General features: G+C 47.7%; 3 protein-coding genes across 7 annotated transcripts; 1 reads left to right on the top strand and 2 right to left on the bottom strand.

The window, feature by feature from the left end:
* Positions 1-14,095: 14,095 nt before the first annotated feature.
* klhl32 (kelch-like family member 32) lies at positions 14,096-46,324 on the top strand. 4 transcript variants are annotated; one of them, XM_023813035.2, is made up of 11 exons: positions 14,182-14,240; positions 38,358-38,425; positions 41,087-41,267; positions 41,359-41,466; positions 41,701-41,799; positions 42,411-42,626; positions 42,725-43,451; positions 44,464-44,522; positions 44,853-45,045; positions 45,122-45,216; positions 45,308-46,324. In XM_023813035.2, the coding sequence occupies exons 2-11, from the start codon at positions 38,379-38,381 to the stop codon at positions 45,467-45,469; spliced, it is 1,887 nt and encodes a 628-aa protein (XP_023668803.2). In that variant the 5' UTR covers positions 14,182-14,240; positions 38,358-38,378; the 3' UTR covers positions 45,470-46,324. The 4 variants fall into 4 exon arrangements, with proteins under 4 accessions (XP_023668801.2, XP_023668803.2, XP_023668802.2 ...); XM_023813034.2 differs by lacking the exon at positions 14,182-14,240 and adding an exon at positions 37,124-37,324; XM_023813033.2 differs by lacking the exon at positions 38,358-38,425 and having other exon boundaries at positions 14,096-14,240.
* On the bottom strand, positions 19,146-28,971 carry LOC111844521 (calcium homeostasis modulator protein 5-like). The gene is made up of 2 exons (XM_023813063.2): positions 28,441-28,971; positions 19,146-20,468 (listed from the first exon to the last, which is right to left on the bottom strand). The coding sequence occupies exons 1-2, from the start codon at positions 28,966-28,968 to the stop codon at positions 20,049-20,051; spliced, it is 948 nt and encodes a 315-aa protein (XP_023668831.1). The 5' UTR covers positions 28,969-28,971; the 3' UTR covers positions 19,146-20,048.
* Positions 46,325-46,475: 151 nt separating the features above from the next.
* mms22l (MMS22-like, DNA repair protein) lies at positions 46,476-57,179 on the bottom strand. 2 transcript variants are annotated; one of them, XM_023813022.2, is made up of 24 exons: positions 57,135-57,179; positions 56,683-56,918; positions 56,482-56,607; positions 55,387-55,439; positions 55,154-55,241; positions 53,907-54,178; positions 53,693-53,823; positions 53,505-53,618; positions 52,987-53,160; positions 52,849-52,908; positions 52,581-52,697; positions 51,907-52,157; positions 51,168-51,677; positions 49,843-50,000; positions 49,498-49,648; positions 49,292-49,416; positions 49,049-49,191; positions 48,809-48,968; positions 48,552-48,721; positions 48,254-48,465; positions 48,000-48,166; positions 47,606-47,702; positions 47,355-47,522; positions 46,476-46,654 (listed from the first exon to the last, which is right to left on the bottom strand). In XM_023813022.2, the coding sequence occupies exons 2-24, from the start codon at positions 56,856-56,858 to the stop codon at positions 46,579-46,581; spliced, it is 3,699 nt and encodes a 1,232-aa protein (XP_023668790.2). In that variant the 5' UTR covers positions 56,859-56,918; positions 57,135-57,179; the 3' UTR covers positions 46,476-46,578. The 2 variants fall into 2 exon arrangements, with proteins under 2 accessions (XP_023668790.2, XP_072572342.1); XM_072716241.1 differs by lacking the exons at positions 46,476-46,654; positions 47,355-47,522; positions 47,606-47,702 and adding an exon at positions 47,808-47,864 and having other exon boundaries at positions 56,683-57,173.
* Between the last annotated feature and the right edge of the window lie 13,738 nt (positions 57,180-70,917).

The following is a 70,917-nucleotide window of genomic DNA, read 5'->3' as shown; positions in this document are numbered from 1 at the left end:
AAGGTAACTGCAAATATCTGGATCGCCACATGGGTCTCCTGTCTGATGACCTTCTCGAAAACATGATGCTTCCGGCACTGCAAAGCCACAGTTTCGTGATCCAAACCTATCAAAAGAAAGTCAGTATTGTAGCATTGTAACTCTGAAAATACTTAAGGATAAAAAATAAAAGGTCAATATATCATTTATGTCCCATAAATGAACTACACAAAAAGAGATGAGGACATGAAAACTTAAACTATGGAAATTACACAAAGTAATATGTTTATTTTATAATTTTTTAATATAATGTTTGTATTAGCTAAAAAATGCAAACAAAATACCTCTCAGGTAGTGAATACAGCTCATTGGGAATTCCACCAGGACAAGAGGCAAGTCTGGAAGGACGGATTCTGTGACTGTTCCAAATGTGAATGCATTCATCCAAGTCTGCCTGAAGGACCCTCATGAAACAGAATCGTAGAAGGCACTGGTGCTCGTGGGTGCCATTGAAGTATCCCTGGTCTCTTAGATCAGCAAACAGATCCATCCAGAACTGGGGGGTATTCCAGAAAGCAGGTTATGTGACATACCCGGGTAAGTTTAAGGGTAAGTTAGTGGATAACCTCAACTTTCGGTTCCAAAAACGGAGGTTAACTTTCTGGGTATGTACGTAACCATAGCAGCTTACTCTCTGAAGATAACCTGCTACTGAGCAGGTTATGTTCCAGGGTAAGTTTGTTGCAGAAGGTTACTGAGCATGGCGTGCCCTTTTGATGACGATCCTGTGAACGTGGAGGCATAAATTATACAAGGTTTTTTTCGCCGGGAGAGAGTTATAAGACCGCGTATTGATGTCTTGTCATTTCCTAATGATTATTTGAAAAAGCGTTATCAGTTTTCAAAAGAATCGTTCATTTACTTAACATCTCTTGAAACCGCATATTGCAAATGTCACAAACCCAAACCGCGGGTCTGCGCTTAGCACAGAAAACATTCTGTGCATAGCACTTCGGTTTTTTGCGTCAGGGCATTTTTTGTACAATATGGGCGACGCAGAGCATATAGGAAAGGCAACTGTGTGTAGAGCCGTTCGCACAGTATGTCTGGTACTTAACGCTTCTTACACACGTTTATACAGTTCCCTGTCCATAAAGCTCTGCGTGTTATTAAAGAGGAATTCCACAGAGTGGTAGGTTTGTCCTTTGTAGTAAAATCTATGATGCATATTTAATATATAGTCATACTATTTATATCTATAGCCTACATGTATTCATCCTGCACACACACACACTTGATACTTCCCTATATGACTTTCTATTTCAGGGTTTCCAAATGTAATTTGGAATACATGTAATACATGTAAAGTGACAATAAAAGGCATTCATTCATTCATTCATAATTGGGTGCATTGATGGCACCTACATTCCTATTAAAGCTCCTTCAATAAATGAGGGAGACTATGTTAATAGGAAATCTATTCATAGTATCAATGTGCAGGTAACTTGATTTTGTATCCTTAATTTTTTGCCTTGTTAAAATCATCAAACTCATTACTTTTTTCCACTAACTATAGGTAATCATTACAGGACAGTACAATGCTGGTTACCACTGGTTGCCCTCAGATGGGGTAAGGGGAGGTGGTGGTGGGCCCCCGCCAGTTAGACGGGCTTCAGCCTTTTTTCTATTAGCTACATGACAGAAAGAATATACTACATCGTGTTTAATAAATAGTTCAGTGATCGTGTAATCAAATATTACCTTTTGTGTTTCATTTTGACTTGGCTCAAAGTTCTTCTGGCTCCAGAAGGATTACACCTTATTAAATAAGAAACCATATATTCCTAGTCGATACACATTGTTATTTTAACCTAAAGAAATGAATGGCAGGAAAAGTAAATGCTTTCATAGTGATTTAACAGTCAAAAGGATGCGGAAGGGTTACGTGTTTAATCATTTTGCATTATAATAAAAGGGGAGGCGATGTCAAATTTGCAATTTAATACACACGCATTTACTCTGTCCGTTATTTTTTGCCAAGCCAACTCTCTTTCTTTAGCCGATGCAGCCGTATTGCTTTTTTCATTATTATTGGCTTGAATTCCTCATATGCGTGCATTGAAACTTCCAACTCCGCCTATGTGAAGTATGCCGCTCTCTTTTTTTCACTTTGATTTTCCATTCTGACTCGTGAAATCGGCGATCAATTGAAAACGTCTTTATGTATGCACGGTGCACGCGCATTAACTCTGGGTAACCAATAGGAGGTTGATTGAACTTACTCTTCTCAGGTGTTTTGGAACCGACATACTCATGGTATGCGGGTTTGGGGTATATCAACCCAGAGGTTAAGATTTACCAAATGGTAAGTTAACCAAGCTTTCTGGAATACCCCCCAGGATTCTATGCGCTGGTTACTCACAGAAGATCCAAACATATGGCTTCGGGCACCAGCATAGTAGTCCCTGTGATGATGACGAAGAGTGCACTGGACTGCAGCTATTGACCCATTCTCTGTTCCGCAGTCTGTTCGCAGTCTCATGGGAATGAATGGCAGGAAAAGTAAATGCTTTCATAGTGATTTAACAGTCAAAAGGATGCGGATAAAGTTGTCTTTTATTACTTCTGGGTTGTTGTTCGTTGGCCCACATTTTAGCCACATGATTCTGCGGGAGAACCCATCTATACACCCAGATATAGCAAAACCAAACGGTTTCAATTTATCATAACCGTCTACGTGCCATAAGTAATTTGGGCCCATAGAATGGTACGTGCGCCTAATAAATCTACGACGTTTCCGTGCAAAAGTTCCACGTGGGTTCAGTTCACGAAGCATCTGCATTACAGTCTCCCTCTTAACACAGAGACCATGTTTCATCTTTAAAGTCATCCACATAGTTCTATATCCAAACATCTGTCCAGGTCCACGCAGCTCCGATAGAATAGCCCTTCTAATATCAGTTTCTGAGGAGTACCCGCTCCGTCTTTTCAGTCCGAATTGTCTAAGACGTGTTTTCAAGGTTCTTAAGGAAATGTAAACATTATGATAAGCAAATCGATAATGACCCTGTATGAATGCCCTCGATCAAAATATTCTCGTATTGTGTCTCGTATTGTGTCTTCATCCATCGATTCAAATATTTTGCACAATAACAATAGGAGAAACAGAAACGGGAAATGAACAGTCGTGAGTGACATGGGTAGGGTCCAATCGCAATCAGGAAAAGGGTAGGACCACACTTCGTGTTCGTGATTGGACAGTACCCATGTCACTCCAAGGATACAGTCCAATCACGAACAAGAAGTTTGGTCCTACCCTTTCCGTTTTCTGAAATGTCGTTGTGTTTTCTGTAATGTCGTTGTGTTTTGTGTTTTTGGAAATGTCGTTGTGTTTTTGGAAATGTCGTTGTGTTTTCTGTAATGTCGTTGTGTTTTGTGTTTTTTGAAATGTCGTTGTGTTTTCTGTAATGTCGTTGTGTTTTCTGTAATGTCATTGTGTTTTTGGAAATGTCGTTGTGTTTTTTGAAATGTCGTTGTGTTTTCTGTAATGTCGTTGTGTTTTCTGTAATGTCGTTGTGTTTTTGGAAATGTCGTTGTGTTTTGCCCTTCAGGGCCACCGTACTACCCGGTTTGGCCCCACAATAACTTATCGGCCATCACTCTACACCGTGTAGCCTATTCTTAGATCCCCCGATCATGCAGTTGCGCTTAACCCATGGGCATAAATTACGGGGGGGATGGGTTGTAGTCCCCCCAATAAATCAAAACCAGCTAATACAACCCCCAAATAACCATGTTTCCCTCGTAATGGGTGGAGACCTCAACCCCCCCCCCCCCCCCCAAATGTTCCACCCAAAGTTACGCCCTTGTCTTATCCATTCCCCAGACCCATTTAAAATGTAAGGGCAATCGGGGTTTTTCAGCAGCCGCTCCCAAGCTTTGGAATGGTTGCACTTCCGTTTGACATTAGCTCATCCTTCGATAACTCTACTCTGAAACCCTTTCTAAAGACTCATGTTTCTAAGCTCTTTTCCCGCCATGACGTTTATTTGCTTTGCACATCACTTTCGTGCAACAATCAAGTATTGTTTTAATCGTGCTCTATAAATGCAGCTCTGGAAAAAATGCAGAGACCTCACTAAAATTTTAGTTTTACTCATTTCTCAATTTATGGGCGTGCATCTGTGACTAATATATGTATTTTTTTTTGCAAACTGAAGCCTGGCTCTGATATGCTTCTCATAAACTAAGGACTATTTTTTCCAAAGCTGTAAATTTGAGTTGGCTTGAAAATCTAATTAAGTCGTCACCGACATCTCACACATAAGAGCAGATATACAATCCCGTCGCGTACCCACTTGTCCCGGACAAGGGGGGTCTTTCAGCTTGCCTTAAAATACAGGTCTAGTGATAATCTTCTACTTTTTATTTTATAGTACACTCTTTATATGGAATATTATTAAGCATTAGAATATAATCATTATAATATTATTTAAAAAGCATGCCAAATACCCATGATGTAATCATTACAATGTAATCATTATAATGTAATCAACACAATGTAATCAACTGAGTATTATTTGCACCTCGTGTCAGCCTAAGAGTTTCTGTTAGCTAATTTATGTTAGTCCTGAATCTATGAATATCCACTTTTATTAGTGTTATACTTTATCACTATTGTCAGGGCTCGGCAAGGAAGCAGCAGAGCAAGCCGTGCTTACGGGTAATCAGGGGTTTATTTGAGAAAGCGACAGACAAGCAGGGACATCCAACGTGACAATACATCAATGACAGATCTGGGGAAGACTGACTCAGACACGGACTAAATACTAAAGACAAGCCGAGACAACAAGGAACAGCTGGGCACGATCGGGAAAGCACACGTGGATAATGAGGGGCGTGGCACACATCGGGATCGAACGGAGCGGATCGTGACAGAACCCCCCCCCAAAGGCGCGCACACCGGGCGCGCCTGGGAGGAGGCGACGGACGAGACCGGGGAACAGGACCTGGAAGACAAAAGCAGAACGTCAACGAGACACCGGAAACAGGACAGAGACACAGAACAGGAACAAGGACCAGAAAAACGACAAAACCTGACAGAGGACAGGGAACGCGGACAGGCAGACAAAGAAAGGAGACAAAGAGGGGACAGAAAATGGAGGAACAAAAGGGCCGGGAGTGAACACGGGAGGCACAGAGGGACGAGCAGCAAAAACCGGAGTGACAAAGGGACCAGAAGGGAACGGAGGAGACACAGAGGGACGAGGAGCAAAAACAGACGGGACGGAGGGAAAGGGAGGAGGAGCCAGGGGAGCCCGAAGGAACCCAGGCGGGCGACGGGCAGCGGCCGGAGGGGCCACAGGCGAGAGGGAGAAGGGAACCGAAGGGGACCACCCAGGGGCCAAGGGAACGGGACGAGGGAGTGACGGAGGGGACACGGAGGGAGCAGGAGGGAACACCGGTGCAGGCAGGCAGGAGGGGGAAGCCGCGGCAGGCGGAGGCGCAGCCGGAGCCGGCGAAGGCGCCGTCCGACGCCCAGCCGGAGCAGGGGGGCCCGGAGGCGACTGACAAGGAGCCGGAGGCGGGACCGAGAACCGGCACCGAGGACCCAGGGGGGGACCCGGCGGCGACCGCCGACCCCGAGCCGGAGGACCCGTAGGCAGCCACCGCGCCACCGCCAGGGGCCGAACGGGCGAGCCAGGGGGCAGGGCGGGCGGGACCCGGGCCCGACGCCTGTGTCCCCGTCCCTTGCGGGACACCGAAAGGCGGGGTCCAGGGGGCTGTTGACCTCGCCGGGGCAAGGGCGAGGGAGTCATGAGGGAGGTCAGTCCTGGGCGGACAAGAGTCAAGGCCTCCACAGGCGGGGCAGCCAGAGCCGCGGGCGAGGCCGCCCGAGCCGCGGCCGCAGGCGGGGCAGCCGGCCGAGCGGCGGCCTCAGGCGGGGCCGCGGGCCGAGCGGCGGCCTCAGGCGGGGCCGCGGGCCGAGCGGCGGCCTCAGGCGGGGCCGCGGGCCGAGCGGCGGCCTCAGGCGGGGCCGCGGGCGTGGCCGGCTGGACAGGCGAGCAGGGCTGGGCCGGCTGGACAGGCGAGCAGGGCTGGGCCGGCTGGACAGGCGAGCAGGGCTGGGCCGGCTGGACAGGCGAGCAGGGCTGGGCCGGCTGGACAGGCGAGCAGGGCTGGCCGGACAGGACAGGCGAGACGGGCAGAACCGGCGAGCAGGGCTGGCCGGACAGGACAGGCGAGACGGGCAGGACCGGCGAGCAGGGCTGGCCGGACAGGACAGGCGAGACGGGCAGGACCGGCGAGCAGGGCTGGCCGGACAGGACAGGCGAGACGGGCCGAACCGGCGAGCAGGGCTGGCCGGACAGGACAGGCGAGACGGGCAGGACCGGCGAGCAGGGCTGGCCGGACAGGACAGGCGAGACGGGCAGGACCGGCGAGCAGGGCTGGCCGGACAGGACAGGCGAGACGGGCAGAACCGGCGAGCAGGGCTGGCCGGACAGGACAGGCGAGACGGGCAGGACCGGCGAGCAGGGCTGGCCGGACAGGACAGGCGAGACGGGCAGAACCGGCGAGCAGGGCTGGCCGGACAGGACAGGCGAGACGGGCAGGACCGGCGAGCAGGGCTGGCCGGACAGGACAGGCGAGACGGGCAGGACAGGCGAGACGGGCAGGACAGGAGCCGGCCGGACAGGCGAGACGGGCAGGTCAGGAGCCGGCCGGACAGGCGAGACGGGCAGGTCAGGAGCCGGCCGGACAGGCGAGACGGGCAGGTCAGGAGCCGGCCGGACAGGCGAGACGGGCAGGTCAGGAGCCGGCAGGACAGGCGAGACGGGCAGGTCAGGAGCCGGCAGGACAGGCGAGACGGGCAGGTCAGGAGCCGGCAGGACAGGCGCCGCCATCACGTGGCCAGCAGGGGGCGCCGTCGCGGGCACCTCCATCGTGCGGCCAGCAGGGGGCGCCGTCCTCACGCGGCCAGCAGGGGGCGCCGCCATCACGCGGCCAGCAGGGGGCGCCGCAGCGGCCGCCTCGGGCATTGCCCTAGGCAGAGCAGGCAGGACCGGCGGGTCAGGCAGGACAGGCAGGACAGGCGGGTCAGGCCGTGCTGCTGGCTTCGCAGCGGCGGCATCAGCAGCAGGCGGTGCCGGGAGCAGACCGGCGGCGGCAGCAGGCAGCGCAGCCGTGGGCAGATCGGCGGCGGCAGCAGGCAGCGCAGCCGCGGGCGGATCGGCGGCAGCTGCAGCAGGCAGCGCAGCCGCGGGCGGATCGGCGGCAGCAGCAGGCGGTGCCGCGGGCAGAACGGCGGCAGCAGCAGCAGGCGGTGCCGCGGGCAGAGCGGCGACGGCAGCAGCAGCTACAGCAGGCGCGGGCAGGTGCGGAGCAGGCAGGTCCGGAATAGGCGCCAGGATTGGCGCTGGGCGTGCAGGCGCTGCCCCTTTAAGGGCCTTGGGGATCCGGGGAATAGAGTCCCTGACGGCCCTGGCCCCTTTAAGGGCTAGCCGTGTGCCCTGGAAGGGGAAAGTCGCCTGCGATGGCCGGATAGCAGCAGCGAGACAGGCATCAAGCTGCTGCGGTGCCGCGGGCAGAGAGGCGGCAGCTGCAGCAGGCAGCGCAGCCGCGGGCAGTGTGGCGTCAGCAGCCGTTGTTGCTGCAGGCGGTGCAGCGGCGATGTCATCCCCGGCAGGGAGTAAGGAGCAGGCCCCCAAGAACAGCGTCGGGGCGGCTGCTTCCCCTTTCCCCTTCCGCTTCTTCTTCTTCTTGCGGCTGGGGCATGACGATTGCGGCGGGGTTGCCTCGGAGAGGGCGAGCGGCTGAAGCCGCTTCTCCGTAACCCTGTCAAAGAGCTGTCGGAGGTTCTCGCGAACCTCCGCCATGACAGGCGCTGCCGTGAGCGGGGTTACCTCCTGGAGGAGGGTCCCGCTTTTACTGGCCAAGTCCAACAATCCGGTGTCCTCCCGGACCTCCGGTTGGTGAAGCCAGTACAACACCTCGCGAAGCAGATCGATGCGCTGGTCATCGACCTGCGGAGGTGCGTTGGGGAGATCTGTCATTCTGTCAGGGCTCGGCAAGGAAGCAGCAGAGCAAGCCGTGCTTACGGGTAATCAGGGGTTTATTTGAGAAAGCGACAGACAAGCAGGGACATCCAACGTGACAATACATCAATGACAGATCTGGGGAAGACTGACTCAGACACGGACTAAATACTAAAGACAAGCCGAGACAACAAGGAACAGCTGGGCACGATCGGGAAAGCACACGTGGATAATGAGGGGCGTGGCACACATCGGGATCGAACGGAGCGGATCGTGACAACTATGCTGAAGGACAAATATATTATCAACCCTCTAGTTAGACAATGTGCAACAGGCTGAAGTTGCCAAGGTTTGCTACTGAAGGAAGGGATTCGCCTTAGTTCACCAGAAGTTCACGGCTGAGCATTTTTTAAAAACCAGGTGGAGATGGTCGCGCCACCATTATGTTCGGCCGAGGGACCAAACGGTAAAAGAAATGACTGACAAACTTATCAACTAGGGGTGTGGATTAAGGGAAAAAACAATGATTGTGAACGGTTGAAGGAACGATGCTCAAGTGACGAGATATTGTTAAATGATAAGAACTTGTATAAAAATTGGTGTAAAACAGTACTGGACACATTGTTGCAATAAAGACTGAATTCGGATCTACACCAGCGGCTTCTGACTTCTGATTCGGCAGGGAAGGAAAAGCCACAATAGTTACAGTTTCGAGCATGTGTGTGCGTGCAGGCGCGCGCTTGCTGAGGGGTTTCATTTCGTGACACTCGACCTACAGTAATAGAGAGGCAGCAGCTTTGATTTTGCTAGGCTGATATGAAAGCATATGACAGGAAGTCACACAACTGAAGTTCGTGAAAGGATCGTGAATTTACGTATACCAGCAGAGAAACATTGAACACATACTATACGGACAAAATTATTGTAACACATCTCTTGAATGCAGGTGTTTCATTCAGACCCATTGCAACTGGTATATAAAATCAAGCACTTAGCCATGCAGTCAGGTTTACAGGTCGCTCTGGAGATTCAGTGAATTCAAGCATGATACTGTCAGATGCCACCTTTGCAATAAGTCAGTTTGTGAAATTTCTTCCTTGCTAAATATTTCATGGTCAACTGTACATGGTATTGTTGCAAAGCGGAATCGTTTAGGAACAACAGAAACTCAGCAATGAAGTCATAGACCTCGTAACAGAGCGGGGTCACAAAGTGCCGAGGCGCACAGTGCAGAAAAGTCGCTGATGTTCTGTTGATTCAGTAACTTCCGGCATTAACACTGGAACAGAAACTGTGTACTGGGACCTTAATCTATTGAGATTCCATAGCCGAGCAGCTGCATGCAAGCCTCACATCACCAAACACAATGCAAAATGTAGAATGGAGTGGTGTAAAGCACGCCACCACTGCATTCTGGGACAGTGGAAACAAGTGACAAATTACACTTCTCTGTCTGGCAGTCTAGGTTCGGTGGATGCCAGGAGAATGCTATACCTGCCTGACTGCATTGTGCCAATTGTAAAGTTTGGTGGAGGAGGGATAATGGTATGAGATTGTTCTTCAAAGGTTGGGCTTGACCCCTTATTTCCAATTAATAGAACTCTTTTGGACAATTCTATGCTTCCAACTTTCTGGGAATAGTTTGGGGAAGGCCCTTCTCTGTTCCAGCATGCCTGTGGCCCAGTGCACAAAGCAAGGTGCATAAAGACATGGTTGGGTGAGTTTGGGATAGGAGAACTTCACTGGCCCACACAGACCAATGACCCCAACCTCATCAAACACCTTTGGGATGAACTAGAAAGGAGATTGTGAGCCAGGCCTTCATGTCCAACATCAGTGCCTGACCTCACACATGCTCTTCTGAATGAATGGGCAAAAATACCCACAGACACACTCCAAAATCTTATGGAAAGCCTCCCCAGAAGAGTGGCAGCTGTTATAGCTGCAAAGGGGTGACCAGCTCCATATTGATGCCTATGGATGTAGGATGAGATGCCATTAAAGTTCCTGTAGGTGTAACGGCCAGGTGTCCCAATACTTTTGTCCAAATAGTGTATCAGAGATATCCACAATTGATGGTGTTGATTCAACACAGAGAGCTTAAATTCAGCAGTATATCACTGATACCCATCTAACCTTCAACTCTTCTACCATCTAGTAGTACCCTCTGTCCATCTTCCAACCATGTATACACAACCAGTTATGTGCTGGGAGCAGCACGGGGCACAAGAACTGCATGCAATTTACAGGCAGCAATTCAGCTAGCTGCTAATAATAATAACAGCAGTAATAATAACAATATGCTGCCCCTTGGCCCTGATCATGGGCAGCATTTAGGAGACGGTTGGATAATAGTGTAGCACTGGTGGGGCGCATGTCCCAGCATGCCCCGCGTGCAGTTGTAAATAGCCCTTGTTGTATTGTTGTTGTTAATGTTAATTAACAACAACAAACAAACCTTCCTTGGTGGGGGGCTTGCGGGCGGGACTGGGGGGCTCGCCGCCCGCCCCCCCTCTGCGGGCCTCCCTGTACGGGGGTTGGGCGACCCCTCGCAGGCTGCCCCTCCTGGGTTGAGCGGGTGGTTGTCTTGGGGACGTGTGGCCGTGGGCCCTTGTGCCGGGGGGGGCGGCGGGGTGGCCTTGGGCCTGGGGGGGGGGGGGAGGTGCTGTTGCTTCCCCTGACAGCATCAAATGCCAGCACATCCAATGACAAATCAGTTCACACCTACACTTGCACATACAAGAATGGTTCTGTATTCCCCTACACTTTTTTCCATCCCAATTACATTAATAGTGTTATTATTTCTGTATACCTTTGTTTTCTTTTTTTTCTCTTTTTTTTTTCTCTCCCCCTCTCACCATGGTGATTAATGTCTGTTATTGTTACGATTGTTGTTTCAGTTTTTCCTTCACGGTACTAGGACGGGTGAGTTCGGAGCGGCCACACTCTTTGCTCTTGAATTTAATTTAAAATAAAGTTGTCCTCCGAAAAGGGGGGGGGGGTGGTGGTGGGCAATATAAAAAACAATAAATAAATGTTAATGGTTACATACGCACGTGTGTTTGCCTGTGTCTTGTGTGTACCCGGTCCGACCCCCGTGTGTTTCAGGACTGCCAATAATGAGCGTGTTCTCCCCGGCAAGCGAATCTCCGTGGCTCTCTCTGCTCCTGCGATTCTTGCTCATTACACATGCATTCAGTACATAGTTGCGATTCGGGTCACGGACAGCTGGCTGCCACCAGGTGGCACTGCAGCGTAAACAGCGAACTTCATGTGACTGATGGATAAAGGCGGAGTTTCAGGGCGATGTTCTCAGCTGGAATAAAAGCCTGCTAGTGGTGTGCGATACTAAAAGATTTGGTATCCATGCGATACCAAGTAAATACAGGGAAAGTATCGCTGATACGATTCCGATATGGATTCTTCTTAATTACTTAATATAAATTAGAAAATGAGTCATACTACAATGCAATTCTTCCTTGAATGCCTTCACAGACTGGACGATTAACCAAATAAAGCAACGCAACATTACTGTAACTAACAATAAATAAACCACTAACTTACGTGTACTATTAGAGCATTTATGCCATTTATTTAAACTTTATTTTACCAGGTATATTAACTGAAAACCAGTTCTCACTGCTTTACGTGATATTCGGGAGAAATAGCAGATTACGCATCGGAACTGCCTGGGATATGAACGTCATGCGTGTAACTAAACTCTTCAGCCAATAAGGGCAAAGGTGTGTCGTCACGGAGGCGGTTCCATTTTGTGCAGCCGGGTGAGAGGTCGCAGTTCATCTAACCGTAATGCATTGCGTCAGGATCAGAATGGCTTTAAGAAAGTCGAACGCACTGAATGGTTGTGTCCGAAATCGCGCACTTGCCTCAGTGCACTGAGATGTAGTGCGTAGTGCACACTACCATGGGTAAGTGCTGTCCTAAATGGAACACTAACGTTTTGCACTTACCGGAAGTGACGGACAGGCATTTGATCGCGATTCTACAGCGCGCCAAAATATCTGCCGTGTTTTGTTTACAATGAATTTCCTTGTGGTTTTATTTGCGTGTTTATAAGCTAATCTAATCTACTACCGCCTAAGCGGCTAAAAAACTGCTAACATTTACGTGTGCAAACTCTTCTAAGTTAATATAATCGCAAACTCAAATTATCTATAACTGTCGTCAGAGAGTGACAGGCTACACACCGCAGTATACATCAGTAAAATAATTTTATTAACGTTACTTAGATTTATATGAAGCAGTTGCCTCCGCTTGGGCTTACGTGTCTGTGTTGTTGTCCGCCTTAATTTAACAATGAAAACTTGCCGAAAGTCCCTCCCCTTCCGCTACGTAGTCAAAATGGCGTCCGTTTAGTGCGAGTAGTGTCCATGATTCTGCACTGCGTTTTCTGGCCGTTTTCAGTGCACCATCCGGGTACTTTCAGTGCACTGAATTTTGGCTTAGTTGTCAGTGTGAACGCACTACGCCCTAAAATCGCACACTAAAAGTGTGCAAGTGTGCGATTTCGGACACACCCAATGACCAGGGGTGCGTTTCTCGAAACCATCGTTGGTAACTACGTTAGCAACTTCCGTCGTTCGAACTATGTAAGTACGACGCAGGTGTTTCTCGAAACCATAGTTCAAACTACATAGATAACAATACTGCGGACTTACGTGGTACGATGCATCGGTAAACGACACAGGTGTTTCTCAAAACCATAGTTCGAACGAACGTTTGCAAACACTGTCGTTAAGTTGTGTAGTTCGAACTACAGCTCACGAGCTGTAGTTAGAAGCGTAGTTATATGTAAATTCGTCAGCGATGGTGGAAAATGCAGTTTAATAAGGGTATAGTCACCGTGTAAGTAAGAAATTTAATAATCTTTAATACCTAATAAGAAATAATTTAGCTCTACGATCACATATAATGTTAAGTTGTCTGAAAATGTAGTTTGAAACGTAATTGTTGTGTGGGTCTCTGGTAATAAGTACGGTAACTGTCTGTAGTGAGTAATAGGGACAAACCTCAGACTGCAAAGTATTGATTAGCACAGGGGTGGATAATTTTATTCAGAAAGGGCCGTTAGGCATGAAGCTTTTCGCTGCAACTTCGTGCTTAGAGTAGAACGTAGAGGACCGATCGACTGAAGAGGTCGCACAACTGGGTTTGAGCAACTGATCCAACGGTTATCCCAAAAAAAACCTGCCAACACACCGGCCCTTTCCATAATGGAACAGTAGAATAACACTACAGCGGTCAGATACGAATCCATGCCTTTGTTCTCGGGAAATTACGTCTGTAATGTTTGGTTATTACACACACCTGTGTATTCCAGTCAGCCAGTATAACAATATTCTGTAAGCGACAACGTCGGAATAAAAGTTTTTCTGTTTATCACTCCAAGGAGCGTCGCATTATTTTTCCGTGATTGCTAATTTTCATTTTATTGGCGTTATGTGACTGACAGAAATTGAAGTCACAAATAAATATAGGTGTGTGTATGTGTGATTAGTATATATTTTACACAGTTCGCGAGTGTTTGTACGCGACCGGCTGTGAAAGTGCGTTGTTAGTTGTTGCGCACGACTTGCCGTGAGTCTGACCAATCAGCGCTGGAACCACTGTAGTTCCAACTACATAAGTCCTAACTAACTAACGTGGTTCGAACAACTGTGGTACGACGGTTTCGAGAAACAGTCGTTGTTCGGATGTTGGTTAGTTTGAACTACCATAGTACGATGCATCGTTAATGCTAACTTCCGTCGTTGTTCGAGAAATACACCCCGGACTGGGGAAACAAACTGAAACGCGGACTTAATACAGAGGACTAATGACAACAACCAGAAACAGCTGATCACATGTGCCTGCGCCTGTTTGCTAGCCTGGCGCCGCTGAGTCATGTGACAGCCGGGAACGGCATTTGAGAGCAGCAGCGCGAACACAGACAGCCGTAGTGCATTAGGGAGAGAGATTGAAACTGAAGTATCGATCTCATTAAACTGGTATCGATCAATATCAAAACCAACATTATCGATATTATCAATACTTGGATCGATCCGCCCACCACTAAAGCCTGCGCCACAGCCGTAGACCGCAGCTCTGGTCCGTACTGACTCAGCCGCCAGACAGAGCCCACCCTGCACCGTGACATCCCCGAATGACCGATAACTCTGAACCAGAGCAAGGGTGGAAATGGCGTTTGAGTGAAAGCTGTCCGAGGTGCGTGCCGCCTAGGGTGCCTTGTTGGGCTGCAACATAAATCCGCTTGCGGGTGTGGGGCGGGTAAAGCAGGTAGCGCAGGTATCTGTTGTGGGTCCGTGCAGTGGCATCCACCGGGCCCCTGGCGCTGCTTCGGTAAGGCCGCGGCTAGTCTCTTAGTACCGCGTCATTTCCTTTGCGAATAGGGTAGCCTGTTGCCAAGATACCCGCGACATCTATAATACGGCTACGAGTACGGCTACTAGTACGAGTAGGCTTACGGGTATTTCTTGGCATTGATTTACTGTGGATTTTATGGGTGTCATTTGAAATGCAGCTCGAATATAATAGCAATGCTCTTGATCCACGGCTGTCAAATAATACACTTCGTAGGAAAGGCAAAATATTATTAGTGACTATAACGGTCCAACCGGAACAAATTTGTAAAACGTGACATCTGTCTTACAAGACCGCGTTCGGGAGCTTCATGAAGAACACATCTTTAATTGGGCTCGATTATGTCGAGTCTGATTTATTGCATCGTTTCGGGTCGTGTTGACATGCTGAGCAGTTCAGACGACCGTGAGGAGAATATTTGTGCAAATTGTTCCCCCGCGTCTGTGCTTGTCAACAGAGACTTTTCCGCCAGTCATTATAGTGACTATGGGATTGTATTGTTGGTTCTCACTTAAAAACAACGTGTTTGTATTCAATGACAGGTTTCAGTCTAAACATTTGTGTAGCTCAGAATGGTGTCTTTTGTTACCCCTTGAATCGTCAGTGCCTCCAGCCTATTCACTAACTATCTTTAGTGACTTGAGTGAAGCTCTCAGTCTGTGTAAGGATCACAGACGGGGGGATTTCGAGTCGGGTCCCCCTCAGCTGTCACTTGCCTCTGTATATTCTGTTGCCCTTTCCCACCTTCTCCCTCGTACCTGCGTGGGCTATAGCTATATATATATATTAGTGCTGTCAAACGATTAAAAAATTTAATCAGATTAATCACATGTTTGCTGTGGATTAATTTCGATTAATCACGATTAAATATCATTCATTTTGAATCTATATTAATCACATTTCATTTTGTATGAGCAAACAGACTCAAGAAAAAAGGGGATATATATGCACTTAACATGTTTATTGAACATCTTGAGCATGAGTTGGATGCATTCCATCTGCCACAGAAGTGCAATACCATGGACCCATATCAAAAAGCAAGATTTTTTGCTTAACCGGAAAACTTGTCGGATTTAGGTTAAAAGGTCTTTATCTTCGTTCGCTTACAATTACCCCGAACTACCGTAAATCCGACAAATAATCTGACTAATCATGAAGTCCAATTCTAGCCCGGTTAATTGCCATTGTTAGCAATATCAGTTGATAACACATTATGCGCGGTGCTTTACGTATAAAACTCCATAGCAACACGTCCATAGATAAGTTGGACGGTATAGTGTGTGCGACCGATTTAAAGAGCCACAAATGAGAAGTAGTGCTTAAACAGTATAAAACTACAACTTTCCCTTCTGTTGATAAAGGGCGCAGCCATTTTGGATTCTGAACTCGGGATCCTCTGTGCTGCACCGAGATATTTCTCGGATCTCCAAGAAACGGGAGCGCACATGTCGTCACTTCCGGCTTCAAAACTCGGAATCCGACTCGGAATACGAGTTCCGAGGGCAAATGGAACGCACCAAAACTGCCCAAAATGGGTTGACAGAGACATTTCAGGGATTTTGAGTCATTCTGCACTGCAGATGGGTTAATTGCGTTAATCAATTAATTTGATTGGTGGCTATGCGAGCAAATATTTATCTGTAAAGCGCTAGGCAAGTTAGTGCCAAAATTATTTATGTGCATATTTATGTGTGAATTTGCACTCGCAGGTCGATATTTGCAAGAGGACCTGGATTTGCAATACAGGTTTTGTACTTGAAAACCATTCTATCTTTGTAAAAAATATTTTTATGAAGATGTTTGGTTTCGCATTTACAAAAAATATTGATGTGTATTTGCAAAATATATTTTTTTTTGCGAATGAAAATTGTGTTCAATGCGAGCAAATTTCTTTTTATGAGTGCAAATTGGAAAGTACACTGTTACAATCCCCAGTCTAGGGTTGGGGATCGCCAGAAAGGTAAGGGAAAGGGAGAGGGGGAGACAAGACAACCAGGGAATGGGAAAATGAACACGGGAAACAAGAGGGATCTTTTTTTGTATTTTTTTTTATTTTTCACAAAGACTTCCACAAACACCAGGTGTAACCGACTTCGGGAGTGACAAGGCCAAAACAACAAACAAAACACCGCTAACGAAAACGTCCCGGGGGGTATTCCATGAAAGTAGCTAAATAAAGCCAGACCTACGCGAAAAAGTGAGACTCAAATTAGCTCCATCTCTAAACTTAGCCTCATGTCGTTCCACGAACGCAGTTCAGCTTTAACTAACCGAGGCTTATTCAAGGCAGACTTGCATAGTCTCACTTAGTGCGCACACCCGCGATATTTAAGAAGCCCAAATGAATGGATGAACGATAGATCGACCAAATGAGTCGGAAAGTGTTTAAAACGAGATCGGTGTTTCTTTCCGCCGCAGAACAAACGCTGCTGATGGAGCTGTATGAAAAACACAAAGATGTAATCGTTAAAAAAGGCAATACTGTGGCCATAAACACAGCCAGAGAGTTGGCTTGGCAATCCATTACAGACAGATTAAATGTTCAAGTTACGTAAATGTTGCAAGTGCTTGGCACGGTGGTACAGTGGTTTATGCTGTCGCCTTATAACGTGAAAGTTGCTGGTTCGATTCCCATAGCCAGCTGGGTTGAGTTCCCGTGTTATTGTATAATATTATTTGATCTCCGTAAAATACTTTGTCACATCCGTGTGAAATGTTCTGCACAAATAACCGTATCTTGTCTTTGCTTTTCACTTATAAACTTTCAAAGTAGACTGTGACTAAACAAAATATAAAAATATCTTCCTGTTCATATTATTTTAACAGATTTTCTTTCAATTTCAGTCATTGCATTTCATGTTTGACCTTTGTAAAAGCGTACGCTTTTATTTTACAGTAAAATACCATTATAACGGACTTCAAGGGACCTGGCAAAACAGTCCGTTATATCCAGAGTTGCTGTATGCCCAGAACACAACTACAGGACACCATTTACTCATGCCACACCCCAGCAGACACACTTGTGGTATAGATTATTATATTGTACATGTAGTAATCCAACTTTACCTAACCAGATACGTGACTATTAATAATAATAATAATAATACGTGACTTATCGAAATAAGCCAGACTTTCCCTTAATCCTGCTTCATGGAATACCCCCCTGGAACTAATCTAAGTGCAACACAAGGAAAACAAAATACAACACCAGATTCTGACTCCCTAACCAAACATACAATAAACCACGTCTCGCAAAACAAAAAGGCAGTCACTCCTTACACACACCTGGTACAAACACACACAGCAAGCATACAAAACACAGGCAAAGGTACCAAAGGGAGAAGGCAAAGAGAGTAGTCCAAAAACAAGCGGAAGATCAAATAAACCAGGAAACCAAAACAAACCAAAGCGACAGTACCAGAAAGGGGCGAAGCGAAAGTCGGAGTCCAGAACAAAACAGTCATACACGGATAGTCAAAATCAATAAGCAAACCAATCACACGAATCCAAAAGAAACGAGCAGAGCTCCCCGAAGAATCTTGCTGTCCGGCTTTTCACTCCGGGAACAGGAAGTGAACAGGCGGTGCGACGTCTCGTGGGCGGCGTCCTGGTCGAGGGGGCGGAGCGAACAACACATACAAGTACATATGGCACTATTCTGACTCCATAGAGATCGTTATTGAATTACCCTTTTGTGAGAAGGACGATGGTGGAAAAAAATCCACGTTAAGGAGCTGGGACCCGACAAGCCCGAAATTACTGTAGCTGTAAATTGTTAATTTACTATATCTGGAGAGCTGTTGATTTTGAGAAGGAAATTAAATTATGATTGTGAAATTGTCATTTTCTGACTCTTCATTCGAATGCTCATACTGCACTAGGAAGGGAAATCTATTGGTACGTCAGCCCCACCAAGAATTTTTTTCACCAGCCGCCACTGGTGCACGCAGGAAACTTACAGAAAACGTTTCTAACAGATACACAATAAAGAACAGTAAAACAATTCACTATCAGTAACAATACCACAAGTGTGTCTGCTGGGGTGTGGGATGAGTAAATGGTGTTTGGTAGTTGCGTTCTGGGCATACAGCAACTCTGGATATAATGGACTTTGGATATAACAGACTGTTTTGCCAGGTCCCTTAAAGTCCGTTATCACGGGATTTTACTGTATGTCTAGAATAGTCACTCTATATGAGAACAAGAGGGCACTGAAAATGAGCATGTTAGAGAGAACTCAGGGCAACGTACTAACTGGGGATTATTAGACATCTGTAAGTATAATGACAGCTACACTTTATTGATGAACAGTAGAATCTATTCATTTGCATTAACTGTGCGCAAAACTACAGAACGTAAAAGTAAAATGGTGACTGTTAAGAATTACAATAGCTGATCTAATGAGAGAGAAGTAGTTTTAAGTTTCAACTGCTATGTTTGGAAACTAATTTAATTGTGTTTTGATGGGTAATACAATAGCATCTCTTCTTAGTGAAGTCTGTTTAGTTATAATTCAGCTTGACACTTGTTGCAAACAAATATAAGTAAAGAAATTTAGTTTTTTCACAGGTTCATTCATTAAAATGTAAAATATGATGCTCCTGGGTTTATGTTACAGAAAATGTATATATTATTCAATTGCTATTGTGTAAGTTTACATTTGTAAATGTTAAGAATTTCATGTTATTAATCACGATTAAATACAGAAAACTGTGATTAATTAGTAAATTTTATTTTAATCAACGCACAGCCCTAATATACATATATATACATATATATTTTCGATTATTCAACTAATACATTTTTTTAATTGATCTGATGTTTATTGATAAGCAATTATTTTCAAGTTAGTCATTTAATACAATTCACCCCCCCCCCACACACACACAAATCTAAAATTATCATTAACATTTCAATATATTAAAACATTTCTTAAACATTAGGGCATTATTAAAAAAAAGGCATCTTAAGAGATTCAATAGTTTTTCTATGTTAGACTTAAGTTAATAATTACTGCAATAATTTTTACTTAATTATTTCAGTACACCAATTTGACTTTAATGTAAAACAATTTCCCCACGGGGATTAATAAAGTGTTCATTATTATTATTATTATTAAAATAGATACTAAAACATGGAATGATTTCATAACTAGAGAAACATGTTTTTAACAAACACTAGCAAAGGTAGCTTATAGTTAAGCTTACTTCAGTGAGCAAGGAATGATTTAGGCTACAGCAAAAATAGAGTACATCGCATAATCGTCCCAGCCCTAATGTGGTTAGACTAATCTTTCTTTGAATAAATTACAAAATGTGGCGTATATCTAATTTCCTGTTTTTTTTTATGTTTAAAGTTACCATCCAGGAAATCCAATAAAACCAGAGTCACAGAGATGGTCCTCTCTTTTGACATTTAAATCATCGGACTGCATAATTATTTTTTTTTTACATCTATAGTTCCATGTTCACTTTGCATTAAGTTATACATGAGTTGTGCAATTACATTTTTTGATTCAGTTGCACAACCACACAATTGATTTAAATCTATGAAAAACTATAAAACTAGACCTATAAAAAATACCTTATCTCTGATGATAAAAAGCGTAGCCATTTTCAGCTGATTGTTTAGTTTAATTTATCCTGCAGGCCTTTAAAACGTTGTCTTTCCTTCATCCACGAAGCTGAGCACTGTAGGGGCAGGCTCTCCAGGGTCCGACATCTCAGACATGCCATTATTGTCATCCAGCGCCGTCTCCACATACTTCTGCAGAAGGCTGTAGTATTGATGCTCGGTGCTAAAACTGTACAGGGAGGAGATCTTCTGCCAGGCTTTATTAGCGGGCGTCAGCACAGGTTCTGGGGGGGTCTGCTGGAAGAAGCTCTTGAGGTTCCTCTCAGCCAGGCACTCCGCGTTCTGCCCCATGTGCTTCTCCAAGAGAGAGCTCTCCTTCTTGGTGTACTCCTGCCAGAACTTCAGCTGAAGGTAGCTCACCGGGGATCTGCACTTGGCCACACAGGTGAACAGGAGGCCAAACACAGTGACGGCAGCAATCAGCAGCCAGCCTAAAATCTGCCGTCAAATGGAGCTCAGATTAGTTATATGCACTGGCTGTTCCAAAGACAGTGCCAACTTCTTTGACATTTACTTATTTTGCAGACTTTCGTCCTGTCAAAAGTTTTTGCACACACTGAGATTTTCTACATTTGCATGTTACTCACTTAACATTTATTAAAAATACACTCTCAATTCTTTGCTAACAAATACATTTACTGTCAGGTCCGCTGTCCAGCGAGCAGGCAGGAAGCGGGTAATGATGAGGCAGGCAGACGAGGATCCAAAATGAACCATGTTTAGTGGGAAAACACGGGGCAGACGGCAACTAAACATCAATGACGGATCTGGGGAAACTCACTCAGACGCAGACTAAAATACACAGGACAAGCTGAAAATAATAGGCAACAGGTGATCACAATCAGGAATTAACATGAGGTAATGAGGGGGGCGTGGCACACAGGAGGATCGGATGAGCAGGTCATGACATTTACAGTATGTTCACAATTTGAGTACCTTTATTAGCAAAGAAATGTCATGTCTTTGGTTCTTTTATTAGTTGATCCATGTTTCTCTTTACACCTCCCATAACTTGCTCTTTGTAGGTGAGAGCAAGCTGGCTGTGAAGGGCAGCCACCTGTTATGGCACCCATGGAGCTGGTGGTTAATGGCCTTGCAGGATGTGTTGAGGCTGGGCTTGAACCGGAAACCTTCTGATCACAGGTGCAGAGGCATAGCCCACTGAGCCACACGCTACCCCCCCCCCCCCCCCATCTAAGTAACTTCCCCTAGCAGTTATAACAGCGGAGAAAATTCAACACATTCTTTCTACAAGGGACATTAAATACTGCTTTGTTTCATGAGATGGAACAGTTAACTAGTGCATTTGAAGTTAAAGGACAGCCTAGAATTTTAATATCTTTCCCCTAGGTTTACAGCTTTGGGGGGGGGGGGGGGGCAGACGGACACAGAATTCATGGTGTTCATGTGTTTCTTTTAATGATAGCAGTCAATATAACAACTGAACTAAACATCAGAACATTAATTTTTATGACAATTATCCACATAGTGTATCTTTCTGGGTTCTTCTGAGAGTGAGTGTTGCCATCTTCACCACCTTGGGAGAGTTTAAAAAAACGCAGATATTTTTGTCTGCTTTTCAGGTGGTTGACGCGACATATTTTCCGATGCGCGCTTTCTGTCCGCTGGTGGGAGTGTGCTCACCTGTGTGTGTGTGTGTGTTTAATAAAAGGACAATGTATAGACCTGTTCTATAGGAAAGGTAACCTTAAATGACTTCTGTTGTGATCTGGTGCTATATAGAAAATTAAATAAAATTAATTTGACCTTCAAGGGGGGGCGGGAGGTGCCGTTGGCAATATAATGGTAGGGGTAACACTGCATTGTTATAAAGGAAACTAGTTTTATTTCACTTATATTTTCATTTATAGTTGTTCACTCAACTTTTCAATGCTGAACAAGAATAAAAAATCTGCAGTTTATGAAATGAATGGAAAAGTGGTTAAAAAAAAAAACCTGTAATGTGCAAAAACCTTTGAGTGGTCGTGTACGAGCATAGGCGTAGGCATGGGTGTAAATTCTTTTTTGGGAGGGATAGCAGTTTATAATCATGAGGAAGTCAGGGAGAGTATGGGGGTTCCAGTCGGCACCACTAGGGTGATAAGGAGGTAACTGAATTGGAGTCGTCAGAGGGCGCTTTTCCACCACACAAAGTACGGCACTTCCGGTACGGTACTTTTGCTTTTTCATTGGCTTCCGGTCGAGTACCAGTACCGAAAGTTTCAGTACTGAGAGTGTCAAACCAGTTGGGGTACTTCTTTGGTACTTCGGTACTTTAGGGTGGGACTTGCAAAAGTATTTGCTGTCGATTGGTTATGCAAATATCCTGCCGATGAAATATAAAATACAACCGCCATCTTTTGAAACATACAGCAAACAGCGAGAAACAAAATAAAAAGCAGTAGAAACAAAAATATAAAAAAGTAAAATGGAAGGATGGACAAACGAGGAAACCGGGGCCGGTTCTAGACATGCATATATGAGGGGGCAGACAGAAATGTGAAGGGGGCACATGGTGGCATGAAAGGGGTGGGGTGGTGTTGGGGGTGCTCTGGATAACTGTTTTTGTCATGTAATTGGATTGCACTTTGCCAGGCCTCTACCCTAAGACCTGTCCAACTTGGGGGTCCCACCTGAAGGCTAAGCTTCTGCTGGTGTAGCTTAGGGTCACTGAGGCACGCAAACCCCCTGACCACAGTAAAGTGGCAATCCCTCAGGGGGAAAAATTAAACACCAAAAAATAAAATTAAATATTCCTCATCAGATTAAAACAACTAAAAACATGACATTTACCTTAATTGGATGGCCTATATCAAACATATTTGAACCCAACAAAACACTTTTCACTATTGCCAATATTACCAAAACTAAAAAGGGTAGGCTAAGTTATGAAAGAAAAAATCAATTCAACAAGTCCTGAAATCCATCCATCCATCATCTACCGCTTGTCCGGGGTTCGGGTCGCGGGGGTAGCAGCTTCAGTAGAGGCACCCAGACCTCCCTCTCCCCAGCCACCTCTACCAGCTCCTCGGGAAGGACACCGAGGCGTTCCCAGGCCAGCCGAGAGATATAATCCCTCCAGCGAGTCCTGGGTCTGCCCCGGGGCCTCCTCCCTGTAGGACATGCACGGAAAACCTCTCCGGGTAGCCACCCAGGAGGCATCCGCACCAGATGTCCAAACCACCTCAACTGGCTCCTTTTGACGTGAAGAAGCAGCGGTTCTACTCTGAGGCCCTCCCGGATATCCGAACTTCTCACCCTATCCCTAAGGGAGAGCCCAGACACCCTGCGGAGAAACCTCATTTCGGCCGCCTGTATTCGCGATCTCATTCTTTCGGTCATTACCCATAGCTCATGACCATAGGTGAGGGTAGGGACGAAGATGGACCAATAGATTGAGAGCTTTGCCTTTTGGCTCAGTTCTTTCTTAGCCACGAGGGACCGGTTAAGCGCCTGCAAAACTGTAGACGCCGCTCCGATTCGTCTATCCAGCTCCCGATCTCGCCTACCCTCACTCGTGAACAAAACCGAAAACGAAGATGGACCAATAGATTGAGAGCTTTGCCTTTTGGCTCAGTTCTTTCTTAGCCACGAGGGACCGGTTAAGCGCCTGCAAAACTGTAGACGCCGCTCCGATTCGTCTATCCAGCTCCCGATCTCGCCTACCCTCACTCGTGAACAAAACCGCGAGATACTTAAACTCCTCCACTTGAGGCAGTACATCTTCCCCGACCCGAAGAGGGCAAACCACCCGTTTCCGGCTGAGAACCATGGTCTCGGATTTGGAGGTGCTAATCCCCATCCCAGCCGCTTCGCACTCGGCTGTGAACCACCCCAGAGCACGCTGGAGATCCCCAGCAGATGAAGCCAACAGGACGACATCGTCTGCAAAAAGCAGTGATGCAATCCTGAGGTCACCAAACTGGACACCCTCAACACCCTGGCTGCGCCTAGAAATCCTGTCCATAAATATTATAAACAGGACTGATGACAAAGAGCAACCCTGGCAGAGCCCAACCCGCACTGGCAACACATCCGACTTATTACCTGCAATGCAGACCAAGCTTCTGCTCCATTCGTACTGGGACCGAATCGCCCACAACAGCGGACCCCGGACCCCATACTCTCGAAGCACCCCCCGCAGAGCACCTCGGGGAACCCGGTCGTAAGCCTTTTCCAAATCCACAAAGCACATGTAGACTGGATAGGCAAACTCCCAGGCCCCCTCCAGTACCCTTGCAAGGGTATAAAGCTGGTCCAGTGTTCGACGGCCAGGACGAAAACCGCATTGTTCCTCCTGAATCCGAGATTCGACTATCGATCTCACCCCCCTCTCCAGTACCCCGGAATAGACTTTCCCAGGGAGGCTGAGAAGTGTGATCCCCCTGTAGTTGGAACACACCCTCCGGTCCCCTTTCTTAAATAAGGGGACCACCACCCCGGTCTGCCAATCCAGCGGCACTGTCCCTGACCTCCACTCACTGTTGAGAAGGCGTGTCAGCCACGACAGCCCCACAACATCCAGAGCCTTCAGGTACTCCGGGCGGATCTCGCACACCCCCGGGGCCCGGCCACCACGGACCTCTTTAACCACCCTGGCCACCTCAGCGCCAGTGATGTGCAAGCCCCCCCCAGCACCCTCGGACTCTGTGCCCTCAGATGTTTCAAAGGCAGTGTGTGTAGATGTATCTGAGGCAGGGTTGAGGAGGTCCTCAAAGTATTCCTTCCACCTCCGGGTGATGTCCCCAGGTGAGGTCAACAGCACCCCCTCCCCACTATAAATAGTAGGAACCAAGAGCTGCTTCCCCCTCCTGATACTCCGGATGGTTTGCCAGAACCTTTTTGAGGCCGACCGAAAGTCACTTTCCATGGCCTCACCGAACTCCTCCCACGCCCGGGTTTTTGCTTCTGCGACCGCCCGAGCTGCGTTCCGCCTGGCCCGCCGGTACCCGTCAGCTGCCTCCGGAGACCCCCAGGCTAATAATTCCCGGTAAGCCTCCTTCTTCAGCTTTACGGCCCCCCTCACCTCTGGTGTCCACCATCGGGTACGGGGGTTACCGCCACGACAGGCACCGACCACCCTGCAGCCACAGCTCCGTACGGCTGCTTCCACAATGGAGGTCCGGAACAGTGTCCATTCAGACTCAATGTCCCCAACCTCCCCCGGCATGCAGTTGGAATTCTGCCGGAGGCACGAGTTAAAGCTCCTGCGAACAGGAGCCTCTGCCAGACGTTCCCAGCAGACCCTCACTATGCGCTTGGGCCTACCAGGTCTGACCGGCTTCCTCCCCTGCCACCTGAGCCAACTCATCACCAGGTGGTGATCAGTTGACAGCTCTGCCCCTCTCTTTACCTGAGTGTCCAAGATGGAAGGCCGCAGATCAGATGATACGATTATAAAATCGATCATCGACCTGTAGCCCCGGGCATGTTCGTACCATGTCCACTTATGGACACCCTTATGCTCGAACATGGTGTTCGTTATGGACAAACCATGCATTGCACAGAAGTCCAATAACAGAACACCACTCAGATTCAGATCAGGGAGGCCGTTCCTCCCAATCACCCCCTTCCAGGTCACACTGTCATTGCCCACGTGCGCGTTGAAGTCCCCCAGCAAAACGATGGAATCCCCCCGCGGTACGCCAAATAGCATACCGCTAAGGGAATCCAAGAAGGCCGGGTACTCTGAACTGACATTCGGCGCGTAAGCGCAGATGACAGTCAGAGACCTGTCCCCGACCCAAAGGCGCAGGGAAACAGCCCTCTCGTTCACTGGGGTAAACTCCGTTGCTAATGCACCGAGCTGTGGGGCCACCAATAGCCCCACCCCAGCCCGGCGTCGCTCACCCGCCGCAATTCCAGAGTAAAAGAGCGTCCAGCCCCTCTCCAGGAGATTGGTTCCAGAACCCAAGCTATGTGTTGAGGTGAGCCCGACTATATCTAGTCGATACCTCTCAACCTCACGCACCAGCTCAGGCTCCTTCCCCACCAGAGAGGTGACATTCCATGTCCCGAGAGCCAGTTTTGTCAGCCGGGGATCGGACCGCCAGGGCCTCCCTTGGCCGCCACCCGATCCACAATGCACCGAACCCCTGACATTCCCACCTGGGGATGTCCTGAAATATAAAACTAAAAAATAGGATCGGTCAGGGTTCATTTCACTACATCTTGTACTTGTTATAACTATGTATGTGACGAATAAAGAATCTTGAAATCTTGAAATCACAATGAACAAGTCGCTCAATGAGAATGAATGACGCAACCGACTGGCTAAGCTGCTTCTAGCACCGAGGTGGTTAAAATGGTACGGTCCACACACGGGGTGTCTGAAATCGTTTTACATAAAATTTTCCTACAAGGTGAGGTTATCTTTCTTTAAAAAAAAAAAAAAAAAATGTTAAGATCCCCCCCACCCAAATTGCTATTTTTGTCTATTTGGGGGGGGGGTCTTGGTCTTGATCGGGGGGTACTGTACCCCCAGTACCACCCGTAATTCGAACCATGACCTAACGAGTCGCTATGATTTTGACGAGAGAGACTGCTGTTGCTTCCTCTAAACCTCCCGCAATCACGCAGCTCATTTCGCTCTGATGATTGGATGTTTAGCTGGGGGGAGGGTGAGTGGGGGATCTGCCGAGTGCTGTGTGAGCCCACGCACAAACAGAACGCGGAGAGAAAGAGCGAACAAGAAGTGAAACTTACCATCTCGTTTGTGCCTTTTTCAGTGGATTTTTCAGCTTCTGTAGTAAATCTTGTCCATATTCAGTTTGTGGGTATTTATTATTTTCTTCCTCAACTTCTAAAAGTTTGATTTAAGGGGGCAGGACGTTTGTTTAAGGGGGCGTTGCCCCCTCTTGCCCCAGCGTAGAGCCGGCCCCGAGTGGGCTGCACCAGCTAACCGCATGTTCGATGGTAGCCTATGGATTCACGAATTACTAAAAAAAATAAGCAGTGGGTCTTGGTGTCCGCGCTAGCCTTGCACGATGCCTGATGTTAATATGGACATGGTATTTCGTGCACGTGCAGCTGTCACATTGCATGGACCGCAATAATCTGCTGGGTTTAAACCATCAATAAGTTGTCCTAAAACTTTTTCACTCAGTCACTGGAATGGAAATATTTTCTATTCCAAAGAGACGATATTGAGCAAAAGGTTTAAGTCACTTGGCTACAGAAGCTTTCACCACCACTACTAGAGAACTGCTCATGGTCTTGACGTCACTTCATCCACCAAACTGCCTTATCAGACATCTTTACTAACCTTCTACGCGTTCATGTCAAAATAAACAGTATGAAATCATAGTCACGCATGCCAAGATTCACAGCACACCTCTTAACACTCAATCAAAGTTATTGTTCAAGTCACGGTTATCGGAATAATTGGCATAATTCCTCAACTAAATGAGGAACCACACTGACTGAAAGCGCCTGATTTCACTGTGGCTCGCATCCCTCGTTTGCGCAAGGGTGGTAGTTACCTCAGTGTTATTGAATATTTATAGTGCACATAAATGATAAACTATTGATTTCACACGTAAAACTAATCGCCGTGAACATTTGATATTCTCGAAGCGCATCATTACCAAGTTAGTGTAGAAATTGCGTTAAGTACACTATACGATTGACAGGAATCTGTCGAGCTAAATGCTGTGACCCGCCGATTAAAGGGGAACAGAGATAGAAAACATACACTAGCACTTCGTCCGGCTCACGTGCATGAACTGAGCTTCCCGATTTCCATTTTTTAAAAATGCGCTGTGTGTGTGTGAATGCGCGGAGTGCCGGCCCCGGTGGCGCCCCCTCTCGGCCTTGCGCGGTACTTTCCGGGATCGTAACGAGTATAAAAATACATAAAAGGATGGATGGATAAATTTCCGTACTTTCACTTTTCTTTTGTATTTCATCTTATTTTCTATCGGTTGTCTTTAATTAGACTACCACCAATAGCTTCTTTGCTGTTTTTTTTATTAAACTCTTTCTTTGTTGAGGGGGGGGGTGTTCTGTCGATATATGCTGCCTTGTCCAAAAATGCTACCGTAGTGCTAATAGATAGCCCTAACCCTAACCCCCCAAAACCCCTAAAACCCTTACCTTAACCCTAACCCCTAAAACCTAACCCTAATCCCAAAACGGTGGAACTGCACATGCGCAGAAAGGCTGGATAGCACGTCTCGATAGGTAGTATTTTTCGACAGAACAGGTGGGGTTGGGGGAGAAAAGTTAAAATCAACTAAAAAAGAAAAGCTTCCCGTTAGTCCAAAATCATAAAATGTTTCAATTGACAAAACGTTACTTAGAATTCTAAGTTTACATCAATCATCCAAGATAGTTCCCATTCAACATTAGTAAGATCTCCCATTTTACATAAATCATCCTTAGGAAGATCTCCCAGTTACATGAGCCTCACCTGTGACAACGCACGAAGGCCCATCAGCACATCATCACGCTCGTCCGCAGGCACAGAACCTTTCCCACAGGGGAATAAGTTGACCTCCTCCAGACAAGCCTTCGTTTTCCCAGAACAGAGGCGTTCCCTGAGAAAGGTCGTGTTCACCCCAGTCAGGATGCACTCGAAGTAAACGCCGCTGAGAAGCGCCACTGCGATCCAGCTGACAGGGGCGACCGCCGCGCTGATGGAGATCGGCAGGAACACTTGGAATTTGGCCAAGTGGAATTTTTGCTGTGAGTCTTTGCATAAACCCGTGAACAGCCTCCAGATCTTGTTGTTTAAAACGCATCCGAGGGCAAAAAGCACAAGGGCAGGAACGAAGAGGAACACGCTCCCGTACGCTAAATTCCAGTAATTACAGGGACATTTAAAAACCACGGCCGAGAAAATCTGCTCTCCACCCGCCGTTAGCAAGGCCACCAAGCCAAAGCCCAGGGTGGTCTGCTGTTTGTGGACGAAACTGCTTAGTAGTTTAAGTTTATCCATGGCTCGTCTCGCTGGTTGTGAAATGAATATCACAAGCTCATTTCTCTTTATAGGTGATGTTGCTCACCCCTCCCACCGCTGCGTTAACACCATACGTTAGTACGACTGGTAGCCCAGCTCTTTTAAGCACTGATGAAAAGCCGAATTGTCAGATACATAACTTGTGCGCACATGTTAATATTTGTAAGGAACAGGTTAGCTGCGTATAGCTGCCGTACTACGTTTGCTAGACCTCTAGGTTAAGCTGCATTTGCAATTTTCAGGAGTTTACTGATTTCTCAAAAATGATGTAATTGACATAATTAGATAGATGAATTGCTGTGTGTTTGATGTTACTCGCTTGTTTAATCGAATCGTTCTCTTAAAAAAACATTGCTGACATCAGGGTACAATATAATAAGATACATTAGTCTTGCAATTAATATTACTCGAAGGAGTGAATGCAACGCTGCTGCGCACTACTTTGGCATAAGGCTGAGTTACACAGTCCATGTGAATGGTCGCGACAGAGATGAAGCGCCATGAACAATACTTTTTTCTTTCACTATCGGTAATCATAGTAAAACAGGTATAAACAGGTTCAATAAATACAATAAAAAGGTGTGAGTAATGATGTATTTACTGTACCTGTTTATCACAGTGTATTATTATTATTATGATTACCGATAAGGACCGAAAAAAAAGTAATGTTCATGTCGCTTCACCTCTGTCGCGACCAGAACATCATGTGTGGGTGGGCATTTGGCTTGTCTGGGGGGGGCAAAAAATATCCATCCATCCATCCATCCATCCCCATTTTTGTAGGGGGGTCAAATAATAACAACAACTTCGTTTTATATAACATATAAAAGCAAAAATTATGGCATAAATTATAACCCATTGTTCAATAAAAATTAAGAGGCAATAGAACTTTTATTATTTTTGTGATTGTGTAATCAAATAACTTAAGGCAAAGTCCCTCCTCCCCACCTTCGTGATTGTGACCACGCAGAGCCAGTTCATTGACTGCAAGGAACTGAACGGCCTCCCCAATGCTTTTCACGTAATATCTATTCTTTTCTATCTTGGTTGTACCCAGTAGTTGAACTATGCTTTCACCCGTCTCTGCCCGGCGCCGATACTCTTGCCATGCAGACATGGCTCTGACGGTCGGGATACTAGACGCGTATTTGTGGAAGCCACCGTCTTTTTCTAGAGCTTTTTTCCAATTAGTGTAGCGATGTTTGGTGAATATGTCCTCGCGGTCCGAATTGGAAACACTGAATTTGCGGCAGGCAAAGCAAAAGCTGGCATCACGGACAACAGAATATTCAAGCCATGGTCGAGACTGATACCAGCTTGCACTAAAACATCTGAGTGTCTTTCCGAAAGCGCGCTTGGGATAATGAATTAAAATGGGCTATCCATATTTAAATCAGGCAGACCGGACTGTATGTTTTGTTGAAGAGCCAGCAGCTTGCGGAGGGACAGAGGTTGAAGGTACGGACTTTTTAATAAGCCACCTATGCATAGTTTTTGCTATTACCAACCAGAAGATAAAAGAAGAATGGAGCGTATACGCTGTTTTAATTAAAGATTACGGTCAACAGTTTCAAAATGTGCTGCAAAATGCATAGCGAAGCGAATCGTGAGCAGCACGTGTATGTCTAGTGGAGGAGGCACTGACGGATACGCCCCTAATTCATATCAATTGGAAAGCAACTCAGTTTTGAAAATCAAATGTTTTCATTGGACAGACAGAGTATTTCGCAGGGTGGGCACGGCTTGTCTCTGGGGGGGCAGTGCCCACCCCAGCCCCCCCGTGGTCACGCCTCCGCACTTTATGCGTCCACATATGGAAAACGCAATTGCAAATGCAATTTGCAATTCCTTTTGAAAAATGTCCGGGATTTCCCTCCATATCTAACATTGAAAATGTATGCATTGAAAATATGCAGATTTTTTGCCTCTGAATTACAGTCTTGAAATTTTCTAAAATGCAGTTTCACTACTATTTTTCCATGTTCACAAATTCACAATAAAATAAAATTCAGGGTTTACAGATACAAATTACGAAAAACTCAAGTTTCAAAAATTCAAAGAGAACATTTCAAAGTTCCTCCAATTCGATGGTCCGAATTCACATGCAAAAAATAAAAATACAAGCTATACATCCGGGATACCAAGGCTAAGCAATGGAATCTGTGGATGCGTTCGACTTGGGCTTGACATGGAGCGAGATCTGCCGGCGGGTGCAGGGGTGGAGTATAAACTTACTGCAGCCAAGTCGGACAACTTCTACTCCTCGTAGTGTGCGAGACCAGACTGCAATGGCACTAGGCAGCACTGCCAGAAGGGTGTAGATAAATCTATACAAGTATCATCTGCATGCACATTACTTCTTTTACAATAACCAACTCCTGATATAAACTGTTAGCAGTGAATAAAACTATTGCGTATAGTGGCTCTGTGTAAAAAGATAGCTGCCAGGAAAAAAAAATCAAATACATGTATTTCAAGGATTCAAACTTTTATTGTCATGTACAGAGTACAATGCAATTCTTCCTTGAATGCCTTCAAAGAATGATTAAACAAATAAAGCAGCGCAACATTACATTACAATAAATAAACCACTAACTTACGTGTACTGTTAGAGCATTTATGTAATTTATTCAAACCTTATTTTACCAGGTAAATTAACTGAAAACCAGTTCTCACTGCTTTACATGATATTCAGGAGAAATAGCAGATAACACATCGGAACTTCCTGGGATACAAACGTCATGTAACTAAACTCTTCAGCCAGTAAGGGCAAAGTTGTGTCGTCATGGAGGTGGTTCCAGTTTGTGCAGCCGGCTGAGAGATCCTATGCGATGTCTTAAGTCGTCTTGCTCTCGCGAGGTTTTTGTACCATGTGACATGGTTACGCGAATGCGCGTGGTGTTGTTTTGCAGCGCTGCCTTATCCTGCATTCGATTATTTTTCTTTTTTTTTTTTTTGCTTTATTGAACTTTTGAAATAACAGAATAATCAATACAGCGAAAAAAAAACTATGTAAATAATACAGGTATTTTAGCAGCAGATAAGAGATTAAATAATAATACAAAAATTACTACAAGTAAAGAAGAAGAGAATCAATTAGGCACAAAATAGAATGGAAAAACAAACAAGGTAAAGGAAGCAGAGGGTACTTCACCAGATAAATTACAGATTAAGTATATGTAAAAGCTTGTAGTTTGTACAGATTTAATAGGTCCTAACTGCTTTTTTATTATGAGAAGTTGAAATAATTTTTAAATATTGCTTAATCTCTTTTAGAAACACAACAAAGATAGGTGTGCAATTAGAGATTATTTCTATTTTTTTTTATGGTGCGTTCGATTATTTCTCTTTTTTTATTATAACAATAATACAACAATGACAATAGCAACAACGACAATAACAGCGACAACAACAAGAGGGGTACATCTACAATAATGATATAACAGAGGAATCCAGTTCCGCAAATGCACTCATAGTTCTGGTTGCTTTCCGGCTTAAAAGTCCTTGTAATGTTCCAAAATAATGTTTCAAATCCACCTTGTAATGGGAGATGTTGGGCATTCTCAATGACCATTTATATTAGAGATTATTTCTCTGAGTCGGAACTCGGATGAAAACGTCACGAAAAAAAGCGTCACTTCCCGTCGGAAACACGCCTCTTTTATGACGTTGATGTCGGACAGAATTTTGTTGTCTGATGGTGCTTCCGATTATTTCTCTCCAAGTCGGAACTCGGATGAAAACGTCACGATACGTCACGAAAAACATCACTTCCCATCGGAAACACGCCCCTTTTATGACGTTAAAGTCGGAGATGATTTTGTGGTCCGAGTTGCTCCTGTAAAGTAATTTCAACATGGCGACTTGGTTTGTTTGTAGTTTGTTTACCGTTCGAAAAAAGAATATCGCTATGAATGTACTAAAATATTTTATAAAGCTTTTAATGTGGTTTGACTAGTTCGTGTTTCCTGTTTGTCTCTCGGAAAAATCTCTATTTCTCCATTTTCTTCATTTGGAAAACTCCAAGTCTGCTAAAATATAAAGCAACAACACACAGCAATGTGTTCATGGAGGCAGTCATGTTTGTTCCGAGATGTGGGATTGTGGGTAGCTCGAATGGGAGATTGTCGGACGTGATGTCACTCAGTGTATATTACGCATGCGTAATAAAGAAGTGCCGGAAATTGTGGTTTCGTGGTTTTACGTGATCTTTCGTGATGAATGTGTTAAATTTTCGGTAGGTGTAACATTTTCGGTAGTGACTGTCACTACCGAAAATGTTACACCTACCGAAAATGTAACTTCCGCTACTACGCATGCGCACGCTTGCGACTTCTGGAAGGAGGCGTGCTATTTTTACGGCATCGCGTCACATTTCATCGTCTGTTGATTTTTGATAAGAATGTCGACAGCGAGAGGAAAGAGAAGATTTAACCGGATAATGATGGAGTCCTTCGACTTTAAAAGATTTTATTTCACATAGGCCTTTAATGCCCAATGTGCTTCAGAAGGAGCGACGTAAAATACAGGGTATGGCCATCAATTTTACAGTCAAAGGTGACATTACTTTAATGTTACCATTATGTACTACTCCCAGTTCGATGTGCTGTGAAGTTACTTAAACTAAGCCTGCTTTTTTTTCTCCTTAGTCATTTCATTTCTTAATTGTATCAGTGTAATTACCACACACTCGTGTCAGTTATGACAGCTGTGTCTTGTGGTGCTAAATAAAGCAAATTATATTTGTTTCTGACAGACGACCGATTGTTTTTTCTTGGGCCAAACCGCACAACATAAACATTGTTTATGTTGTGCAAATAAAAGTTCTTAACTATTTTTTTGGTGTGATTTTTTTTTTTTTTTTTAGAAAATGCTGTACATATATCACAGCCCCTTGATAAGCAATATGGGTACACAAGATTGATATACACCCCAATTTTATTACGTTTTCTAAAGAAAAGGCATCTATTCAGCAATACCCTTGGGAAAAACCTTATGTAAGATTACTGTCAGGCACTACAAACAACGCGCACACAGATGCAAATATTACAATCGGCAAAGCAATATGGTTTAAATACCACACTAAAGTGACGGCTGAACTACAAATATAAACATCAATGACCCATCTCACAATACAGTACGTGATTAATGAATGATGATACACGACGTCCACGCCCTGAATCACGCAATCACGGTCTGCCGCAAAATGTGAATACATGCGCAGTATCGGGCCTGTGGAAGTGTACATTACGCATGCGTAATAAAGAAGTGCCAGAAAATGTGGTTTCGTGGACGCATGCGTGATGAATGTGCGCATGCGTAGTAGCGGAAGTTACATTTTCGGTAGGTGTAACATTTTCGGTAGTGACAGTGACACGCACCATTAAGTCAGACAAAAAAAATCTAACCATGATGCATTATGTCAGGACCAGAATGCATTTCTTTAAGCTAGCGCTGTAAGCGGTTGCATGAAGTGGAACAAGCCCATTATCTTTGGTAAGATGGGACACTCGTGCTTTATGAAAGGCTGTCATACTAAATCACATGGTAAAAATGGCAGAAAGGTGGACAACAAAATGAATTTTTTTCAGTTGGAAACGAGGATAAGGACAGCAGGTAGAGGAGGTAATGAAGAGGCATCTAGTGGCTTGGGTCACAGCAATGAGACGGAAGGAGATCACTTTCAACACGATATCTCCCTTAATGCATGTTTGCTCTCAGCATTTTCATAAAGGCAAGTAACATGTTTTTCAAGTAGTATTACTGAATATACATTTTTTTGTCTTCTAAAGTTGGTATTTTCACATTGGTTAACCTACGCTAGCAAGCAAGCTTCACTACAGAGGGTAGCAGAAATGGGTTAATCTTTTAAACTAGCAATACAGAGTGAATGCTTTTTAAAGACAAAAGTAAACAGCAAAACTATAGTGACACGTTTATCAGTGCATGTATGTGTATATTCGCGTGCATGGATTATAAACCACAATGCTGGATAAGGCTGTCACTGTGTGCTGTGCCCTGACAAACCAATGCCCAACTATAGTTTAAGTTTAGAAACATTTGCAAGTACGGTTTCTAACGTTTGTCTGGAAGGATCTGTATAAACTCATTGTATACCGAGCCTAGTATTCTGCTTGCCACTTTTATTTTAAATACAACCAATAAAGTTATGTGCATGCAATGACATTTTTGTGGTGTTCTTGACTCTTTTCCTTTCTTAATGAAGAGTCAGGCTTCAGTTTGCAAAAAAATACATATATTAGTCACAGATGCACGCCCATAAACTGAGAAATGATCTCTTTCTGAGTCTGAAAGCAGTGCGGGGACATTAATTTCATTCACTGTGAGACTTCTGTTAGTGTACAGCGTAAAATATTTTTGCTACTGGCATCCTATAGTATTAGTTTAGTCGTTTGTTGTTAATAATCGTCATGTCTCAATCTCAACTGGCAAAAAAGTGTAGCAAATTTTGGCTGCAGCTGCTCAGTCATCCCGGGAGCAATGAAAGCAAAGTGCGATATATGTGGGCAGCAGATTTCATACCGAGGTGGATCCACGTCAAATTTAGGGAAACATTTGCATGCAAAGCATCCGTCAAAAGTTGAAGATGTTGCACCCTGTCATTAAGCTGCAAAAAAGGCAGGAAGCAACTCAGCCATCAGTTGAAATATACGGGATGGAAAAACCAGCAACACGAACAGCGCTGTCATGGTAGACAATGAATCCGCCAATGCCAACCAGCCCGAGCCTTCGGACAGTCAAACCGCACCAATAACTTCAACCTCTGATGCAGCAAGTCCTGTAGCCAGCGTCACGTCGAAATCATCATGTCAAACCACCAATCAATGTATCATGCTTGAATTCACTGAATCTCCAGAGCAAACTGTAACCCTGACTGCATGGCTAAGTGCTTGATTTTATATACCTGTGGCAATGGGTCTGAATGAAACACCTGAATTCAAGAGGTGTGTAACAATAATTTTGTCCATATAGTATGTGTTCAATGTTTCTCTGCTGGTATACGTAAATTCACGATCCCTTCACGAACTTCAGTTGTGTGACTTCTGTCACGAAACAGGTCAGCTCGGGGGCAAGGACATGGCATCGAGCAGGTGGGGAACAGAGGATGTGGATGACCCACTGGCAGCTCAGAGGCCAAATGGGGATTTATTAAACAGAAAAACACTACAAAATAAAAAGACCATGCACGAGGGGAAAAAAGTAAATGGGGATAAACAAAGACTAATTACAAAATGGGGCAGGTAAACAGGTACAGGCAGGTAAACAAGTACAGGCAGGTAAACAATATCCAACATGCAACAATGACTACAGAAAGAACAGAACAGGATCAGGGACTTAAATACAAAACCTAAACAGGGTAACGACACAAAAGGAGTGAGACATAGACAATTAACCAATCCGGGAAGGGGCAGGGCAATGAGCAATCAGATGAACACACAAGGGCAGGCAAAAAAACAGGCATCAGCTGAAACTAATAAATAAATTCAGGGAACTCGAACTAACAAAGAAACTAAGAAACAGAATCTACACTAGGGGAATGACAGACAGGTAAAAACACAAGCATGGGCACAAAACATGAAACCAAAACCAAATACAAACCACAAGATACAGGAACAAGAAAACTCATACAAATGAAACACTAGGGAAGAAAATACAAAAACAGAGGAGGTGGGATTTGAACACAAGACAGAACTATATTTTAAGACAAGCTGAAAGAGCCACCTTGTCCGGGACAAGTGGGTACGCGACGGGATTGTATACCTGGTCTTATGTGTGAGACGTCGGTGACGACTTTGATTTTCAAATCAAGTCAAATTTACAGCTCTGGAAAAAATAGTCCTTAGTTAAACATCTAAATTACTAGTGTGTTTTGGTAATGAAAATTGCTTATTACTGATTACATAAAGCACTACATTTTTGTGGAGAAAAAAACACTGAATATGAAATATTAAGTTTGTTAAAGCGTTAAGCGTGTTCTCCCCGGCAAGCGAATCTCCGTGGCTCTCTCTGCTCCTGCGATTCTTGCTCATTACACATGCATTCAGTACATAGTTGCGATTCGGGTCACGGACAGCTGGCTGCCACCAGGTGGCACTGCAGCGTAAACAGCGAACTTCATGTGACTGATGGATAAAGGCGGAGTTTCAGGGCGATGTTCTCAGCTGGAATAAAAGCTTGCGCCGCAGCCGTAGACCGCAGCTCTGGTCCGTACTGATTCAGCCGCCAGACAGAGCCCAACCTGCAACGTGACATCCCCGAATGACCGATAACCAGAGCAAGGGTGGAAATGGCGTTTGAGTGAAAGCTGTCCGAGGTGCGTGCCGCCTAGGGCGCCTTGTTGGGCTGCAGCATAAATCCGCTTGCGGGTGTGGGGCGGGTAAAGCAGGTAGCGCAGGTATCTGTTGTGGGTCCGTGCAGTGGCATCCACCGGCCCCCTGGCGCTGCTTCGGTAAGGCCGCGGCTAGTCTCTTAGTACCGCGTGATTTCCTTTGCGAATAGGGTAGCCTGTTGCCAAGATACCCGCGACATCTATAATACGGCTACGAGTACGGGTACGAGTAGGCTTACGGGTGTTTCTTGGCATTGATTTACTGTAGATTTTATGGGTGTCATTTGAAATGCAGCTCTAATATAATAGCAATGCTCTTGATCCACGGCTGTCAAATAATACACTTCGTAGGAAAGGCAAAATATTATTAGTGACTATAACGGTCCAATCGGACCGGAACAAATTTGTAAAACGTGACGTCTGTCTTACAAGACCACGTTCGGGAGCTTCATGAAGAACGCGTCTTTAATTGGGCTCGATTGTGTCAAGTCTGATTTATTGCATCGTTTCGGGTCGTGTTGACATGCTGAGCAGTTCAGACGACCGTGAAGAGAATATGCAGCTTATTTGTGTAAATTGATCCCCCGCGTCTGTGCTTGTCAACAGAGACTTTTCCGCCAGTCATTAGTGACTATGGGATTGTATTGTTGTTTCTCTAATACTGCACTTATAAAGACGTGTCTGTATTCAATGACAGGTTTCAGTCTAAACATTTGTGTAGCTCAGAATGGTGTCTTTTGTTACCCCTTGAATCGTCAGTGCCTCCTGCCTATTCACTCACTATCTTTAGTGACTGGAGTGAAGCACTCAGTCTGTGTAAGGATCAGTAAGGGGGGGGTGGTTTCTGAGTTGGATTCCCCTCAGCTGCCACTTGCCTCTGTATGTTCTGTTGCCCTTTCCCACCTATCCTTCTCCCTCGTATCTGTGTGGGCTAAATTTATTTTATATATATAGGTTCAACCCTATTTGATAATTGTATCAAACATTTTGTCATTGGTGCTTTCCTCTGTCCTCACAGTGAGGTCACAGATGCACCAGGATGAATTTGGCCCCTGTCCCTGTCCCCGGGCTGCCTTCTCTCTTCAGGTGTGTGACTTTGCAGCATGATCCCTGTATACCCGAGTCACATCTTTCTAACGCCTGGTCTGTCGGGCCGACCTACGGCAGAACTGTGCGGGCGGCTCCCTGTTTAAGCTCCAGGTCCAGCGGTACTGGGCCTTTCCCTGCCTCTCTGTCTCTCTGGTTTAGCATTATAACCAGAACCCAGTGTTCTGCTCGCGTTGTTTGGCCTTATTTTGTAGATGAATGATCTGTCCTTCATGCAAGTACTGGTGTTTTATTCTTTCAAGGAAACCTGGAGTTATTTTTCACACTCTGCGTTGATAGAATCGGGTCAGTGATGATACTAGGTAGCGAAACAGAAGATACTCACTAGGAAGACGGGAAAGGGTCAGTGACATATGGCCTGTTATCAGATTGAAGGTGTATCTGAAGGTTACCAGTACTTATGGTATCCACATTTGTTCATAAATGATAAAGGTGTAACAGACCCTGTGGGACATAGGACACAATGGACGTGGGTGGGGGGGGGGGGGGGGGGGCTACAAATCAGCACGTTTATGAAGAGGCAGTCTGATTCTTCCATGCACCCTTATCCTCTTTGCGGGGTACCTGCAGATCCCTCAAAAGTATTACATTTGTTTATCTTAAAGAAAGCTCTCAATTGGTATTAAAATGTATTGAATTAACGATCTTTAATATGCCCCAAACAAGGAAAATAACAGTGATTTACATGTTCACGAATGGGATGATTTTAAATTTGGCAGCCATTTTATATTTAAACGTCACACAGACCGGAATGAGCGAAATCATTAGTAATCACATTTGCTGGGGGAGGGAGGGTTTGTAACTTAGTGGAAACCTTTTAGCAATAATGAATATGAAGGTCATTGTGCACTGTGAGAGACGTTGTTCAAACCCGGCACAATGCTGTAGAAACGCCCTGCAAATGGGAAACACGAAACGGCCAACAACATAAAGTAACTATTATTGTCACTGAATGTTTTTTGCCATCTTTGTCATTGTGAAACTGGCCTTAAATTCTTAAATCTAACTTGCCTAATGTTGTTGTTACCCTGCTTTGGCTGGTGATGGACTTTAATGGTTCCCATTTACGTTTTATATGGGAATAGGAAGATCACACCTGGAATGGAGATAAGAAGCCGTGTTTCTGGGACATAGACTAACCCTTCCTGGGGTTCCCTGTAACATGTATGTTCAGCAGGCAGAGGCTTCGTGAGGCCTCTCTCTAGTCTATTTTAGGCCAAATCTGAGGCCACATGGTAAAGCGCAGAGAAGAAAGAAGACTCACAGAAGTCCGGTCTCGTGCTCAGACTGAGCTGTTCCACCCTTATCTCTCTGGAACGTGGCAAACCAAAATGGAGGATGAGCGGAGATCCCAGACTGCAATGAGTCTGAAGCACTGCAGCAAAACAATCCTACTGTTACGACTGTCTAACTGCAGCTTGTAGATGGCCATCTGCTAAATAGCGTGCCCAGAAGAGCAGGAGTCAGTGAGGGGCACAGAGGAAGGCGTCGGGGGGTGACCACCTGCGGGGGGCATGGGGGCACATGACTGAACATCAGCGGAAAAAGGAGAGATTTGGGGGCATTATGTACAGAACAGGAGTTCAGTAGCTGTGACAGCAGGGCTGGTGGGGGGGTGTGTTTAATATGCCAGGGCACAGATGTGACCAGCAGCTGGGTGACCTGTAAGCAGATGGTATCAGCTCTGCGTGAAATCACACGCAGCAAGGTGCAGAGGGCCCCCGGAGAGGGGCCCCAGGAGGCCCCTGTGCGACAGCAACATTTCTCCCAGTATTGCGAGAAATGCGGAGGAATTAACAGCCTCTGAAAGTCTTGAATGCTGCAGTGGAGGAATGCAACAGAAGGGAGCTGGTCAAAGTGAAGCAGGAGCAATTCCTGCCAACCTCAGCATCAGCCTCCCGCAGTGGGGTGACAGGGGACACACAGTGGAAGCAGCATAGAGCCTAGGGGCCGTATTTAATCAAGGCAATCCGTAGCCACTGTGGTATCGTATTTCGCAGGGTATTCTCTAACCCAGATCTTGGAATTAAATACAGTCTGTTCATTTCAGTGGTTTGTTTGTAGTTGAGTCTAATGAAATGTGCCGTTTATTCACATATATTCTGGATTATGGCATAAAGGGATCTTTTTCCAGTATTACAGTACAGGCTGAAGACTACTGTTGTGTTTGTTTGTTTTTATTAGTAAAACAGCAATATAAGTAACAATGTAACTAAATTACCGAGAAACTTAAAAGCAATATAATTACCTTAATACACTTTATATACCAGACTTTGACAGCACTGTCAAATACATTGTATCCTGGGCTCTGTATCATGACTCTGAGTTTATATCCTATTTAACGAGCCTGAAGAAGGTTGTAAAACAAACCTAGTCTAGACAGGAGGGTTGCTGGTTCAAGCCCCTGCACCTCAGAATAAGGTGCTTAACCTGACAGTCCAATTAAGTGACTATAAAACTTATAAGTTTTGTTAAATAAAGGCTCAGCTGGTCTGCTAAACGTAAATGAAAATATATAAGAATGTCAGTCGAAAACTGCAATAATGAGCCCCAGCGTTGTGTGACCCCACTCTGCTGTACAGCTGTTTGAAACATTTTGTAAAGGTCTGATGAAAATTCAGAGTTGATTGTGTTTTACAGCACGCAGGACATGCTGACAGGACAGAAACTGTGCCGGTCACAGTCTCACCGGGACTCGGTCTTCACCGCACTCAACCGTCAGAGGAAGGACGGTCTCTTCTGTGATGTCACTCTCATTGCCGGCGAGCAGAAGTTTCACGCTCACAGAGCGATCCTGGCTGCGTGCAGCGACTACTTCCGGGTGAGTGTGTCATTCTGAGAGAGATTATTCCTGAGATCTCCGACTTCATGCAGCGTGTTTGTATAGCAGCGTGTGTGTTGTGTTTTTCTAGGCCATGTTCAGTCTGTGCATGGTGGAGAGTGAGGCAGAGGACATTGTCCTCCAGGGAGTCACCAGTGAGGGTCTGAAGCAGTCTCTGGACTTCGCCTACACCGGACAGGTGAATCTCCTTCCCAGAAGATACAGCCGGGTATATTTGGACAGACTGTTCTACGGTGTCTGAAGATCAGTGGTGATGATTCAGCGGGTTGTCATACCTGAGCTGAAAATGGCAGGTGGGAGTGTGTGGGTTAGGTATCCTGGATATTTGTTGGGTTTGCACAGACACGGGCCGGCTTGTTGGGCTCATGCAGACACGGAAAGGTGTGTCACTAGTGCAGGTTCCTCTCCTCAGGTCCTGCTGGAGCCAGGTGTGATCCAAGATGTTCTCTCAGCAGGAAGTCACCTCCAGCTGCTGGAGCTGCTCAATCTCTGCTCTCATTACCTCATCCAGGTGGGACGTTGGATCCTCCTACCAGCAGGTGGCGCTCTGTCCGAGTGCTGCAGGGTGATAGTGAGACCTTCCCAGCTGTCACATGAGGACCTGTCCACTGCTGCAGTGTTTAGGACATGCTGTTGAAGCAGATGTGAAACGCTAAACAAAAACGAAATTCAGCAGCTTTTGGGATGGTACCTGCTTGTAAAATCATCTGGCAACAGTCATGTGACTAGTGTGGTTTTACGAGTCATTTCTGTTTTAAGGAGAATGCTGAGGAGGAATATTATTACCAATTTTTTTTTTTACTATGTGTTCAACTTGTTTGAACTGCAGGCAAAACACAACTGTTAAAATTAGAACATAGTTGAGTTAATTGTGTTCACCACAATTACTTTCAGTAAAACAGTTACAATACAGCTGCTTGTTTGTAACTACTAAATACAGGTGAATACCAACCAGGCACAGTATGTAGTAGTAGGTGTAATGTGAAATGGAATGAATATAGGTGAAGGATATAACAAAAATGTACACTCTGAGACATTCGTTGTATTTAGGAAGGAATTCCCGAATCTCCACTGACGGAGCGTTTACCCTTGTTCTTGTGACGGTGCTTGTCTGTCACCCAGGAACTGAACACCTTGAACTACCTGGAGATGTACCGACTGGCCGACCTGTTCCACCTTCCGGCCCTGGAGCGAGCCGTCGTCAGCTTCCTGGTGGAACACCTGTCTGAGCTGCAACACTCCAACCAGGAGGAGGTGCTCAAGCTCCCCTACAGCTTGCTAAAGGAGGTGCTGAAGAGCGACCAGCTCACGTCCCTCAATGAGGAGCAGATCTGGCTGGTAGGGGCCGTTCTAAGCAGATGCTGCCCACCGCTAGGGGGCGCTGCAGTAGACAGGGGTAGGAGGTCCTCCTCTGTTTTTTTTCACCCTTCTTGTAGCTGGTGATGCGGTGGTTGGAGCAGGACCACAGGTACCGCTATGCAGATGACCTGCTGCAGCATGTCCGCTACAGCCTGATGGAGACGTCGACGTTGCATCGCCTGGCGCACTGCCACCCGCTGGTGCAGGCCAGCAGCGCGCTGTCGGCGCTGGTGGGCGAGGCGCTGGAATACCAGCGTGCCACCTTCGCCCAGCCGCTGCGGCAGACGGCACGCACTCGGCCCCGGTTCCGCTCGCACACGCTGTATGTAGCCGGCGGGCGGAAGCGTGAGGTGAGCCGGGTCCGTGAGCTGCGCTTCTTCAACCCCGCCGAGCAGGAGCACGCGCACCTGGCCGGTGCCTCCAACTGGGGCGAGCTGGCGCCCATGGTGACGGGCCGGAGCCACCACTGCATGGCGCTCATGGGCCACTTCCTGTTCGTGGTGGGCGGCGAGGCAGAGCATACTACTGGCCGGACGTGTGCCGTGCGCACAGCCTGCCGCTACGACCCGCGCCGTGATGCCTGGGTGGACATCGCCCCGATGAAGGCGTGCCGCGAGCACTTTGTTCTGGCATCGCTGGGCCACTTCCTGTACGCAGCCGGCGGCCGCAACGAGCTCGGGCAGGTCCTGCCCACGGTGGAGCGCTACTGCCCTAAGAAGAACAAGTGGACCTTCGTGCAGGCGTTTGACCGCTCGCTGTCCTGCCACGCTGGCTGTGTCGCTGACGGGCTGCTTTGGGTTTCAGGTACTGGTGCAGTTAGGGCACAGATACCCTGGTAGATTCAGGGATGTCGCTAGAGATTTTGGGCCCCATGAAAGCAGAATATCATATGGCGCTTTTCCACTGGCATACAGGAACTGACTCGTACCCGAGCCGTACTGTAAAGACACACTACGTACAGCACGGTTCCAGCTGGCTTCAGTATTCCACTGCAGAAGGGTTCGGCTCGGTAAAGGCGTTGCCGGGTCTGGAGAGCGACCGTGACGTTTACTTACTATTCAGATGGTGTACATCATGATTACTTAATTTTCTGTGAGAATCAGCATGTTATGGGAGCAAGAAATGCTAGCAGAATTAGCATTCGCTTGCATAAATTTGCATTAAGAAAGCATTCCATTCAGCTGTTCTATAGTACTTTTTTAAGTAGAAAGTTGGAAATTTTCAGGTTTTGAGTTATCAAGAATGCATCAATACATCGTGATGTGCAATACTACTAATAAAGAGTAATATGTAGAATATAGCCTTTTGCCTTCAGAAAATCGCATGCGCAGAACACTGGTATCTCTGGGCATTTCGACCAATCAGATGATGGTGATGCAACCAGCTCGGGTTGGTCACGCTTTCCGCCCTGCAAGTAAGCAGGACCATGTCAGATGTACAGCAATGTCGCTGTATGGCTCGGATACGGCTCGGTTCTCTGTGCCAGTGGAAACGTACCAGTATTAAGTCCCCAACCCAGACCAATGCCTTTATGTTCCAAATTTTAGAACAATTTTGGAATCGCACTAATCCCCCCCCCCCCCCCCTTCATGGCACCCCTAGGTGTGGGGGGGAGGTACCAGATTTCTAACTACACCCCTACGGGGTAACGTTCACAATTCAAAACACTAACAAACATTAGATTATGCAGAACCTGTCATACACTTACACTCATACCTGTCTCTCTAAACATTCAAGCTGCTGTTTGTGTTACCAGGTGCTTTGGGGCCCTGGGTGGGGGGGGGGGCTCATCACTGATGATGCTGTCTTCTTCCAGGTGGGGTCACAAACACCGCCCAGTACCAAAACAGACTTCTGGCGTATGACCCAGTGCAGGTATGCGACGGACCCGCACACCCTGAACAAATCAAACATACACGCTCCCTAAATTTTAGGGGAGGCTGTACTGCCCCACAGAGGCAAACCACAGTACATTACTCTGCCATCAAAACTCTCATGTTCAGCCCCCCCATTTCACACTGTCCCATGTTATACACTTTGCGTCCTGTGAAAACCCTTCCCCCATAACTGGCTGCCTGTATGTCACACTGCGGTCCTGGGGGAATGTCATTTCCTGTCACTGTATATCTGTATATGGATGGTGTTATGGTAAAGCCCACTTCACTTGACTGGACTTGCCTTGCTGCCCCCCCCTCCACGGGACAGGACCACTGGCTGGCTCACTGCCCCATGCTCCAGAGGAGGGTATACCACGTTATGGCCACTGTGCGGCGCCACCTCTACGTGCTGGGCGGGAACGACCTGGACTTCAACAACGACCGGGTCCTGGTGCGCCACATCGACTCGTACGCAGTGGACGCTGACCAGTGGAGTCGCTGCACCTTCAGCCTGCTGACAGGTTAGCACCCCCCCGTCGAGCCCCATGGACCCCCCCCTAGGAGATATATGGCGGTAACTCAGCCTGTCCACTGCAGGGCAGAACGAGGCCGGGGTGGCCGTTCACGATGACAGGATTTATGTGGTGGGCGGGTACTCCATCTGGACCAATGAGCCCTTGTCTTGCATCCAGGTGACCGTACTTGCATTCAGTCCTACTTTAATAAGGATTCTAACTTTAGCATAGGGCCACCTGCTAAACAATGCATCCTACTGGCCTTCAGGTCCTCGATGTCAGCGCGGAGGGGAAGGAGGAGGTCTTCTACGGCCCTACGCTCCCGTTTGCGTCCAACGGCATCGCGGGGTGCTTCCTGCCAGCACCTCACTTTGCCTGCCCCAACTTACAGACGCTGCAGGTGCCACACCATCGGATGGGAGCTCTGTAACACACACACACAGACACACACACGCACACACACACACTTCCTTGCAGCCCTCCCATTCCTTAAATACATTCACACGGAAATTAAACTGGTGTCTGTAGACTGGAAGCCATAACATCGTTGAGGATGAAACATTGCAGGCACAGGTGACCTTCACACATGCAGTCCTCCAGGGATGGCAAAGATCGCCGCAAAAAGAGCAATGGAACGGAACATGTCGAAGGTGGAGATCACCTTTGAGACCTTGGTTCTTCCTCAGTCAGCTAATCTCACATCCAGCAACACCAGGCACCTCCAAAAAGAAAACCACTGTCCCATTGCAGTGGGTCGCGTCACCTGAGGTCATCAGCTCTGCTCCTCCTGGGCTTCCTAAAAACCCCTGCACTCCAGACTGCTGGTAGTCCTCCAGAGCAGTAGGTGGCGTCCTCATCTGGTTCACAGACCTTTGCTGGAGGTCAGCATGTGCTGACTGACTTGGTGCTGTAGCCTAATACTAACTCTTTTGTATGCCACCGACAGTGATCAGTCGCCCAGCTTTCCAGATCTACATCACAGCTTTAGAACATAATTGGTTTAACAAGGTCAAAATTCTCTGGCCTACTGGCCTTCAGACTGATGACAGGGCATGCACCATGTAGCAAGACACACTGTAATCTATACACTTCCCCTGGACACACACTATGTGTGTGTGTGAGCCTCAACCTTCCACCTGATCTGGTGTGTATTGCTCCTACAGCTTGTGGAAATCATGAAAGTGTATTATAAAAATCCTAATTGAAACATTGTTTTATGTGCAGAAACAGCTGCAGTTTTTGTGAATGACTGGTGACAACTCAGCATAAAAATTTGGTAAAAGCATCACCTGTCTGAGTGTTATATTCTGGCCCACCTTGAAAACAAAGTTCTGGGTATTCAGCTGGACCTTTGCTGATCACTCACATTGAACCCAAACCCACACAAGTTCTCTTTCATAGTCACAGTGCTGAGAATGGGCTGATCGAACAACAGGCACCATTTTTGAAATTTATTACAAAGAAAGTACTGTTTCTCTATGTACAATGTATACATGATCGGAATCTGGCAGACGACGGGGAGGCATGAAACACCCAGCGTCAGTCGCGGTCCAAGCTGGCCATCTCGGCGATCCCACGCTCTCCCAGGCTAGACAACAGCTTCTTGTAGGTGTTCCTGGAAACGGGATAAGGGTCACGCTGCTTTTCAGAGAGCTCACCGGGAAATTCCGCCATTTAAAGATAAAGTCTGATTTATTAAAAACGCATCGTGCCGAGGGAGTTGGGACGGGCAGCTCGCGCCCACGATCCTGTTTGAGTCACGAAGTCGGTAACAAACAGACCCGAGGGCTGCATTACACAGAGTGTACAGGCTTAGGGAGGTTTGTGGACCACAAAATTGTAGCTCACTCACGCACAGGGTACATTGCCACAGTAAATTTACACTGTACGTCTAACCAAAAAAGGTGAAAAGCGGTTCACATTTTCCAGGGGCTGATGAGAAAATTCACCGGGGCAGGGTTATGACCTACTTATCAAAGGGTGGATGTTAGTTTGCATCCTTAGTTTGCAATGCTGACTGCCCTTTTTATATGAACGCGGACGGCTCCATTAAGACATCCCGAGTGGTTTTAATCGAGGTGATAACCACCATCGTAGTTCCATTTAACGCAGATTGTGATAGTTAACACAGCTCTATTGAGTCGACTAGGGCATATAAAACTTGCTTCATAGTACATGTCACTGATCTGATAAACACACTCATGTAGTTCTGGCTTCTGGACACTAGGTGGCTTCTCTGTGGTTTGGGTCAGCCTCACGGACAGTCTGATTTGTGGTCGCCCCCCCTCCCGTTCCGGCGTCTCAGCGAAGCCCACCTCAGCGTGGCATTCCTGCCCAGGCCTCGCTTGTGCTCCGTGCTCCTCAGCCGTAGCGTCAGGACGGGGATGAGAGTCTCCACGGCAACCCGGTCCAGGAGCGCCACCAGCTCCAAGACACCGTACACCTGCTGATCGTACGTGTCCACGTTCTCCTCCACGAAGGACCTAAACCGCAAACATCACTCATCAGGAAGGCCAGCAAACATACACACAGAGGTCAGCCAGGGATCCGCGCTGATGTCACTCACTTCAAAACAGCGGAGACTTGGTCACATGACCCATCTGGTGTATCAGACGCGTGCAACTCAAACAGCAGCTGCAGTACGTCGGTGCTTAGCTTCCTGACTGAAAGAACAGAACAGGGACCTCTTTCAAAAAGCAGAATTTCCTGCCTAGCTGGAAAGATTTAAGGTAGTCTGGGCTAAATAGACTTTATCTTCATTCACTTACATTTAGCCCCAGACTACCTTAAATCCAACAAGTTATCCAGCTAAGCACAACAACCTGCTTCTTGAAATAGGCCCCAGGATAGAATGGAGCCCACTCCACAGCAGGCATTGTGTTTACAGATTACAGGCCTTAAATCCACCTTAAACAGAGCCGGCCCTAATACGAAGGCCAAGCTGGGGAAGGGGGGCTCACCCTGCGACTCGCTGACCAGCAGGAGGCAGTGGAGGACAGCCGGCAGGGGTAGGGCGAGCAGAGGGCGTTCGAGGTGCCTGGTCCGCTTCAGCATCTCGAAGAGGAAGGCCAGCATCATTGCCAGCTTACTGTAGGAGGCCGGACCTCTACACTGCACTATGTGATTACTGTCAACACAGGACATGTTTGCTATTAAACAGAAACCTCACGCTTCATAAACACATGGACTAGTTAGCAAAGGCGGCGCGTCTTACCTGAGCACCTGCAGCACAGTCTGGCTCAGCACTGCCCCCTTGTGGCCAGGAGGAGCGTCACGTACAGCGAGTAAGATGGGGTGTTCGGCCAGGGCTGCCGCCGCAGGCGTGGCTGGGAAAAAGCGTTCCAGGTAGTGGGCGATAACGCTGCGAAGCTGCTGTCTCAGGTAGGCCCCCTGTGTCTGGGACGTACCGGCTGCCTCGGAGAGGCCCTGTGGGAAATAGGGCGGAGTATAGAAAAAGTGGGTGGGGCTGTGATGTGGGCAGGGCCTGTGCGTAACATGGGGGCGAGGCCCACCTGCAGGTATAGAGGCAGGCTGTCCCTGACGGCGCTCAGCATGGCTGCTGGCAGGTTCTTGTCCTGCTGGAAAAGCGCGTGAGGAAGTAGAAGCACATCCACGATACGGAAGAGCAGCTGCTGGGCCTTAGAGGTGGCCAGCAGGGGGCTCCACTGCTTCACCAGGCACCCTGATGGGAACAAACAGGTAAGACTGATACCCCATTCACACTAAAGGTGCTGATGTCATGAAGCTGCCCCAGGGTGCGGGTACGTACCCACGGTGCGGTACGCCAGCTGAAGACCCTCTGGTGGGCTCCGATTGGCCAGGTAGGGCTTCACGTGCTTGAGGACGTCCCCGATGTAGTCTAAGGCACGCGTGACCAGGTGAGAGCGCTCAGCCAAATTCTGCAGCCGGCGGTAAGCCCCGCCCACCACCTATCAGAAGAAGGTGTCTGATTGGCTGACATCGGGATGGAGCATGTGTGTGTGTGGACTGTGGGGGGGGGTGTGTGTACCTTGATAAAAACCGCCACAGCTGCTCCAGGCTCCTGTCGGGCTGAAGGCTGCACCTCCACCGCCTCCTGCAGGAGTGACTCCACCTCCGGCAGCCGGAACACCAGCCTAGTGAGCTCATTCAGCTGGTCTCTCAGCATCTTGTCTGGAACACCAGCCAGTGACCAGGTGAGCAGGCTAAACTTAACCGGGCCACGACGGCTGTGCAACCAAGGTAACAGGACGCCACGCTGAGAGCCGTGTACCTGCTCTGCTCTCGGACCCGTCGACGCCCTTGTGGACGTGCTGCTGTAGAACACACCGGATCCAGGCCCGGATGCACAGGGCCTGAGCAGAACCAGACGCAGCGGTCATTGAGGACACCAAGGTGCTGTGAAGGGAGGAAAACAGACACCGCATTCAGAACGTCGCCCCCGTACAATGTTCCGCTCACCTGTCCATCAAACCCCACCTGTCATGGAGAAGGTGGGTGAGATAACGAGTCACCACTAGGGGGTGCAACATCTCATCCCAGGCAAAGGTGGTCATCATGGACAGGGCAGGCTGGGGCTGCAGGTCTTGGGGGGCAGAACTGGGCAGGTCCAGAGCCAGCAGGCAGAATCCTGGGGAATCCACAAGGGGCAGAGGGGGATCCCTTAAGATAAACAATTTGAAGGGGATCATTGAACGTCCTCCAAACATTCTAACTTAGGTTGTGGTTCAAGGGTACAGCTGAAGGCGAACCAGTGAAATCTGAGTGTGATATCAGGGACGGTGGGGGGTGGCGGGGGGGTGAGTGTGCTTCATTCCTGCCGACCTGCAGCACAGTCAGCCAGCTGCGCAGGAGGAGTCTGGGACAGTCGCAGGTTGCGCAGGAAGGGGAAGAAGTTGGCCCAGAGGGCAGCTGCCACAGCCAGGTGGCACTCTTTGGCCACACTGGGGGGAGGGGCCTGAGCGGAGTGCTGCTGGACCCGCCTAGGAAAGACACGCAGAGTGAGAGGTCATGCACATAGCCACACCCACAGCCCCATCCTCCCCCACCACCACCCGGCAACAGCCAGGCTTTTGGCAGCCCCCTCATGGTCGCCCCCTAAGGATGGGACAAGTTTACAGCACCTTTCAGATACTGTCAGACTGAAAACCTCAGAACACACACACACACACACACACACACACACACACACACACACACACACACAGCAGGTACCAGACCATATGCAGAAGTTGAGACCAAACAGGCCACCAGAGGCGGTTGTGTTAAACGCGAGCTTTAAGGAGCCTGTTCATTGGCCGACCCTGTGAGCCAATCAGCCGTCAGTCACCACCTGTGTCTCGCACGACAGCGATACCCGAGATCAGACGGGAGAGCCCCCACTGGCGGCATGGTCACGATGAATCCGACGGCACATATTAAATGGAGGCAGCCACCAGATAACGGCTAGACCCCCCCGGCCCCTTCCAGCTGTGCCTTAATGTCTCTGGCGTCTGCCCACTCGGTCGCCTGTAATCAGGGCGGCGTCGTAATTACGCCCCCACCACCACACGGGGAACACACTAATGATGGAAACGAGCCGTGTGCGCGGAATCAGAATGACGTGTCGGAAAACGCCATGGGCGGCCACCGGGGGGCAGACTCTGCCCACGAGTCCCTGGACGCGACTAAGTCGTGAGGTAGGACCCCCCAAGGATGAGGTTCTTAGTCGTTATATTATTTTCAACTTTAATCCAGATTAGTTTTAATCTTAGTGATTAGTGTGGTTTTGTTTGCTTTACTTAGCTTCTTTTTAGATATATACAAACTAAACAAACTAAAATAGATATCTAAGATTTAGCAATTTTACGTCTAGAGATAGACTGAAAGTTGTGGCGCTACGTTATGTGTGTGATCTTTAGAAAATCGTACATGAATGCACAGTGCGCATCATAAGCTAATGTCCCGAAAATGGGCAAAACTCATTCCAGATATTATTAAAGGTAATTAAAAGATAAACAAGTCATTATTTTGGCTAAATAGTATCAAAAAAGGTACCGGAAAGTATCGTTTGTTTTATTCGTTAGTTCTATAGTTCCCTCTTAGTTGTAGTGTTTTATCTTACTTTAGCATCTTATGCTAAGTTCACAGTAGCCCTGGCACGTCCTCACCGTAGCTGGGCCAGTGCGGCCTGCAGGAAGCCGAGGGCTGAGCCCAGCTCCGACTGGCGGCACGCAGGCAGGAGGAGGCCGAAGCCCTGGTTGAGGAGCCGCTCCTCGGACAGGTGGAGGTGGCGGCCGCTCTCCATCACCTCCTGCACGCCCTCCATGTAGCTTCCCAGCAGCGGCCAGAGCGCCAGCTTACGCGCCGCCTCCGTGGTCTTCAGGTAAAAGTCGCGGGCGGCCTGTGCGAAGGCCCCGCCCACCCGCTCGGCCAGCGCCGCCACGTCCAGCCCGCGCTCCTGGAAGAGCAGCACGAAGGCCAGCTGGCCCCTCCACAGCAGCGCCTGCTGGGCGATGGACAGCGAGCTGGAGGGCCGCAGCTCCAGCAGCTCGCCGGCGCGGCCGCACGCGTCTTCCAGCTCCGCCTGTCGGCCCAACACCAGGAAGAGCAACAGGAAGTGCATCAGCCCCCTCTCCGACAGCTCCATCATGCGCCGCTGGTGGAACTTGGAGTATATCCTGTGGTGGGCACAAAACAAACAAACTACTGGTTGGGAATCCAGGAAGGAACAACTCCCTGAAAACACAAATATCTCGAATGAGCTGACACTCATGGGGGGATGCCACTAAGCTCAGCCAATGAGCACTGCTTCAGCCACAGAGCTCAGCCAATGAGAAGACCCCCAGCCACAGAAGTAAGCCAATAGGAGGAGCCACAGATATAGATACCCTAGGGTCCCATCCTCACCTTCCCTTTATCTGCCTCCAGGGGGCGCCGTCACCGGTGCCCTTGGACAGGTACACAGCTAGGATTCGCAGGAACATGTGGAAGGAGTTGGAGGAGCGATAGAGCTGGACGTGGCTGGCGGAGCGAAGCTGGGCGGGGTCGGGGGGCCCTGACGCGCAGCAGCTGCGGGCGAGTTCCAGCAGGGAGAGGGGCGTCCGGCTCACGCTACCCAGCCCGGACACGCCCAGCCAGGGCACCGTGAAGGCGCTGTTCTGGGGAGGAGGCAGGCGGGCAGTAGGAGGCGTGAACACAGCAGAGCTCCGCACAAGGGCGGCTCAGGGAGTTACACACCCCAGGCTTGGGGGGGGGGGGGATTACAGTGGTGCAGTATACCGCCATATTTCGAAACCTTAGCAACAAAATTCGCCATTTGGTAAAACATATTGTGGGGCACCTCCCCCCCCACTCAACAGATTTCAATAGGCAAGATTTCAAAATAGCGTAGCTTTTGAAAATACCGTTAAAATACTGTATATTGCAGTATAATGTATGAAAGGTATGACAGTATGAATATTATTAATAATAAATGCCATCCGCGCCCATCACGGCTCCTACCGCACAAGGCGGTACATTCACTGATTTGGAGATGCTTTTAACCAAAGTGGCTCACAGGCACATGGCAGACAGCAGCGTACCAGGTTCTTACTGAAGTGCTCCCATAGCGCAGTAACCACGGAAACGCTGGGCTCCCACAACAGACAGAGGCTGAGGCAGCAGTGAAGGACGAGCCGCAGCTGCTCCTCCTCCAGACCCTGGGGTTGCGAGGCAAAGGCGGGTCGTAAGGCGACAGACTGGTGGGGTGCGGGCCCTGTGGCGGAGCTCGCCGGTGGGGTGCGGGCCCTGTGGCGGAGCTCGCCGGTGGGGTGCGGGCCCTGTGGCGGAGCTCGCCGGGGGGGGGCCCACCTGAGAGCCGAGGCTGGACTTCAACAGCGCCGCCACGAAGCTCCAGTTCTCCTTCAGCTTCTGCAGGACGGCCGGAGGGGTTATCGCTGTGACCTGTAGGGGGTGCCAGTGGCCCCGCCCCCTCCGGGCCCTTCCTACCTCATCCTGGTGAGTCCCATTGCTGCACGTCTGCCCGAGTTCCGCCAGGTGAGTCAGCAGCCACCATGTGAACCCCAGCGGGTCCTTGCAGGGAGCGAGCCCGTCCACCAGCCTGTCCTGGGGCTCCCCCTTCAGGACGCTCCACAGCAGTTTGTTTAGGTAGCTCCAGAAGGACTGAGATTATTGGGGATATTTAGGAAAGGAAAGGAAATTATGGTTCATTTGGCATTTGGACCAATACGACCACAACTACGTATTCATATTTGAGACATACACTCACACGTACACAACTGAAAATGAAGTTTGGGGTCCAAGCACAGGGTCATCCACTTATCTGGCTTTGATCGAGGGCCTACCGGACATATTGCCAAAATCGGGGCTAGAACCAGCAACCTTCTGATCACACACAGAGACCTACTGAGCACACACTTCCCCCAGAAAAAACACACACACACACACACAGTCTCCCATTATAGCCCAGCTGTATCACTGTTACCCTCACACGTTGTGAAACACACCTGAGTGTGCAAGGTTCTACTCCGGTGGTCCAGCAGGTGTACGAGCAGCACCCACAGCTCCTTGGTACAGATGCAGTGGTAGGGGGGTATGGCCAAGGCTTCTGTGGGTCTTACCTGTGGTGTAATGGGGGAGGGGGTTAATTCCACCTCCCTAGACCTCCTGTCACTAATAGAACCACGGCACTTACCTTGCTGTACTGTGTCATGGCCAGACCAATCAGATCTAGCAGCAGGCTGGTCACCTGCTTTTCAAACAGACTGACGTTGGTGAAGTTCTCTCCAGTCAGGTCCACGAGCTGCTGCGCATACACCACCTGACCTGTAGGGCGGCGGCGTATATAGTGTTTTATCCCAGGATTAGCCCCGACTGCATAGCAGAGATGGTGTAGAGAGCCGACTTACCCATCATTCTCTCCTCCAAGAGGTGCAGGATCTCCAGCACAGACCAGTGGACATCCATGTGCAGGTGCAGGAGGTGCCAGGCCGGGGGCAGCCGAGTGCCCTGGTGCTGCATAGCCAGGCAGGCCTGAAGATTGGAGGGCAGGTTCTTGAGGCGGTCCACCAGCAGCGTGAGCCCAAAGAGCTGCTCCAGCAGCACCGAGGGGAGCTGGGCTTCCAGGGCCACGTAGGGGTGTGAGGCAGTGTCCTCCAGGTCCCGAGGAGGCAGCATGTACCTGGGGCATATGGGATGTGTTCATCTGGCTCCCAGGTACTGGCCACAATGCCCCGTGCCTTCATCTGAACTGTCAAATGTCATCGCTTATTCGCCTGCATTTTACATGAGACTCCACAAGGGGGCGATACTCTGATCTTATTAAGGTGCTCATGGAAACGAGCCCAGTTGGCAGGATGACCCCGCAGCTACATGCTCAGCAGCACAGATCCACCTAGTGGAGCATCTACGTGGAATTCTTTGGCCATAGTGAAGTGAAATGTCACGTGCACGTGCTGTGTGCTCACCATTAGATAATCTACAGTGCTGTGCAACAGTCTTAGGCAGTCAAAATAAATGTTTAAAGTTAATTTTACACAATTTAGCATTAGAATATGTGAAAATTTTAGAGTAATACAATAAGATCTAGGAAGAATTTCTTCTGTTCTACTAAAGTTACTGATGTCTTGTTGGATGGTTAGATGAACACCGCTTCAGTTCCCAAACCTCTCCTCACGGGCACCCCAGCCATTCCATGTATTTGTGAAATTTAATCAATTAATTAAATTAGCTTAAAAAGTCAATTAGATATTGATTAGCTATACATAGGTCTGCTAGTGGTCACGTTAAAAAAATACGTGTGTATTATATGGTTTGGGCAAATACAGGGGTGATTTTAGCAGAGGCTGGGAAATGACTAAGCTAATAGACTGTGATGCATAACATCAGTTTTACACCAATGAAGATCATTTAAACATCACTTTCTCTGGCTGCCTGAGACTTTCGCACAGTGTAGCACACCAAGGATATTCAATTATCTTCCCAGGTCCGAATTCCATCAGGCACAAAAAGCCAACTGTTCACACGGACCGGATTAAATTGTGTTTCTCCGACCAATTGAGTACTCCTGCCCTACACGGTGTTCATGATCTACTGAAAGACATGTCAATGTGATGTCACCACTGAAGCAGTCTATATGCAGATGGCCTCGTTTCACCTTGAGATGAAGACCCTGACGTACTGGAGGAATCGCACACAATGCTGACGGAGATGCTCAGCCTGGGAATGATGGCTGTACGCTTGTCCTGGAACACAGATCGGGTGAAGATCTCAGCCCACTGAGAACCTGTAACGCCTCAAAGGACACAACCATCAAAGAGACGAGGAACAGCTCTCGCTGAGACGGGGCCACGGGGGGAGGGGGGGCGGCGGGTTCCGAGGCTCCTTTACCGAAGTCGTGTGTGCCGGACAGCGCCAGGTTCTCCAGCCTGAGGAACGCCTGCCTGAAGAAACAGGTGGGAACTGCCAGTGAAGCACCACCCAGTGCAGCTAATTCAGCCCAAGATCGCTATGCAAGGAGCACTGCAGCTAGTCAAGCGATACTACAGCTGCAAATTACATACAAGGCTATATACGGCATCCAAGCCTAACACAGCCCCTACCTCACATTTACATTCATGCTGTATAATAACTACAGCACTAATAAAAGTTCCTAAACATTTATGAATGCATGTGTGTGAATGCGTACATACACACTCTGTAACTGACTCGCAGACAAAGGGAAAAAAATAGTCTGCAAGTAATTTTGTGTTATTATTTGTGTTTCCAACCAACCATCATACACAAAACCAGTCAAATGTTTTTGCATGAGATATTCTACATTTGCATGTTACTTGAAATTTACTAAAACTGCTCTCAATATTCTTTGCTAACAAATTTACAGTATGTTCACCATTTGAATACCTTTATTAGCAAGAAAATGTCATATCTTTGATTCATCAAAGTAACCTCTAGCAGTTATAACAGCAGAGAAAATTCCAGCCTAGAATTTGACTATGACATCACCACACAACCAGTTAATAGGATGTCAGACATGCACTGTTACATACTCGTTCCATGTTATAATGGAAACTTGTTTTACTTGACTTACATTTTCATTTACAATTGTTCACTAAACTTGCCAAGAAAAAAAAACCTGCAAATTATGAAATAAATGGAAAAGTGGTAAAAACCCTGTAGTGAGCAAAGGCTTTTGACTAGTAGTATATGTGCTAATTGTCCCTGAACCCTTAGATCAGGGGTACAATGCTAGCCACAGACTCTAAAGGTCAGTAAAATGTCTTTATCATCTAAGTAGCATATGTCCTAGGTGGATCCAGGTTAGAGACTAACAACCAGATGATGGCCAAGTCAGCATCAACACACAGATTTGCCCTCTAAGTCATCTCAGTGGTACTCGCAGTTACATTCTGGTCTGAATGTCAAACATCTGCAGTAAGGATGGGAGGGAACGACGTCCTTAATGGCCAAAAACCACAGGCCTACCTGAACAGGTTAAAAAGGAGTGTGGTGGACTCCACCATCGCAGTCTCGGTCACCCAGGAGAAGCCGAAAAGGTCCACCATGTCCGTCTCATAATCCGCGGGGGCAGGGTCCAGTTTCAGCAATAACCTTCGACATAAGCATAAGCAGACGTGTTCTTCTACGAACCAGACATTTAACCCAGACCTATCTGATGGTACTTACCTCTTCAAGGCTCCCTTGGCCACGTACCCATCGGGGGCTAATAGGCCTGATTCGTCCCTGACTGGCTGGGACAGACAGGAGAAGCAGGGCGGTGGAGCCAGCACCGAGTCACACTGGCTGTCCACCGCGAAGGGCGACACCGGCGGGGTGAGAGACGGGCTGAACTCCTCGTCCATCTCACGCAGGGAATTTCTTCAGTGAAGTAATTAAATCCTTCTTCTTTAAACAAGTTGTACCTAAATAAATATTTCCGATAATACTGAAATATGCAGCCCAAAAATTGACGGTGGCTATATTATTTACAAACTCGATATGCACTCTAAAGTAAAACAAAGCCGGTGGTATCTAACCATCATTATTAGGAATACGATTATATTACACAAATAACATACTATTAGAAACTGTAACATATATTAAGACTAAATATACTTAAATCGAACAAGGTAACACACTCTCCTAAAACTCCACTTCCGGCTTCTATGTCTGTTCGTTCTCCCGCCAAATGCGAATAGAAAGGAATACGCAAGGACTAGGCCACGCCCCACGTCATCCGCCTGCTCTGATTGGCCGAGACGCCTGGGGGGCAGGACGTAGAAAGAGTGCTTTAACAGCTGGTCTAAACAAACACCGGACACGTGTTAATAAGAGCACCGTGCTTTGTCGTGGGTCATGTACATTTTGGCTACATGGATAAAGTGTTTGCATTTCACTTAGTATGTTTCTTTCTGTTTAGGGAGACATTTTTGTATTCACCCGACCATACTTTGTAGGTTACGTCCTGCCAATGGGTTGATTCAGTCGTGAAAAAACGGTTTCGAGACAAAATGCGAAATTCGATTAGGCAAAATCACTTCTCCCTGTCGGGAATAACTGCAAGAAACGCGGTCTGAAATTATATTAAAATATTTTCCCCGAGTACACCCCGTCTTAATGATCACTATAGGACCTGCCAGCGAAAAAAAAAACAATCCTGGCAGCCTGTGTATTGTAGGTTATAACACATATTTCCCTCACATTGCAGTTGTTAACCTTAATTTACACGGGTGGCTTTTCGCTGGAGCAGGCTTCCGTTCAATTTGGCCGACCGTCTTGTGCGCAAATTAATAATAATAGGGGGAGCTGAAGTGCATGCAGGGACTCCGTAGCATGACAAATGACGACACGTTTTTTTTTAACACCGTCGCGGTTTTTGTCATTCTTTACAATATGTCCAGTAAATAGACATTATGCATGCTTAGTTTAATTTTAAACGATTAAACTCACAATAAGACTGCAAAATACCTCGCAGTCTGCATCCATCTCCATAGTATCTTTGTTGCTTTTGTTATACTGTAGGCCTACCCTCTTGAGATGCTACAGCTTCTGCCTGAAGACAGGAAGGCAAAGGCCACGCTGAGGCCAAGAGCCTGTTATGAGGACAAGTCCCGATAAAAGGCGGTTGGCATAACATTTGACGGCTCTGTCATTCCCTGTCAGGAGTTTAATGATAAGCCAACCGTAAACTGTTCAGGTGTTAATGAAATGTCAGAGTAGGCCAGTTGGAGTGTGAAGGTCCTGCACAGGCAGGGTTATCTTCACCTTCGTTTTAATAATGGGGCTTCCCCCAATGCCTTTGTGTGTTGACAAGGAGGCTAACAGGTAATTCAGAACATACGCAGAACCCTATTTGCATCCCAGGGACATCTGCTAATACCTTGCAATCCTCCACAGATAATGTTTACCCAAAGCTTACACCTGTACACAGTAAGGTCTGGGCTTCATAGCCCTGTATCAGCCGTACCTGAAGGTCGATGATCTGCTCTTGGTCAGGTGTTAAAGTTTTAGCATCTTTGTGCAATGATGTTTATAATGCTGATGTCAAGTCAGTGAATCCACGAAGATCTAAGGCATGGCAAAACATAATTCTGGATTCTGGTTAACTGTAACTGGTGAGTTTCATGCGAGAATATATTATGTTGTCCTTTGCTGGAATTTCTCTTTTCTACCATGATTGAGTGACTTATAAATGCTAATTTAGCGTACACTCATATCCAAAGCAACGTAGAGTTTACAAAGCAGGTTCAGCTCCTCCTTGGAGCAATTGGGCCTCACTCAAGAGCCCAAGAACATAATGGCGCTCCTGGCCTCCGGATTTTGGACCTTCTAAAAAGCTGAACCACAGACCACCCCCGAAGTTTGCGTGTCATCCTTGCATAGGGGCCAGTTTTTAGTATATGTATGTTCCATACCAATATGTCTGTTTCTGACAGCTGTGTAATGTCTCTGCCTGGGCTCTTTGGACTTTGGGTAATTTGCTGCCCCGTTCCCACTGGTGGCAGATGAAAGCTTGGAGGGAGGGCTGAGTGGCTGCAGCTATACTCATACGTCATGTGTCCTTTGAGGCAGCATCCACCGTTGGACGTGACGCTGTCACAAGTTACCTTTAACCTACGGACCCAGGACTTTATGCTGATTGTTGTTGCGCAAGTTTCACGATTGAACTCAGATGCTGCGGTGGACATGATGTACTGCTGTTGTCGTGGGTGTTACCACATTCACTCAAGGGCAGTCAGCGTCCTTAGCTGTCCTGCGTGGTGCATGATGGTGCATGATATTAGTGAAAATAAGCGGAGAACATTTATTTAATTCAGAATATTTGAGAAATATCTCTTTTATCCGTATTTTCTCACCCTTACCCTCTTGCATTAGAACAGCATCCACACAACCCTGCTTGCTGTGTGGTGTTGTGATAAACACCTAAAATGTGCTTTAAATGCACCCGATCGCTCCTGTACTGTTAGACAAACTGTTACAGCCTCGGTGTACATTTACATATTTAGCTAACGGTTTTGTCCAAAGCAGCGTAGAAGTGAGGCAAATAGTATATTGCAAACATATGTGCTGTGAAAGAGTTAACTAGGCATAAGAGTAGCTAGGCCAAGCGTCCAGTGAGTGTACACGGGTACCAGTGTAAAAACCTGAAGATGAAAACCCTCTGATATCAAGCAGGCAAAAAACAATCAGCATGAATATGTCTGAATATGAGTGTGACAACGATTAGGTGCAGTTCAACTGCACAGATCAACTTTTAAAAGACAAAATGTAGGCCTAATATGTTTCACATTATACACACGTGCCCAGAGAGAGTGCTTGTATAAATGTGGTTCTTGCTACCTGTTCATCCATCAACCCTGAACATCCTGTCTTTGGAAGAATATTCTGGTTTGACTCAGATGTGCACTCTGTTGTATTGGCTCCAGGCCATGAGGGCACTGCTGCTTGCCTGCTGGGCCCTGTAGTGGCTGTGCTTTACCACATGAGGGCAGCGCAGCACCACCATGCCAATGTTCATGTCACGCAACCGGAGGGAGGTGTTGCAGAGGCCAGAGCCCCGGCTCAGAGGTATGGCCTGCGCTTTGTCTCCCGCGTGAGTCCCTCCTCACTCTGCCTTAATTTCTCTCAGTTGTCAGCCACATTTAAATCTTTCCCCCGAATAACTGGAATTTGCCGCCTCCCATCTGGTAGGCTTTGAGTTGTATTAATCCAGTTTTTGTGAATTTAACTGAAAGACTTGCCTCCCCAACACACTCAGGTCTTCTCACAATGAGCATGGAGCAGCACCTGCCAATCAAAAACGTTTTGTTTGGAAAAATATAACTGAGGTAACTGAGTTTGTGAAGCAGCAACATACTGATTGGTGTAGTAACATACAGGACTGATTGCATGATTAATAATGCACTAATAGTTCGCTTTGCTGTTATGTTAATTGTGCAATCAGTTTTGAATGTCAGTGTTATGTTAATCATGTAATCAGTCCTGGATGTTAGTATTTAAATCGTGCTATCAGTTCTGAACAGCATGCACGGTTTTAAGCATTAGTCTAAGGAAGGGTGGGTGTGTCCTGAGTGTTAAGGGGAGGGGCTTCTGTGGTGGGTGTGGCTGCACTGGGCCGGGGGGCGGGTGTGAGCGCTAGTGGAGGGGTCTAGATAAAGGCCATACGGCTTATTAATGTATGTACTTGTGCTGTGTTATTGTATGGCGTGCTGTGTATATGTGTGACTTGTGTATGTATCGTTTGCTGTTGTTTTGTGTAGGTTGTGTGTGTGGTTTGCTGGTTCCTGGAATGTGTATATTTTTCTGTTTGTGTTTGGGTTCTGCTGTGTGTGTGTGTGTGTGTGTGTGTATGTATGTGTTTGAGCTCTCAGGATATGTTAGCAGTTCACTGAAAATCCTCCCGCTTCTCGCTGATGTGGAATACTAGTGTCAGATTACCATGTCATTAGCATATGATTACCATGTCATTAGCATACTATCACCATGCTGCAGCCAGGGTTGTTTTCTGTGGACATGGTTTCAGCTCATCAAGAGCAATGCCCCCCCACCCCGGAGCCTCTCTGACCACCCCCCAAAACCCCTGGAAGGAGTTTATCCCAGAGAGGAATAATGTTTTGTGAAATTGTGCTTTACAAAAAAAGTACAGATCTCGGGGAGAGAGAGAGAAATTCTCTGCAGAGTTACGAGGGAGGCTGCAGGATTACAGAGACGAGTTCACTTGTCAGCCAATGAGCTGTAATGTGAGAGAAGGTGGACCCCCGTCAGGATCATGTCTCGCAGGCCTGCGACAAGCCTTGCTGCCGTGTTTTTGCAGATGGGGAGTCTTACCGGGTTCTACACACCTGGGATCACCTGGGATGGAAGAGGAGCGTCGAGGTGCAGATGGCAGCCAGTCCCGGGGTGTGTGGGTCCTGCGTGTGGGTCCTGCGTGCGGGTCCTGCGTGTGGGTCCTGCGTGCGGGTCCTGCGTGCGGGTCCTGTGTGTGGGTCCTGTGGCACACTCCCAAGTGATGCAGCCGAAATTTTCCTGTTAGTGACACCGTGATATGAGAACGTTCTGTCGGCAATTGACCCGTATGGTAAGTGCGGTGATCCAGGATGCCGTAGGCGGGAGCATAGCGTGCAGCAGCTGTGCTGTGGCTGTGGAGGCAGTGTGCCCGCTGTGTGCCCGCCGGGTACCTGCATTCAGGGATGCCCGTTGTCGCTCAGGGAGACGTTGCCAGGGCAACCCCCCCATCTCAACGAGCTGGGACAATGCCCACCCCAACCATGATGGCTTCAGCGTACTCATGACATGCAGTACCTAAACCAAAATCTTTAGTTTAATTAAGTTTATTTCTTTTTATATAGACTGGTATTGTTGGTTCTCTATTTGAATCTGAATTGAAATGTTTCTTTGGTTTTTTTGGGGGATGAACATCAGTCATATATTAACTGTGGATCAAAACTGACACCTAGCTAATTTGTATGGATTAGTGTTGTTGAGGTGTACAGAGAGGCCTGCGTATGTGTGCTGGGCAGAGCCGTTGCGGATTTGGGCGAGCCTGCATGCCAATGCCGTCACTCGAGTGTCCTTGCTGTCGTGAGCGGTACTCAAACGCGCTCCGGTAAGCGCCGCTCCTCACTCTCATGCCCTGTGTCTGGCTGATGGAGGGAATGTAATCATGTTTCGGATAAGAGCAGTCGATACCGTAATGCGGTTAACGGTCCACTTTCTCCGGTACTGTGGGTGGGATAAACACAATTAGTGCTGAACGTGAGTTGCATGTGAGTTGGGTTATTGTGGGCACCTGACGTGGTACAGCGTAGCTGTGGGCCTTTCGGATCGTGGGTACCTGAATCGGTACAGCATGTCCCAAGGCCTGGGGGATCGTGGGTACCTGACCCGGTACGGCATGGCCCAAGACCTGGGGGATTGTGGGTAATGTGGTTAACTTTAATGTTATTCGACCACAAAGAAATGAAACCTGTAGTATGACATGAAACTTAAATAAATCTTTAGAAAAAGAGAAATAAATTAATGAATCTTTAGAAAAAGATTAGCAGTAACCTTAAAAATCTAAAAAACTTGAGAATTTAGAAAATTGAGAGAATAAACTGTTTTAAAGGGAAAAAAGTGAATAGAACATAGCCTAGCACTGAGGGAGTTAGCTACAGTTAACTGGACTGACTGGAAACTTGACCTGTGCTCATCCTGCAGATGATGTGGGTCCAGAGGCACTGGGCCTAGTACGGAGACAAACAGGCTTCTGTCCGAAGAATGGACCTGGGCCCTTCCAGTGAGGGATCCCCGAAGCCTGGACCTGGGCCCTTCCAGTGAGGGATCCCCGAAGCCTGGACCTGGGCCCTTCCATTGAGGGATCCCCGAAGCCTGGACCTGGGCCCTTCCAGTGAGGGATCTCCGAAGCCTGGACCTGGGCCCTTCCAGTGAGGGATCCCCGAAGCCTGGACCTGGGCCCTTCCAGTGAGGGATCCCCGAAGCTTGGACCTGGGCCCTTCCAGTGAGGGATCCCCGAAGCCTGGACCTGGGCCCTTCCAGTGAGGGACCCCCGAAGCCTGGACCTGGGCCCTTCCAGTGAGGGATCCCCCACCGTGGGGTCAGCTGGGTCTGTGATCTTCTGGCCACCTGCTGTTGTGTTCATTTCATCTGCCTCCCATGTTTCCAGCACATTCCAAGTGGGTAGCGCTCCCCATGCACATCTCCTATGATGTCATCATCTCAGAGGACAGTCTGTTGGATCCGCTGCAATTGAATGACTGGCCCCTGCGGTGGGTGTTGGTGGGCATGTCTGCATGGCTGCCAATCACGTTGCACTGTGCCTAAAGCTGACCTTTTGGTTGCTCAGGCTGCCTATCCCCACCCCCTCTGGCACTCTCATCCCGACCTCCCTCTCTTGTAGTTCAGTCGTGGCCAGTTTGGGAACCTGAACACCATGTCCACGTAGGGGCGTGAAAGTGACTCATCAATGATGGTATGGGCACCTGGCCCTGATACTGTCAAGCTGCTAAGTGATACAAGCCTTAGATGGCACCCCCCCCTCCCCACCCCCCCATCCCTCCTCATTGCGAGATGCAGATGACAGTGGTGTTCAGTGGCTACCTGGGGGAGTGTGCAGGCTGCTGATCTGAGTGTGTTCAGGAAGAGAACATGCTGTGATTTTGGCACTGACGCAGAGCACAGCCTGAGGGGCGGCGATGTGACGTTCTGTGGCTTGGTGCACTGTGCTGGAGGGTGCAGTCTGTGACCCCCCCCCCCCCACACACACACCCCCACCCCACTGCCTCTCAGTCACTGTACCGCGACGCCTCTTTTCAGGCTGATCACTCAGCTGCTCAGCAGGTGCAGTGCAGGAGCCCGCTTTTGGTATCTCGCTCTTCAGGGGCTAACGAGGCACAGGGCCCCGGGGCCCAGGGGCCGCTTCCGGTCGCAGTTCTGCTTCTGTTCGGTCCCTGAGGGTGGCGCCATCGAGCTGGAGGGCTCCGCTGGAGGGCCGTAACATTGTAAGGCCCCATGACGTTTCTATTGAATCCGGCATGAGTGAGCCCTGCCCCCAGGACCCCCGCTATTGTGAGTGTCTCCCAGTACCACCAAGACACAAAGCATGCCCCCCCACCCCACTTTTTATTCCTTTACCCCCCCTTTCACTTTCATCCTCCCTCCATATAGACCATCTCTCTCTCTCTCTCTGTTCCTTTTTCTCACATATGCACTTTGGGGGGGACTCTCTTATGGATGACAGATCTCTCCCCCCCCCCCCCCAACTGAGCACCTCTCGCTGAGCTGTCCTGGGGGATTGTGGGTAATGCATCTCCTCCCAGGGTTCAGGGTCGTTATACGCACACTTCACCTTTAGACACCTTAGGATCAATACTTATTCATTTTAAAACTACACTCAGATACATTTTCCTATATCGGTCTCCCCTGCCAGGTAATGTAATCAGTCTCTGAACCTCTCTCAGATTTTCTTCATGGAATGTCCTCAACACACTGTCTTTCTGTCTATCTTGGTGTTAGGCGATTAGTTGGAACTGTGTTAATTGAAACTCTCAATCTGCTTAATGGATTACCATGATTTACCGTGTCCTCGGTTATAACAAGTTTAGTAACTAGGTATGGTGAGTGGTGCTGCATAAAGTCACTTTTCCACTTAACATATTTTCCTCTTTCATCCAAAGTAAGATCATTTTTTCATAAAACAGGGACAGACAGTCCCTGGAGCAATTGGGGGTTAAGAAGGTCGCCGAAATCAGTCTGTCCGCCCTGGGATTTGAGCCAGCAACCTTCTGATCCACAGCATCCTAATGCACTGAGCCGCACCATCACACACATGTCAGTGATGATATCTGCTTGGTATTTTAATTCATTTCCATTATGTCAGGAAGTTAAACCCTACCTGCCAATTGCTTTGTTTTTCCTGAGATGTGTGTGAATTAAGATGCCAGAGTAAAGCAGGGTTTCAGCAAATTGTGGGGGACCTGTGCAACATTTGTAATATAAATATCTACAGTAAGTTACTTCCAGCTGCTTATAACACTGTGATGTCGCTGGGCTGGAGGAAGCAGGGGGGGCACCGCTAGGTTAAAGTCCGCCTTGACCGTGCAGCGGCAGGCTCGCCGCCCTAAGGCCGCAGAGCCTCGGGGTCAGCGGCCTGCTCCCTCCATCGCAGGCTGTCGCTATGGCGACGCAGCCAATCCATCAAAGCCGGCGGGACACTCTGCTCACCTGCGCTGGCCCTTTAATGAACAGCCTACATGATGCCATCTGACAAGCAGGAAATAGCTGTAATAAAGAGCGTTCCGGCATTCCTTGGATCCCAGGCGAATCGGTGCCATGTGCTTCAGACACACGAGAGAGGCAGACCCAGGAAAGGAGGTGAACACGGCATCTTCCGTAGGCTGGAGGGACATGTGGCTCCTCTCTAAAATTCACTGGTGATAGGCACTCCTGGTTAGGAGGTGTTATGGAGGAGGTGGCCCCGCTCTGACCTCAGCCTCCCCCCTCCGTGCTGTCCTGCATGCTTGTCTCCCACGCAGATCGTTTGGGCGAGCCGGTCCTGTGGGACGACGCGTGATTTATGATGTCATCGCATGCGGGCTGCGTGCTCAGGCTCAGCCGGGCCGCCTCCCACCCTCACGCGCACCAGGTAGCCCTGTTGCATTCCCACCCAGAGCTGAATGCACAAGTGAGCTGGTCGATTTATCACGGAAGTCGGGGGGTTTCGATGTGGTCTGGGAAGTCTGCCAGGTCGCGTAGAGTCAGAGTGCAGCTTGAGGTGGTGTAGAGTTTGGGTTTTCCGGTTGTGGTTCTCTTCCTCCTGGTCCTGGATTTCTGTGATTCTCAGGGTTCTGGGTGAGGTTCTGGTCAGCCAGCCCTCTGGGAGGAGAGGACAGAGGTACTGGCCTGATAGCATGAAGGGCCTCTGACCCGGCTTAGTTGTTAAGAAAGATGCACCATAACGACAGCAGGTGCTTAACGGGTTTCTGAACCTCAGCAGCCTGACCTCTGACCTCTGACTCGCCAGGTCAGCGTCTCGGTGTCCGTGTGCTTGTTGCAGCCATATTCCACACGCCTTCATCAAACTGTCTTCCTCGGGTAAAACTTGCAAATCAAGGCCTGCGGACCTCAGCCCATAATTCTGCCCGGTGGAGGTCGAGCTGAAGTCAAGCTATCGATTCTTCCCCGTCAGCACAGTATAAATCAATGACATTGTGAATATACAGATACGGGATACACAAGGTGTTTGTATTAACCTTTAAACCTTTAATCGGGTCGCGGTTTAATGTAGGCCTGTGAAGCTGGAACCGGCTGATGTATGAACACGCAGCGCATGTAAACATCACCCAGTGTGGCAGCTAATTAAGGACCGACCCTCTCCCTGCTCACCGTCTCTCTCACTAAACATGTCAGGTTACCCATAATGCCACAGTAGCCCTGCACTGTTTTCCCGCAGGTCTGCAGTGTGTGTAATACATGGCCAGAAGAAGAGCAAGGTGACCTTTCTGCCCCTGACTGGCAGAACAGGGTGTCCTGTGTGTATTAGAGATTAACAGTTTGACGCCTTCTTATTGGCATTGAAATATGTTAAAATATAACATTGATTTGATGTGGCTCAACACAAGACATGGAGATACTGCTGGAGTCTTTCCTTAGATCAAGGCTTTTCTCTTGTTAGACATTTACACAGTGTAACATTAATGGCAGGAAAATTGAAAATTGTGAGATAATATGCCGTCTTCAGAGGTAATTAGCTAATAGGAGTGTTGGGGGGTGGTACCACAGCATCACAGCACAGTCACCCCCAGCCCTACCTTAGCCTGGCACGTCACAGCTGGATCCACTGCGAGAGACTGAGATTCAATTGGGGTTGAGGGGGGGACAGTGAAAGGCGCATTTGGGGAGAATGATGATTTAAAATATTTTTTTGGCATGGCCAGACCATCCATTTGTGTAGGCACCCCCTAACTAATTAATTTTAATTTTTTAGCATCTTCAGGTGGTTATTTTGGGGGGGGGGGGGCTGGCTTCCCCCATGGAGCTCACACTAGCATTTCCCCTCCTTATAGAACCGTTTCCAGACTCTGTCTGAGATCATAGCGAATAATTTTTCCCATCAATCTTTGCGAGGTGGCTCTGCCTTGACTCGCGTGGCGGCGTCTGGGGGTGGGTGGGGGGGGGGATCAAACCGCCTAATTGCGGCATTTTTCATCTCCTTCCTGTGTTTTATGGAGGTTGTGGCCCTGGTGTGGCGGCGCGTGATTCATGGCCCCCACCAGCGAGGTGGGCAGCCCAATCCCTCATCGGCGGCCCCCGCACCACACGGAGCGCCCACACAATTACCGTGATGAATATGACCTGCGTGTCCCCCCCCCTCCCCCCAACAGCAGCCACCGGGCCCAGATAATGTAAAAGTGGAGTGTAGAAATTACTGCCAGGGTCCCACCTCTCATCCTACCGGGGGGGGGGTTTGGGAGGTGAGGCTGACAATGCTGCAGGAGGACAGGGGGAGATGGGGGTAAATAGGGAGGGGGGGGGGGGCTTTAGGGAGTTCCCTTCTACCCTGGGATCAGCCTTCACTAGAATTTTATTAAACAGCTGTAAGTATTTGTTGGGCATTTCTAGTCCCCCCACCCCCCCCACTTTGGTCACATGCTCCTGTTGCTCCAGTTAGTATGTGGGGCTCAATGCATAAATGCAGCGTCCATCTCGCCATGTGTCAGGGCCTCACAGACGAGCAGGACTGCTCCAGTGTTCCCTGTGTGGAGCCATTCATCCGGGTCTCCCGGTACCGCCCACTGTCCCGTCCTGGAACATTCCAGAACATGCTGCCGATTTGTTCCATCAGGGCTAGGGGGCGCTGTTGCACTTGAATCCCCAGGCTTCGGCTAACTGCTCAGTTATTTAAACCAGGATTGACTTGTGTTGAAACTCCACAGGGCAGGACAGCAATTGAATTTGGGCGGTTAAGTGAATGAAACGGTTCGTCATGTTGAATCGGCTCTGCTGCAGAAATGGTCTGGAAAGTGACTGATATGTGAAAGAAGTGTAAAGAATACATTTCAAAAGTATTTTTGGTATGAGTGTGTATATACACTCACCTAAAGGATTATTAGGAACACCTGTTCAATTTCTCATTAATGCAATTATCTAATCAACCAATCACATGGCAGTTGCTTCAATGCATTTAGGGGTGTGGTCCTGGTCAAGACAATCTCCTGAACTCCAAACTGAATGTCAGAATGGGAAAGACAGGTGATTTAAGCAATTTTGAGCGTGGCATGGTTGTTGGTGCCAGACCGGCCGGTCTGAGTATTTCACAATCTGCTCAGTCACTGGGATTTTCACGCACAACCATTTCTAGGGTTTACAAAGAATGTTGTGCAAAGGGAAAAACATCCAGTATGCGGCAGTCCTGTGGGCGAAAATGCCTTGTTGATGCTAGAGGTCAGAGGAGAATGGGCCGACTGATTCAAGCTGATAGAAGAGCAACTTTGACTGAGATAACCACTCGTTACAACCGAGGTATGCAGCAAAGCATTTGTGAAGCCACAACACGCACAACCTTGAGGCAGATGGGCTACAACAGCAGAAGACCCCACCGGGTACCACTCATCTCCACTACAAATAGGAAAAAGAGGCTACAATTTGCACGAGCTCACCAAAATTGGACAGTTGAAGACTGGAAAAATGTTGCCTGGTCTGATGAGTCTCGATTTCTGTTGAGACATTCAAATGGTAGAGTCAGAATTTGGCGTAAACAGAATGAGAACATGGATCCATCATGCCTTGTTACCACTGTGCAGGCTGGTGGTGGTGGTGTAATGGTGTGGGGGATGTTTTCTTGGCACACTTTAGGCCCCTTAGTGCCAATTGGGCATCGTTTAAATGCCACGGCCTACCTGAGCATTGTTTCTGACCATGCCCATCCCTTTATGACCACCATGTACCTATCCTCTGATGGCTACTTCCAGCAGGATAATGCACCATGTCACAAAGCTCGAATCATTTCAAATTGGTTTCTTGAACATGACAATGAGTTCACTGTACTACAATGCCCCCCACAGTCACCAGATCTCAACCCAATAGAGCATCTTTGGGATGTGGTGGAACGGGAGCTTCGTGCCCTGGATGTGCATCCCACAAATCTCCATCAACTGCAAGATGCTATCCTATCAATATGGGCCAACATTTCTAAAGAATGCTTTCAGCACCTTGTTGAATCAATGGCACGTAGAATAAGGCAGTTCTGAAGGCGAAAGGGGGTCAAACATTGTATTAGTATGGTGTTCCTAATAATCCTTTAGGTGAGTGTATATATATATATATACAATATCTATGTACACGTACACATCACGGTAAGACACTATAGGAGAAGTTTGTTATTGAAATGTCAGATTTCTGTCTGGAGATTCTTATTAAACAATTATCCTGACATCCATGGACCTATTATACAAGCCGTATAAATGTTATGTTAAGAGGTAGGAAGCGTTCAGAAAACAAACAACGCTGCTTTAGCGAATTACACCTTCGGTAAATCAGCCTATGATCTGCCTGTGACTTACTGAGACAGAGGAAGATGGGACCTGACTACTGTGACAACAGAGATTTGATCCGGTGCCGCCTTGGCTCCTGTTTCACTCGGCTACTTCGTCCTCATTGTTTGCCTTAAATTTAACAATGAATGTATTTAAAACGACTCCCAGGTTGACGTCCAGTTCTCCATTCATCTGGGTTCCGTCTTCTGTCCGTCACCACCGTGGCCAGTTTAGTGGGCTCAGTTTGTTGGTTTGGTGTTAAATCGCCATCAGAGCTTTGGGATTGTAGCATTAGCTAGACCATGCTGCACGTCCCTGTTAAATACTAATGAGAAATGGTATGATTCCGGGTTTGGTTATAGTTCATGATATTTGTGTCTTTAAGGCACACCATTTTCCTGCAGTAGTCCATGATGTTAGTGTCATCGCTGCACACCATTTCCCTGCAGTCGTCCATGATGTTAGTGTCATCGCTGCATACTATTTCCCTGCTGCCCTGCAGGATCACACAGGTCTGGCAACCGGTGATAACGTTTCGCTACCATAACTCTGGGAGATGCTTTCAGCACTGCTTTCATTTACTGTGTCTAAATAAGTGTCGGCTGTCACCTCTGATTTTCTCGCATGAGTCTAAGGGTCCGCCTTGCATCATCTGCACCTCAAATCGCCTCATCGGCAGATGTTGGAAGGACGTTTGCCTCCTAGTGCGTGCGAAGCGTTGGGACGTGTGGAGCTGGTGGCAGGACATGGACTCACCATGGTCAGTCTTGGGAATGTTGAGACACATGGTTTGGTCCAGGGTGCTGGGATTAGAGCATGAAGTGCTCTCCGGTGTTGGCTATAGGGTGGGGGTGAGGAGATGTTTGTGACTGCCTGCCCCCCCACTGCAAATCTTGTATACAGTCAGAGACCCTGATCCACTTCAGTATGTAAATAAAAAGCAAGATAACAGTAGGGGCTTTGTGGCCCACAACCGCCTGGTCTGCTAGGGTCTGGATGGGGTTCCTGCTCACATCACCTCCTCCACCCAGGTGGAGGTGATGTCTGAGGGCCATAGCAGCCCTGCAGAACCACTAAATGGGTAAATAGCATTGCAGCATAGTGGTCGCACTTGAGAGCATTTCCCTGTGCTGAATCACCCAGATGAGCGAATCTGGGAGGAGGGTGAAAGATAGCATGTCGCCATGGTAACTATGGGAACCTCCCCCCCCCCACTTCCGACAAGGGCATGAGGTCCTGACCAGGTGGTGACCCTGCGAAAGAGGGGTATTATGGATTGAAAAGAAAAGGAGAATTAAGACAGAAAGAAGAGGGGAACAGGGAGGAAAAATTTATGCATGTATGTATGTGTGTGTGTGTGCCAGCCATAATAAAACAATAGACAGATGCA

The sequence above is a fragment of the Paramormyrops kingsleyae genome, chromosome 9, assembly GCF_048594095.1.
Source record: "Paramormyrops kingsleyae isolate MSU_618 chromosome 9, PKINGS_0.4, whole genome shotgun sequence".
NCBI lineage: Eukaryota > Metazoa > Chordata > Actinopteri > Osteoglossiformes > Mormyridae > Paramormyrops > Paramormyrops kingsleyae.
Note: the sequence above shows the minus strand (reverse complement) of the source record. Positions and strands in the feature narration are given on the sequence as shown.

Bases quoted from the DNA above. Each gene is read 5' to 3' on its own strand.
- klhl32 (XM_023813033.2), top strand. From the start codon at position 14,179: ATGACCGATAACTCTGAACCAGAGCAAGGGTGGAAATGGCGTTTGAGT. The intron at 14,241-41,086 runs GTGCGTGCCGCC...TGTGTTTTACAG, and splicing joins TTGAGTGAAAGCTGTCCGAG to CACGCAGGACATGCTGACAG. The intron at 41,800-42,410 runs GTGGGACGTTGG...TCTGTCACCCAG, and splicing joins GCTCTCATTACCTCATCCAG to GAACTGAACACCTTGAACTA.
- LOC111844521 (XM_023813063.2), bottom strand. From the start codon at position 28,968: ATGGATAAACTTAAACTACTAAGCAGTTTCGTCCACAAACAGCAGACC. The intron at 20,469-28,440 runs GTGAGGCTCATG...ATTTGACGGCAG, and splicing joins GCCTTCGTGCGTTGTCACAG to ATTTTAGGCTGGCTGCTGAT.
- mms22l (XM_023813022.2), bottom strand. From the start codon at position 56,858: ATGGACGAGGAGTTCAGCCCGTCTCTCACCCCGCCGGTGTCGCCCTTC. The intron at 54,179-55,153 runs GTGAAACGAGGC...CATATGCCCCAG, and splicing joins GTCAGGGTCTTCATCTCAAG to GTACATGCTGCCTCCTCGGG. The intron at 53,619-53,692 runs GTAAGTGCCGTG...ATTACACCACAG, and splicing joins CCATGACACAGTACAGCAAG to GTAAGACCCACAGAAGCCTT.